Source organism: Enhydra lutris, unplaced genomic scaffold (assembly GCF_002288905.1).
Source record: "Enhydra lutris kenyoni isolate GAN:26980312 unplaced genomic scaffold, ASM228890v2 scaffoldscaffold97, whole genome shotgun sequence".
NCBI classification, from domain to species: Eukaryota; Metazoa; Chordata; class Mammalia; order Carnivora; family Mustelidae; genus Enhydra; species Enhydra lutris.
Genome location: NW_019154181.1, coordinates 2334371 through 2403186, shown reverse-complemented (window position 1 = coordinate 2403186; position 68816 = coordinate 2334371). Strand labels below are relative to the sequence as shown.

The 68816-nt window shown below is 52.0% G+C and overlaps 3 protein-coding genes across 6 annotated transcripts in view; 2 read left to right on the top strand and 1 right to left on the bottom strand.

Moving 5' to 3' along the window:
* Nucleotides 1-2216, top strand: part of LOC111139223 (aldehyde dehydrogenase 3 family member A1) — a 7529-nt gene extending 5313 nt beyond the window's left edge. Inside the window, exons 7-11 of the mRNA XM_022491425.1 lie at nucleotides 278-419; nucleotides 768-934; nucleotides 1283-1382; nucleotides 1780-1910; nucleotides 2013-2216. Coding sequence (XP_022347133.1) covers nucleotides 278-419; nucleotides 768-934; nucleotides 1283-1382; nucleotides 1780-1910; nucleotides 2013-2027 — 555 coding nt within the window. The 3' untranslated portion in view covers nucleotides 2028-2216. The remainder of the gene's footprint in view (nucleotides 1-277; nucleotides 420-767; nucleotides 935-1282; nucleotides 1383-1779; nucleotides 1911-2012) is intronic.
* Nucleotides 2217-21222: 19006 nt separating this feature from the next.
* Nucleotides 21223-39109, top strand: LOC111139260 (solute carrier family 47 member 2). Of its 3 annotated transcripts, none has more exons than XM_022491487.1 (17): nucleotides 21223-21348; nucleotides 22067-22168; nucleotides 22435-22503; nucleotides 23229-23377; nucleotides 23959-24001; nucleotides 26962-27006; nucleotides 27219-27316; nucleotides 27780-27877; nucleotides 29032-29145; nucleotides 29883-29950; nucleotides 30843-30951; nucleotides 31602-31677; nucleotides 32103-32172; nucleotides 36979-37111; nucleotides 37192-37286; nucleotides 37717-37813; nucleotides 38884-39109. In XM_022491487.1, the coding sequence occupies exons 1-17, from the start codon at nucleotides 21226-21228 to the stop codon at nucleotides 39102-39104; spliced, it is 1710 nt and encodes a 569-aa protein (XP_022347195.1). In that variant the 5' UTR covers nucleotides 21223-21225; the 3' UTR covers nucleotides 39105-39109. The 3 variants fall into 3 exon arrangements, with proteins under 3 accessions (XP_022347195.1, XP_022347193.1, XP_022347192.1); XM_022491485.1 differs by having other exon boundaries at nucleotides 21226-21348; nucleotides 29883-29989; XM_022491484.1 differs by having other exon boundaries at nucleotides 21226-21348; nucleotides 26962-27019; nucleotides 27124-27316.
* A 1676-nt stretch (nucleotides 39110-40785) lies between these two features.
* On the bottom strand, nucleotides 40786-61296 carry LOC111139236 (aldehyde dehydrogenase 3 family member A2). Of its 2 annotated transcripts, XM_022491449.1 has the most exons (12): nucleotides 61243-61296; nucleotides 60896-61057; nucleotides 58072-58303; nucleotides 56720-56805; nucleotides 55104-55312; nucleotides 53910-54027; nucleotides 51997-52138; nucleotides 49754-49920; nucleotides 48238-48337; nucleotides 45410-45645; nucleotides 44170-44241; nucleotides 42216-42290 (listed from the first exon to the last, which is right to left on the bottom strand). In XM_022491449.1, exons 2-12 carry the CDS (start codon nucleotides 61046-61048, stop codon nucleotides 42276-42278), a joined length of 1530 nt encoding a protein of 509 aa, XP_022347157.1. In that variant the 5' UTR covers nucleotides 61049-61057; nucleotides 61243-61296; the 3' UTR covers nucleotides 42216-42275. The 2 variants fall into 2 exon arrangements, with proteins under 2 accessions (XP_022347158.1, XP_022347157.1); XM_022491450.1 differs by lacking the exon at nucleotides 44170-44241 and having other exon boundaries at nucleotides 40786-42290; nucleotides 61243-61294.
* Nucleotides 61297-68816: the final 7520 nt, after the last annotated feature.

Genomic DNA, 68816 nt, shown 5'->3' with positions numbered 1-68816 from the left:
TGTTCCCTCCCATTTCCTTCCTGTGAACACACACGTTTGATCCTAATGCCCTGTCCACACGACTGTGCATGTATTTCTTTCAAACAATGCTGTCTCACCGCAAGTCTCATGCCGTGGACGTCTGGAGCGCCCCAGATGTCATGGCAGTCCAGTAGCCCTTGGTGTCGCTGTGCACCTGTCGATGTGGCCTGTGCTCCCAGGCCAAGGTCACCTCTCAGCCGATGGCCATAATGAAGGACCACATCCTCACCTGAAGCCTGCCTCCTGTTTTCTGTAGGAGTTCTATGGGGAGGACGCCAAGAAGTCCCGTGACTATGGAAGGATCATCAACTCCCGGCATTTCCAGAGGGTGATGGGCTTGATGGAGGGCCAGAAAGTCGCGTACGGAGGCACGGGGGACGCGGCCACCCGATACATAGGTACGTGTGCTCGCCTTTGGTAAGGGCACCGCGCCCTCCCCAACTTTGCCCCCAGTTTGGTGGGGAATGAAGAGCTCCGGGAAGGGCTCAGGTGGTGGCAGAGCACAGTGCCTGCCCCCTCTCGATGTGGACCCTGTGCCCCCCCCGCGCCTCCCCCACCCTTCTGGTTATATGCAGTTCTCCCCATGGTCTGCTGGGATGGAGCCCGGGCAGGCCTTGTCAGGTGCCCTGCCTGAGCCTAGGCAGCACCCCCTACAGGAATGGCAAGAGGAAGCTAGATGCCGGGCTCGCCAGGCGGGTGGGTGGGGGTCTCCGCAGCGGCTGACTCTCGCTTGCTTCCGGCCTCAGCCCCCACCATCCTCATAGACGTGGACCCCCAGTCCCCAGTGATGCAGGAGGAGATCTTTGGGCCGGTGATGCCCATCATGTGTGTGCGTAGCCTGGAGGAGGCCATCCAGTTCATCAACCAACGCGAGAAACCGCTGGCACTCTATGTGTTCTCTCTAAACGACAAGGTGGGCCTGGGGTCCCCTCCCTGCCAGGATCCTGGGCTTCCCGACAAGACCCAGTGCGAACAGGACCCAGGGGTCCACAGACCCGGATTCAAATCCCAGATTCAGCGCTCCCTGCTGTGTGATTTTGTGCAAGTCGCTGAACCTCTCTGAGCCCCTTTCTCATCTCTGAAGCCAGTTGTTTCCCACAAAGTACAAAACATGTGGGGAGAGTGGGAGACCCCGACTGGGGTTCAGAACACAGTGTGGCTCTGCCTGGCCCTTGAGGCTCTGGGATGCACCCAGACAGGGTGGGGAGGGACTGGGGTGCCCCAGGAAGAAGACTGAGGCGCGGGCTGCATGCCGTTGCAGGTGATTAAGAAGGTGATTGCAGAGACGTCAAGCGGTGGGGTGACGGCCAATGACGTCATCGTCCACATCTCTGTGCACTCCCTGCCTTACGGGGGTGTGGGTGAGTCTGGGGCTGAGCTCACTGCCCACCTGTCCCTCTACAGATGTCCCCCCGTCCCAGCCGTGGCTTGGGAGTTCAGGAGAGGACCTCAGACCTCCACGAGCTCTCCCCTGTGGGTCTCTGGCTCCTGCCATCGTAGCCACTAGCATGTTTGACCTCAAGATCCTAGAGGTTCCTTTAGGCCCCCTGGTATGCCAGGCCTGCTTCATGGAGGCCCTGAGAGAGGGGACACAGGCCGGAGGTCACACAGCCATCTAGCGGTATCGCCGAAACTGAACTCTTCAGAACACTCTCTATTGTCTCCTGGGAGGCTCAGAGAAGGGATGCCTGAGGGTTGCAGGTGGGAGCTGGGGGGGTCTCAGGCCACTTGGGGTGACCCGAGGGCCTCTCCCTGCAGGGAACAGCGGCATGGGTTCCTACCACGGCAAGAAGAGCTTTGAGACCTTCTCCCACCGCCGCTCCTGCCTGGTGAGGCCTCTGCTGAATGATGAGTCCCTCAAAGCCAGATACCCGCCGAGCATGGCCAAGGTGAGAGGTGGGGGCAGAGGCTGTCCCAGAGACCAAGCTGCTGGGAGCCACCAGGCCTACACAGGACACACGCCTTCCTGTCCCCTTGTGTCCTCTTCACAGATGACCCGTCACTGAAGTGGACCTGGCTTCCCCGTGCTGCACCCCTGCCCCTCTGTCCAGCCCTAGGAGGATTGCTCCTGGAGCCCCCCACTTGCTCCTCTGTGATCAGTGCATGTCCCCATTTCCTTCTGGGCCCCGGGCTTCTCTTCCCCAGGTCCCTGCCCCTTTGCTGGACATAGAGAAACCAATAGAAGTTCACCAGCCAGACAAATGTGTGTGTGTGTTTCCTTTGCAACTCACCCCCCCATCCTCTCCAGTCCCATCCCCGCTCCCAGCCAGTTCTCATCCTGACTCGAGCAAAGGTCTCCCCAAAGTCCCGCGTTGGCCCCCAGGGGCCTGAGGCAGGAGGCGCTGGTGTCAGGGAGACATTAACCTTGCATCTAGACAGTGGGCGTCAGCTCCATATCTGCGAAGGGGATGGCCAGGGAGGCTGTCTGATGGCAAATGGCTCAGAAATGCAGGCTGATGTGCTCCTCTCAAATTAGGTTTGACCCCTAGGTTAGGGGTCCCCTCGGTGAGATCACGCAGTCGTCAACACGAACCCCCTTGGTGATTTCCGAGGGCAGATCCTGGGCAGGAGGCCAGGAAGCAAGGTGGACCCTCAGGACCCACGGTACCTTATGACTCTGGGTCAGGCAACCTCTGGGCCCAGGAGTCTGGCCTTAGAGGCCCGAGGAGCAAAGGACAGGGTCTGGGGAGGGTGGTCTGAAGCGGGAGCCAAGAAGCAGCCCAGCCTGGCCAGCAAGTGCATGGGGGCAGGCTGGGGAGATTGGCCAAGGCCAGCCTGCCTGGTTTACAAGCTGGGAGTGGGTACCAATGACTAGGGCTGGCAGCTCTCCGGGGTCCATGTGGGGGTGCTCACAGGAGTTCTCATGGTGAGAGCAGAGCATCAGCTGTACCAGGCCCTGCGCCAAAGACTCCCTGCTCCCACCCAAGGCCAACCCTGCACTGGGCCCGGGACCCCTGCCTCTCTCAACCTTGCCTGCTCCTGACCTTGACTCACGTCATTACCCCTTTCCTCTCCATCACTGCCCACCCCCATTCTGTGCCTAGTCTCTAGTATCTCACATCTTATTTACCCTCCTCCCCCCAACCCCAAATACAACCCCAAATAAAAACCCTAACGCTGTTACCTGGGCTGTGTGTCCCCTCCAGTGAGGGGAAGGGGAGGGGGACCAGGCAGACAGCGAGTCGTTCTGTATCGCTTGGATGTTCCCCGTGTGCACCATTTACTTGTTTTGCAAATACCCAAATTATTGAATAATAACAAAACTGGAATCCTCCCAAAGCCCACGGCCCCTCTAGTTACTGCCTCATGTCTCTGTGGTCCTTGCCCGGGAGAGACTCCTCTGGACAGTAGGTCGTCTGCTCTCTGACAGCACTTTGCTTCTGCACACCTGACCCGGCCACGTGAGCCTGTGTCACGTCCACTCTGTTGAACCTGCTCTCTCCCAGATGCCCGAGAGTGGACAAACTCACCATCCCATCACCCCAACAGCCTTCCCAGTCCCATTGCCGGGCCACCCCTCCTTCCAACACTCCCTCACCTCTAGCGTCCTGGGATTCCAGGCCTCCGTTCTCCCCCAACCCTCTTCCCAAATTAAAGTCTCTGATCTCAGCCGTGAGCTTTTTTTTTTTTTAAAGATTTTATTTATTTATTTGACAGAGAGAGAGACAGCACGAGGGAACACAAGCAGGGGGAGTGGCAGAGGGAGAAGCAGGCTTCCTACTGAGCAGGCAGCCCGGTGTGGGACTCGATCCCAGGACCCTGGGATCAAGACCTCAGCTGAAGGCAGACACTTAATGACTCAGCCACCCAGCTGCCTGCCAGCCCTGAGCTCTTGATTCATAAATCCACCTGCCTACCTGACCCATGAACTTGGATTCTTTTTTTTTTTTAAGATTTTATTTTGTTTTTTTATTTGACAGAGAGAGATCACAAGTACGCAGAGAGGCAGGCAGAGAGAGAAAGAAGGAAACAGGCTCCCTGGTGAGCAGAGAGCCCAATGCGAGACTCAATCCCACAACCCCAAGATCATGACCTGAGCCGAATGCAGAGGCTTTAACCCACTGAGCCACCCAGGCACCCTGAACTTGGCTTCTTAATAGTAACATAATGGGGGACGCCTGGGTGGCTCAGTTGGTTAAGCAGCTGCCTTCGGCTCAGGTCATGATCCCGGCGTCCTGGGATCGAGTCCCACATCGGGCTCCTTGCTCATCAGGGAGCCTGCTTCTCCCTCTGCCTCTGCCTGCCATTCTATCTGCCTGTGCTTGCTCTCTCTCCCTCTCTCTCTCTGATAAATAAATAAAATCTTTAAAAAAAAAAAAAAATAGTAACATAATGGCTTGCACGCCCAGGACAGAACTCTTGATTTCTCCCTAAACCAACGTGACATCACCCTCCGGAGCAGTTCATTCCTCTCTGAGCCCCCAGATGAGATCCTGGAAGAAAAATCAGATCATGTCACCATGGGAGTAAATAATTATAAGAGGCTTCATCCCCCCTACCCCCCCCGTCAAAAATAAAGGAACAGATTTTTCTCCCCTGGTAAATAAAGACTGACTTCCAAAAATTTGTCCTTGCATGTTCTTTCTCTTTTAAACTTGTGGATTTTTTTTTTTTTTTTTTTTTTTTTTAAAAGTAAAAAAGCCTCTAGCCAGCTTCGTGGGTCAGGAGCTCTTTCTCAAGGACCCGGGAGCCGCCTTTTTGAAAGAACATCCGGGGAAACAGCGCCCCCTAACGCCTCCGGTCGGAGCTGCACTTGGCCATCACTTGGCCACAAGTTGCAGAATGACCTACTACTTCCCGTTATAAAGGTAGATGTTTGTGCCCCAGAGGAAGCCCGTTAGTTAGCACAGATAGTGTCCCCAAGGACCAGGTGAAGTTAGAATGAACCCTATGTGACAGATGGTGCTGTCGACGGACTAGTTATCGTTCATCTTGGGGTCGTGTGTGACAGAATGTTCCGCCGGGCTGTATAAGGCGGTGGGATTCCTTCTGTCACTGCCTGGGGTGTGCATGCCGTTCTGTTTTAATGCCTTCTCCATCACAGATCTGTTTTGTTTCTCCACTACCTTCGTGGAGAGGTTTCCCGGGTGGTGAGATTTAGGTTTTAATTCTACTCGCCCAGCAACACGCTCTGTTTAAAATCCTGCCATGGCTCCCTGCTGCCCCTAGAAAAAGTCCTCAGGTCCATAAATCGCCCTGCAAAGGGCTGTGTGATGTGGGCCCCACCTTACTCTCTGACCCCAGCTGACACCTCAAACTCCCCATCCAACATATACATTAGCCAAAACCTCATCATGGCAGGTGCATCTCATCACACCTGTCTCAGCCCAAACCTTACCAACACCCCCCCCCCCCCCGCCACGTCTTTCTCCATTCTTTATCACTCACCCTGCTTTGTTTCTCCAAAACACTTGTTATCATCTGTCTTTATCTCAATCTGTTAATCTATTTACGGCCTGTGTCAACCCTTTAAAATGAGAGCAGAGACCTTTGTCCATTGTATTCACTGTATCTCCCTGAGGCTAAAACAGCGACCAGTGCATAGTAGGTGCTCGCTAAATATTTAAGTGCATGAATGTAAATGGTGGCATTGGGGTTTCTTGCTCCAAATCCCCCCTTCTTCCTTCCGTCTTCTCATCTGAAGTCACCTGACTTTAGATGACTACGAGCTCACGGGAGCCGATTGGGGTTGAAACAGCCTGGAAGCTGAAACCATATTAACCTTAAAGATAGCATCTGGGTCAAAGACTTTGTGTCCCTCGTCTTCCCCGAGCTGAAGCCCCACAGACATCTTTCCCCACCCCTACCCCAGGCCAGAGGCAGGAGGAAGGAGACAGCCTTAGCTGGTCCCCAGCCCTCTTTCTCCCCTTCAGCGCCATCCCCCTGCAGCCCTATGAGTTAGTCTCATGAGCCCATTCACAGATTAGGAAACTGAGGTGAGGAAGTCCTGTGCCTTGGTCTCATGTCACTGTGCCCGTCACAGTCCAGCATCCCTGGAGCACCTCCTCTTTCCTGATACCACAAAAATGTCACCCGTGGTGACATTTTGAGTGGCTCCTCCAAACGCTTATGCGAAGGGCTATTGAGACATATGGAAGCTTCCAGTTCAGAGAAGACATGCCCCGGGGTTTCCAAGGACTTGACCTATTTCATTCCAGAGGGGAGATTTAGAGCAGGCAGGTAAAACTCCGGATTCTCTTTCTCCTACCTCTTCCTCTCCTTCCCACCCTCCTTTTCCTCTTCCTTTTTTCTATTATCATCATCAAACATAAACCTTGCAGCGTAACCTGTTTTAGTCCAAACGTCCCCAACCCAACCTGTTCTGGTCTAATCCTATTTCCAAACTGGATTTGAACTCAAAACAATTCAGGGCGGAGGGAGGGAAAAAAAAAAAAAAACTTGATCTTGTCCCAACACCATGATTCAAACTACTGTTTTTCTTTCTACTGTTGTTCTTGGATGAAGGAATGGGCTAAAAACAATATTTGCCCAATTATGATTCAACCTTTCCAAACAATTGCCATTGTCTCAAACATAAATGGCCAAGGATCGTCACAACTCATGTGTTACCGGGCAAAAGCAGGTGACATTTCTGGATTGCTCACAGCCATCCACACCGCACTGGACAGAGTGCACCAGGGGGCACCTGTCACCTCCTGATTCACAACACGGTAACCCCGTGAGCAAATCATCCTTCCATTCCAATGTTCAATCGCTTCTAGTGTTTAGATTCTCAGATTTGGGAAAAAAAAAAAATCTGTCTGTTGTAGGTACAACTTCTTCCAAATTGTAAACTTTTGTTGTTACAAAACAGAAAGGAAGAGTTGGTCTTCCACAAATATTTGTTCCAGGCGCTGGAAGAAACACAAGATCTGTGCTTTTGAGTAACCTACAGCTGATTGGAGTGGTTTAGTCAGGATAGGCTAGGTTAGGCTGGGGTAACGAGTCAGCTACAGAATGTCTGTGGTTAATGCGGCAGGGTGTTGTGGGGCCCTGCTCCCCAAAGGCAATCAGAGACCACCGCTAATGGAGGCCCCATCCCCAAGGAGATCCAGGGAGTCACAGAGCGGATCACCACACCTCTCATCCCATTGGCCAGATCCACTCGCATGGCCCCACCGGGCGCAACAGTACTGGGAAATACGGAAGAGCCTTGTTATTTGTGGACCAGAAAATGTGTCTTCCATGTGGATGGTCCAGGACAGACAATAAACCCATGAATCAACAGACAAGGGAAATACCTGGGAAAGGGCAGTGTTGTGCATATAAGGAAGAACCTGCTGGCACTGGGAGATGAGCATTCAAGGGGTTGACTGAGGAAAGGCGCGTCGTGCACCCCTCGTCACGAGCCACAGAGATCTAACCCTGATGGTGGTGGCTCCTGTGTGCCCCCCCGCCCAGGTTGGCACTGCTGCCATCCCAGGCCATCGTCCCTCCGAACACCATCCCCAGGGCTCTGCACACCATGACTGGGACTCTGCTCTCTGTCTCTGGTCATCTCTGAGGGCAGGCAATGGGGAAACCCACCAAGCCACACTCCAGGGGTCTGGAGGGAGGGCAGATGGCAGCTGTGGGCACCCGTCTCCAGCTCTGCTTCTGGGGTCCCCTGGGCCCTGCCTTTTCCATGGGCCCCCATCACCCTCGGGCCAGCCCCTTCTCTGTTCCTGTTGCCCCAGAGTTTCTCTGCAGGCCCCTTGACTGGTGTGGACTAACCGTCAGTACCTTGGTGACCCTAGGAGGCACATTGTTGCCTCCGAGAAGTCTGTCCTCTCCGTTCTGGCTAACAAGACCTCCATATCATTCAGATGTTCACCTCCAAGAAAGGTCCCTTTGTCCCCAGCTCAGAGACAAGTATCATGTAGTTTAAACCAATAGTTCCTTGGGGCGCCTGGGTGGCTCAGTGGGTTAAAGCCTCTGCCTTCGGCTCAGGTCATGATCTCAGGGTCCTGGAATCCAGCCCTGCATCGGGCTCTCTGCTCAGCAGGGAGTGGGCTTCCCCCTCTCTCTCTGCCTACCTCTCTGCCTACTTGTGATCTCTCTCTGTCAAATAAATAAATAAAAATTTTTAAAAATAAATTAATAAAACAAATAGTTCCTCAACTTTGGTGGCATGTTAGGATATTATAATAATTTTAGAAAATTCTAAAAAAAAATTAGTAATGCCTCGAATCTTGAGCTTTAAAAAATTTTTTTAACTCTTTTTTTTTTTTACGAGCAGTTTGAGGTTCACAGCAAAATTGAGTGGAAAGTACAGAGATTGCCCACGTGCCTCTGTCTGCCACCCTGATACAGCCCTGATACACTCTATACCCCAGGTGCATTTGTTATAATTGATGAACCTGTACCGACACATCATTATCATGGATCCTGAGCTTCTTTTTTTTTAAGATTTTATCTATTAATTTGACAGACAGAGATCACAAGTAGGCAGAGAGGCAGGCAGAGAGAGAGGAAGTGAAGCAGGCTCCCCATTGAGCAGAGAGCCCGATGCAGGGCTCAATCCCAGGACCCTGGGATAATGACCTGAGCCGAAGGCAGAGGCGTTAACCCACTGAGCCACCCAGGCACGCCGATCCTAAGCTTTGATTTATGTTCTGGGGGGGGGAGACTAGACATTAAATATATATTTTTTCTTTTTTTAAGTTCTCCAAGTGATTCTCATATACTGCCTGGGTTGAGAGCCCCTGACATGAGCCAATGATGAAGTGTGTTTTCCCAGCCAGAGACTGATTAGGGATGACTGTGGGACCCAGTTGTGGGCAATAGGATCTGAGAGGAAGTCTACTGGGAGATTCTGGGAATGGTTCCTCCCCTGGTAAAAACAGAAGCCCAGAAGGGAGGACTCCTCTTCTTAGAGGTTGGTGTGTCTGGATGTAACATTCGGAATAGTGCAGCCATCTTGTGACCATGAGGACAGTCCCACTGAGGCTTAGCAGACCTACCAAGAAGGGTATGGCAGAAGGATAGGAAACAATTTAGTCCTTCAAAGACAGTATGGGGCTGATATAGATGCCCTGTCTTTAGAGTCTTTGTTCTATGTGATAACAAACTGTTCTTTAAAAAAAAAAGGTTGTGGGGGAGCTTGGGTCGCTCAGTGCATTAAGCCTCTGCCTTCGGCTCAGGTCATGATCTCAGGGTCCTGGGATCGAGCCCCTGCCTCTCTGCTCAGCAGGGAACCTGCTTCCCCCTCTCTTTCCTTCTCTCTCTCTTTCTCTGTCTCTCTGCCTGCCTCTCTGCCTCCTTGTGGTTTCTGTCAAACAAATAAATGAAATATTTAAAAAAAAATTTTTTTAGAAGAGTGTTTTCAGTTATTTGCATGTGCAAGCATGGAGGGAATCAGCCATTTTCCCCACAACAGACACCCATCTTCCCCTCCCCTCTGCTGGCGTCCACCTCTCGTTCACACCTTGTTCCAGCATCTTCCAAGCAGGGCTGGCTTGTTCCCCTACCCGAGACTCCCTCTCGTGATTTCCGGCAATTCCTCCGTCCCGGTCTCCCTTCCTTGACCTTACAAGCAGATGCCAGCTGAACCTCCTGATTCTAAACACCTGTTGCCATCGGCCCCTCACTCAGGCCACTGCTGCCCCCAAGCTCTGGACTCTGAAACTAGTGGGAGAGATGGCTGAGGGCATCTGGAGGCAGGAGACCCTGGTGTTGGCTCCAGCTTTGCCTCTTAGCTTTCTTTGGGACTGCATCAGCCTCGTCAGAACGAGAAATGGAAAGTCCTGGCAGGTATTTTCAACAGAAGGAGATTCAGTAAAGGGAATTAGGTCTCTACAAAAACACAGGAGGACCTGGGGGCTCAGGGTCCAGCCTCGGTCTCCAGGAATGGCTCCCAGGGCACATGAGAACTGTCCAGCTCTCTGCCTTGGGAATCAGAGGTCACCTCTGCAACTCACAGCCATGGGTTGGGAAGGGGAGCCTCCCCCATAACTGCGTCTGGACCCCAATCAAATCAGTGAGTGAGTGCAAGGCGGCAGGTGGAAAATCCCACGGGTCCACGCCCTTGCCTGTCAATCCAAGCTGCCAACGCCTGCGCAGGAGTCCGTGAAGGACAGAATCTAATTCTCATCTGGAGCCCTGGCTGCAAGGGAGTCTGGGAGTCCAGTTCGAGCTCTCTGGCCCCCGAGGCAGAGAGAGCTGCTAGCAGGAAGCAGGCAAGGATGCTGAAAGCCAGCTGAACTTGGGGCAGATTCCTAAGCCCCTCAAGCCTGTTTCTTGATTTCCAAGGGAGTATGATAGCAACACTGAGCTCTTCAGGTCAGCGTGAGGATGAAATGAGATAATGCAGGTCAAGCGCTTGGCACGCTGCCTTGTGAGGGGCTGATTACTTTCAGTTACTATTTTTGTTACCTTCTCCTATGGTTCCCTGAGCCCAGGCAAAGCCCCTCACTCTGAAATAGACACTGGAGGTCACTCGTGGGATGGCATCTGTAGGGAGGTTCAAAGGCACGGCCTCCAGAGGGTGGCCTGGCAATGGCCGTGGACAACCTCATTCAGCCCCAGCCTCCCCCAGACACACTGGCTGGGGGCTCCCGCCTACTGCCAGGCGGGCCACTTTCGCCTCTCCAGCCTGGGGTGTGATATAACCTGCATCTTTTTACTTTGTTTACAGCAAAGCTTGAAAATACCAGTTGGGTGTGGCTCAAAGTGCTTAATTCCTTAGAGGCTAAAAGGATTGTTTGGAGGCTCAGGGCAGCTGCCCAGGCTCACAGCCAGGTCCAGGAGGACAGGCAGATGCGGGCAGTCTCGCCATCAGTCACTCCTTTCTGGGAGATCTGCCTGGGGTAGGGGAGCAGTCCCGGGGCCCTGGGATGCACCGCTTCCAACCCCCATCACTGTCATGCCCTCGAGTCCCCTGCCCAGCCCCGAGGTCCTCCTCCACGATGGCAGCCCCCCTACCAAGTGATCTGGGAGCTCTCTCTAGGCGTCCGTCTGTCGCTTCTTCTGACTGGCATCAGCCTCTTAGCAAAGCCGGAGGACAGGGAAGCAGGGAGGGTGGATAGGGGTGGGCAGCCGGTGGGACGATGGTGTCACCTCTCCAGTGTGACCTGGGCTCTTAAATCGCGAGACGTGGAGAAAGCTCACACCCTTGGTCCCCTCGCATGACAACAGTGCCACGCAGGTGCCAAACTTCCCAAAGGACCGCCGGAGCCATCCCGGGAACGCTGCCCAGGCCCGGTCCCCGGGCATTACATTCACAGAACATCTTCCCTTTTGAGTCAGGACCAGACACGAGCTCACGTGTCCTCATGTGACCTTCTGGTAAATACATGTTCGTGCTGGTAGCTGTTTTTTTGCTGGAGAAAGACAACAGCTCTCTGTGCCCCAAAGCTCGTCGTCTGGTAGGAGTTTATGGGGTCAGGGACTGGACAAAACAGGAGTGATGACTTCTGCTCCAAACCCGGGCTCAGTGCCATGTAGGCTGGAGAGGCAGACGCAGAACCCACCAGCCCTTGCTTCCTCCCCGATCCTGTGCCCAGGGGGGCCGGTACGAGTTAATCACTGCCCCCGCCGCCCCCCTTCTTTTCTGTGGAACCGGCTCCGGGCTCCCGACACAGCAGGGCAAGGCGACCTGCTCAGGGGCGCCAAGCTGGAGGCTACAGCAATCTCGCTGCCCATATGCAGTGGAAAGGGCTTGTCCTTTGGATATAATACAGATCCAGCCTGATGCCAGGGGATGGAGGCAAACGCTTTGCTTCTCTGGGCTTTACTCCTTTCCTTTGTGAACCCCAGATCAGGTATCTGCCTGAGAAGCGTGGGAGAAGATCAAACCAGAGGAGTTGTGCGATGCTGCCCGCCGGCTCAGGCACGATGGAGAGACCCTTGTTTCTACTTACACACTCGCATCAGTCAACACAAACCCTCCTCCACATGGCACAAACACAGTCTGCCTGAAACCGACAGGCATGGAAAGGCTGTGGAGGCCGAGAAAAACAAGGCTGTACCCACCTCGAGTCTAGCCCTGACATAAGTACAGCCATCTTGGCAAAGCAAAAGCTGGCACCTTGCACCCCCTCTCCACCTGCTCCCCTCCCCTCGGTAGTATGTGTGACATTCCTCAGCCACCCCTGGCTGCCCTAAGAGAAAAACAAATAGTTAACTTGCAGAGATCACAATCCTGCAAGACAGGAGTCTCCCTTGGTTTACCAATGTCCTAGTGATTTACAACCAAGAAGCTATCTTTTCAATAGCCCAGTTTCCAGAGACAAATAACTCAGTTCCTTAAGCCCTAATGTCACCCTCCCCACCATAAAACTGAAGGAGGCTGAGGCAGAAGGAAATGTAAATAAAGTTAAATTTCTTCTAAACCTAAATCTCACTAACAAGGACACTTGATAGGAGAAATGTGAAACTTTATCTCTAATCCTCCAAGATAGTGTCAGCGATCATTCTCAAGCATATGACCCATGGATATACATCTAAAGGGTCTCACAAGAAGATTTTTATTATTGGTAATGAATAACCTTTTCGCCAGACAACAGCTAGCCCCTCAAGGTCCTGGAGCCCTCGCTTCCAAAATCCCTTAGAGACTTATACCATCCATAACCCCCTTTGTCCTCACCCCACCGTCAAGTCCTCGCCTACTCTGCCTTTAAAAACTCTGACTGTAATCTGGTTCAGGGTCCAAGTCCCTACTCCGCTGTGTCGGCCCAAGTTTAAGCTTGTCAAATAAACCCTCGTGTGATTGCATCGGTGCTTGGCTCCTTGGTGGTCCCTCGGATGCGAAAACTCGGGCATAACAAGGCCACCAGCCAAGCTCGAGCTTTCTCTCGAATCTTCCTCTCCGAGTCATCCTTCTCTTTCTCAAAAGATTTGTAAGGCAGCGAACCTCCTTGTGCGGATGAGCGAGGCTGCTCAAGGAAAGAAACCCAGGGACTTCGGCAGTGTAAATCACAGAAAGATTATTTAAAGTCTGGGCTTTTTATAAATTAGTCTCCTCAAGTCTCTATGATCTTACCCATATCAGGAGTCAAGGACTAGAATTTTTTCTTTTTTTATTAAAGATATTATTTATTTATTTGACACACAGAGAGAGAGATCACAAGTAGGCAGAGAGACAGGCAGAGAGAGAGAGGAAGTGAAGCAGGCTCCCCACAGAGCAGAGAGCCCGAAGCAGGGCTCGATCCCAGGACCCTGAGATCATGACCTGAGCCAAAGGTAGAGGCTTTAACCTACTGAGCCACCCAGGTGCCCCAAGGACCAGAATTTGAGGAAGAAAGAAAGAAAAGAGACCCTAATATCTATTAAATGTCTACCATGTTCCAGGCATTTCTGTATCAACACGTTCTCTGAGGTTTCAATTTTTCATGTGTGTTTTGTTTTTAATCGTGGCAAAATATACATAATATAAAACTGAACATCTTAAACATTTTCAAGGGTTCCAGTGAGTCGTGTGAAGTACTGTTGTGCAACCAATCTCCAGAACTTTTTTCATCTTGCCAAACTGAACTTCTACCCCCAGTAAGTAACAGCCGCTCACTTCCTCCGCCCCCTTCCCCTCCCCGCCAAACCCTTGGCAAACACCCTTCTCCTCTTCTGTCTCTATGGACCTCACTACTGTAGCTGTTCATATAAGCACCTCATAGAATCCCTCATTTATCTTTTTGAGACAGACTGACTGCACTCAACACAATGTTTGCTTAATGTTCCCAGGGTTCACACGGTGTATGGCATGTGTCAGAATTTCCTTCCTCTTCAAGGATGAATGACTGCCCATTGTGTGGATTTACTGCATTTTATTTACGCCTTCATCCTTCAGTGGGTATCTGGGTTGTTTCCACCTTCTGGCTATTACGAGTAATCCTGTTACAAACACGGGTGTGCAAATTTGTTTGGGTCCCTGCTTCCCATTCTTTGCGGGGAGATGGGGGAGACGCCCAGAGGTGGAATGGCTCGATTATGGGGTAATTCCATCAATGTCGTGTTTTGTTACAAAGGAAGAACCAGCCAAAGAGAAGAAATGACTCGCCTGCTGAGAAAGGAGCAGAATCAGAATTGAACCTAATTTAACTGAGCTTTGTTTCCGCTTTTCCTTTCTCACCCATTAAGATACACTGAGGCGGATGGAAAATGGTAAGAGTTTATTTGAGTAGAAACTTATTCGACCCAGGCAGTGCCAAACCAGAGCGATTACGATCATTCCACTGATAGGAGCCGGGTGGGAAAGGCTTTTTTTTTTTTTTCTTTTTTTTTTTTTAAGAGAGAAAGAGGCAGACACAAATCAAGGACATTATTTGGCTATAGCTTAAGCCTTTGCTTTATGTGGAAAAAAGCCTCACTGAGTGGGATTCGTTGTCCTTGGGTTTTGAGTTCTTAACCTTGAAGCATTGACAGGCTGAGTTCTGGGTTTGCTTCAGCAGGCGACTAATTTGTTTCATTGATTTAACACTCCCTTGAGCGAACAGTTGGGTTCAGCGAACTACCTCACGAAAGGGGTACAGAGTGATGGAAGGTGGGGGTGAATCCTTTCCTCCCCGGTTGCCATGTGGTCTGATGGGTCAGGAAGGGTCTTGCTGGATGGTTTGGGAGCACCCTTGGCCCTTCACGCCACGCGGCGGGCCTCCCCAGCAAGACCCTCATGAAGGACAGCCATGCCATCGTCTGCTCAGCAGGGACAATATGGTACAGAGGCTGGGGTAGGGTGGGGAGCTGGCAGGCCCCCATAAGTCAGGTTGTAGGGAACAACCCTCCACTCAGATCACCTCAAGTGAAAAAAATGAGGATGGCAAGATGGGGTGTTAACTCATAGGGAAAAGGAACAGCCAGGCCACACAGACACTGGAAGTGGGAAAATGTTTTAAAACAAAAGAGTGAATGGCCGACATCGTGGCCCTTTCCCTCCAGTGGCGATGGGGTCTCCCATCTCTGCCTCTCATGGGGTCTGCTCTTCTCTTTTCTCCTACCAGATCGGCTGCCTTTGCTGTCTTTGCCCCCGCCAGTGCCCACTTTAGCGTGGGGGTTTCATACAGCCCTGCCCAGGCTGTCAGGGTCCAGCTTCCCCCAAGCTGCCACATCTCCATTGGCCTCCTGGACCGGCTTTCAGGCCCAAGTGCAAAGTCCTGGGAGAGAGCATCTGACTGGCCCACCCTGATGGGGAGGCGATCACGGGGCACACAGGACCCTCCCCACTTCCGGGCACTGTGTCTGGCCAGTGAGGACCCCTGAGCAGCCCCTCAGGGCGTGGTCCACGGTGGGAGGAGGTGTCCACATGCTGCCCCTGCCCTCCTGCGTGACCGTGACCGGGGTGAGTGGCTCTAGCAGGCGTGTCATCCCCAGCTGGGTGCCCCCGGGCTCTGTAATCCGGTAATCCGGGCCATCTGCGCACAGGCTGGGCTGAATTACCACTTGTTTTTAAATAAAGGAGGGGTTTATTCCCACCATTTGGCCGCCTGGAGCCAGGGCCCAGCTTCCTGTTTGCGCTCGGGACAGGTCACGCTCCAGCGCCCAAGGCAGGTGCCCTGGCCTGGCCTCACTTTGACCTTGGAGAACCTCTTGCTTCAGGCCAGTCGCTCCCTGTCCATGGAGGACAGGTGGTCCGTGGGAGGGATCCCTGTGCCCAAGCCTTCAGGTCCTGCTCCCTGAATGAACCCTGCTGGTGGCTAGACAGATCCCATCTGGAGATATCTCCAGGGCTCCCTCGTCCAGCACAAACAGCTACTTCCTGGCCCTGAACTCCCCACTTCTCAAAAAACCCAGAGTCAGACTTCCTGGGAGCTCAGATCTCCCAGCCCACCCTGTTCCTTCCAAATTCTCCAGCGCTCTCCCCCTCCTGGGGAGAAGGACATGGTGGGGAGCAAGGGGGACACCCAGGGGTTCCACACCCACAAAGAGCCACCATCATCTCCACCCCAGCCTCCGGGCTGTCCCTTCTGGTGCCTCAGGATATCAAAGGTCTCATGACACTTCCGGGCTGACATTCTAAGGGCCTGCTCTCAGGGAAGCACCCCTCCCTGCATCCATAATAGGGGCCGCTCGCCACCCCGTCTGCCCCCTACCCACTCTGAGTCCCCACTGCTGTTCCTGCTGGTCCTGGCTCCTGATTGGCTGGCTTGACCTGCCCCTACCTGTTTTCTCACCATCCTTCGGGACCTCCAGCGCACCCACCTGTCCTGGTGGCAGTGACCTAGGGTTTGAATTAGGTTCAGCCTGGCCCCAGTGTGGGACTTTGCTGGGTCCAAGCCATCTCAGAGCCTCAGCCCTGCACTGGGTACGGGCATAACCACCCTGAACTCACAGATGAGCGAGGCTGTGCCCCTTACACCTGTTGCATCTGGAACCTTCCCTGACATGGACCTCTGTGGGTGGTTGTCTCCTCCCAAAGCAGTCCTGTACCCCTTCACTGTCACCTCCACTTTCCCCTGCTCCCCCCACACCCGCCCTGGGAAATCACGAATCTACTTTTTATCTGTGTGGCTTTGCCTCTAATGGCTATTTCCTGCAAGCGGGATCACATGCTGCGTGGTCTTTCATGACGGGCTTCTTCCACTCCTCATGTTTTCAAGCTCGTCCACGTGGTACGTGAGGTCCACGTTTCCTTCCTTTTTACAGCAAATAAAAGCCCATTGTCGCACAGACCCCGCTTTGTTCATCCCTCCATCAGGTCGATGCACACTCGGGTGGTCCCCACTTTTGGTGACTGTGCCGCACCCTACCATGGCATTCTTAAACTAAGCAATGAGGGGTAGGGTATTTTCCTTAGACCTCAGTAAACGCTACCCCTTTATTATGACTTGGTTTCTCAGCTTTTAATAGACTATTATTATTATTATTATTATTATTATGGGAGCATGGAGCCCAACACCAGGCTTGAACTCACAACGCTGAGATCAAGACCCGAGCTGAGATCAAGAGATCAAGACATTCAACCCACTGAACCCCCCCCAGGTGCCCCTGATAGACTTTATGTTTTAGAGCACTTCAAGATTCATATAAAAATTGTACGAAAAGTATAGCTTTATTTTGACTCCCCTCTCTCCCCCTCCCCCCCACCCCTGCTTTTCTCAATTATTAATTCTTTCCAAGAGGATGGTGGTACATGGATTATAACTGAGTATGGATACAGATTACTAATTGAAGTCCAACATGTACACCAGCATTCAGTCTTGATGGTGTACATTATAGAGGTTTCGATCGATATGTAATAGCATGGACTCACCATTCTAGTATCGTACAGGATAGTCTCTCCACCCGAAAAATTCTCCTTCCCGACCGTTCAGCCCTCCCTCTCCACCCGGCTCAGGCCATCACCAATCCTTTTACTGTCCCCAGTCAATGTCGCATAATCGGAATCATTCAGCATGCAGCCTTTCCAAATTGGTTTCTTTCACTCAGCGACACACATTTCAGGAGCCTCCCTGTCTTTTTATGGCTGGAGAGCCCATTTCTCTCTAGGGCTGAATCTTCGTCTTTATTCCTGTGGACTTTTTCCCAGTTGGAAATGCCCCCCGCCATCTTTGGGGTTTGGGGAGCCTTGCCCTTGGGAGGTCTCACTAGGGACCTTATTGTTCCTGCTGAGGCTCTCACAGCTTTGCCCCCCACCTCACCTCCAGGCCTGGAAGTGCCTTAAGTTCCTGTCAGGACGGGGCTCTGGGCGTTTCTGTGGAGAAGGCGCCCAGTGAAGCCTTGTGGGAGGAGGGCATGAAGGGGTGAGGCTGGGAGAGGAGAGGTGCTGGGTGGACACAGAAAGAGAAGGAAGCAGCTACCTTGGGGGTGTCTGAGCAGCCTTGGGCATTTTGGTCAGGGAGATGTCCGTCACCACTCAGCTGACAGCCTGGGGACAGGCAGGAGGTAGACACCTTGTCCTTTCCAACTGTCCTTTGTCCTGAAGCTGGATGTGGAGCTGAGGGACCAGAAGGCCAGAGTCGCCACTCTCCCCAGAGGACAACTAGGAGTTTTTTCAGTAAAGGGGCAGTGAGAGGGGCGATCAGAGAGAGAAACTTTGGCTCCCCAGCCTGGGGATGTGGGGCTTAGGGTAGCCAAAGGGCAAACAATAGGGTCAGTCCTAGTGAAGTGTAACCAAGCGAAGAAAGAAGTTAACAGAGGCCCTGGCACCTGCTGTAGCACCCGGGGCAATCAGTTACCTGAGGGCAGACCCAGGCCCAGGCCCCCACCTCAGCCTCCCGCCCTGCACCGTGGGCCTTGTCCTCAAAGTGCTGCTGGAGTCCCTCTATGCTGGCCTGTGGCAGCCGGGGAGCCTGAGACCTCCTGAGTTTTCTGGGCCGTGGGATTTCCCTAGGTCAGGGGCTTCTGGTTGGTTCCAAATGTGTCTCCTTACCCCACGGCTGTAAGCTCTTCCCAGGACACTCCGAATGCCTTGTGGTACAGTGAGGCTCCGTGTAGGGGACCCATTACCCCGGGGGGAGTAGGGAGGAGGCTCCCGTTCTTGGCTGAAGCCTCTTTAACCCCAGGATGTGTTGGGGGGGGTCTTGCAATGACTCTCCCTCCCCCTTCCTCCTCACCCCACCTCCTACTAACCCCAGGATTTGTGGCTTGAGGTCCTTCTTCCGTGGGAGGGTCCTGACAGGCCCGGGGCCCCCTCACCGGGAGGGGGACTTCATCTGTCCACCCCTGCTGGGCAGGGGCTGTGGGGAAGAGGTGGACGGGGGAGGCAGAATGGGGCAGAAGGAGGGGAGTGAGTGTGCCTGAATATAGTGGGTCACAGACGATGAGGGTCACCTGCCACTCTTCCCAGTAGGGAAACGGAAGCTGTTTAGTCTGTGCAGGCCCTGTGGTTAGCTCGGGCTCACAGACAGAAGTGACCGTGTCAGCTCCACCCCCACCCCGTGTCTTGACACGAAAGCGGCTGCCTTTTGCACTTCTCGAATGTTCTCTCTTCAAGCCAACCCTGCACGGTGAGCAGTCCAAGTGGCCCAGAGAGACTCTGTGGAGGAAGACCCCGGTGGGCAGGGTAGCCCTCAGCACGCACCCCTGCCAGCCCCCGTGAACTGTCTGGCCCAGGCCTGCCCGCTGGTCTCACACCAGCTGATCCCAGCAGCCCAGACTCAGCACACAGAAGGTGGCTGATTTAAGACACTAAGTTTTTTTTTTGCGGTTGGGGGGCGGGGGTCGTGGATCCACTATGAAGGATTTCTTTCCAGCTGCAGGGCATCCCATCTTTTGGGGTAGCCCACTGCCCCACTCCAGGTGGCCACAGCACCCCACTCCCCACCTGCTCCTCTTCCCTTCCCAGTACCGGCACCGGCTGGCTCCTGCTCTGTCTTCCAAGCATTGGCTTCTGGGATGGAAATTGTTTGCTGCTGAGTCATCTCGGGAGCTTGGAGTCCAAAGTTGCCGGGATTCTCTTGTTTTCCAGGCTGAGTGCTCAGCTTTCTTCTGCCAATGATTACCTGCTGACGATTATCCCCATCTGGCTCCCCTCCAGCCCCCTCACCCCCGATCCTGCCCCCTTCCTTGCTCTTCTGGCATGAATCTCAAGGGAGTTTCTACTGTTTCCACCAAAGAACTGTGATTGGCACCGAAGTTGGCATGAGGCAGGACATTGTGGGTCATGGGGCCCCAAGGGGAAGGTCACCCCCAAGAAATGAGAGGCTCCCCAAGTCATGGGGCTTCATGGTCCTGTTCCCCCAGGGCTGAACTGTGTGGTGTGTGTTGTCAGAGGCCAAAGGGGATGTGGGGACAGGAACCCCCCACCTCCGCCACCGCTGCTCTCTGCTCATAATATCACTGAGCAGCTTGGAGAGGGGGGCCGACACCCCCACCCCCGAGCGTTTACCTCCCTGCAGGAGGGTGCCAGGGCCTCTGAGATGCTGCTCAACTCCACCTTGGTTGCCTTGACTGGAGTCCCAGAACACCAGGCGCAGAGGCTGGGTCTGCAGCCTGCCAGACCATTCTCTGGAAATCTTGGCAACCTCTGTCATCTGGGAGCATTTTGAAGATTCTAGATCCTGAAATGCCCCACCTGGAGGAGGCAGTTCCCACTGCGTCCCTGTGCCTGAGGCAGCACCCACATGGCCCCTGGGTCCTAGTCCCTGTTCCTAACACCCCAGGCCTGGACCCCAGACACACTGGGGCCTGAAAGCAGTGTGGGAAAGAAGGGCTTTATCCAGAGGGAAATGTAGGCATTATTGGCTTATGTAAGAATCCTGGGAAACATTTGTGGGAATGGTTTTGAGGACCAAGTCACTTCACAGCCGCAGGAGTGGGGGAGAGGGCCTAGACTGGCAGGACACCCCGGTCTGGGGACAGCAGGTGTCACCTAACAAAGACCTCCCCACCCCCACCCCTGAGGCCCAGGTGCCTGGGAATGAAGGAAAAGGTTTTGGTCACCCTTTCGAGAGTCAAAACCAAACCAGCCCAGAAAGGTGAGAAGATCTGGAAAAGGCATCACAGGAGCCACATTGTATCGTAGCCCCAAGCCACACAGCCCATGGCCCTGCCTTGTTTCGGTCACACGCTAATCACTGCAACTTTAATAAAATGTCTCCTTGCTCCTCTTTGTCAGTGGCAGCTAGTTTTGCTGTGTCATGTGGGGGTTGTAGAAATTCGCACTAGGCGCTCGACAGAATGGGGGCAGGAAGAGCGGTCGCCCAGGTTGCCGGGGTGTACAGAGTGGCGGAGCATTTGGGAGTCTGAGTGAAGCAAGGGTCTGGGAGAGAGGGGAGCAGCATGCACTCCAAAATCTTGTTCGTTTGCATCCTGACCCTTCTCTCTTCCCTCTCCTCCTCTCTCCGTCTGGCTCCCACAGGGGCTGTGTCCTGGGGTCCTGCTGGCGGCTCCCTCCCTGCAGGGGTGGGTATGGGTGGGCGGTCTTCATTGCTCCATCTATGGAGCAGGAGTCATTGTGGGCACAGTCATGCCAGAGTATAAGATGCCCAGCGCCTTAGCCAGGCCGTCCCATGCTCACCCCCAGAACCCGCACACCCCCATAATGCCCCAAATCTCCTCCTGGGGCTTTGCAGCTGACCGCCCCGGGACAGCAGACCCAAGCCTCCCACAGACATCAGCCTGGGTGATCCCGGGTGCCCGGGGCTCCGTGCCATCCTCCCCTGGTGACAGAGCCAGTGGGCTGGGCAACCGGACCACGATGCCGGGAGACAGGACCTGTTCCATAGGCTGCTGCAGGGGCCCCTCCTCCTGTCCCTTACTCATTAGCCAGGCCACGAGGTGACATGGGCTTGGCTGGGCAAGGCTGGCTGAGGAGAGTGCCCAGGCATGCAGGGTGGACAGCAGCCTGGTCTCGGAATGGACAGTGTTCGAGACACAGCCCCCCAAGACCGAGGGGGCTGTTGCCCTGCCCTCAGCAGGCTGGTCCCCGTTGGCTTTAGGGCCGAGGTGTGGACGCTCTTCGTCCTTTCCGGACCCCTGGTAAGAGGGTGAAGTTGGGGGCGGGTAGGCGGTAAGGATAGGGGCCGGCCGCTGTCCAGATGTGATGGGGACTGTGCCAGGAGCTGCTCACATCCCTCCCCAGAAAATGCCCACGCTGACCATGTGCAGGCTGTACCAGGGACCACCGCCCAGAGCAGGTGACAGACAGCAGGACAGCTGTCCTCAGACAGTGCCTGGGGTGGTCGTCGGGCCTGACCTCGCTCAGCAGCCAGCAGCCCCGACTCCGAAGGGGCAGGCATGTCCTCCTCCAGAAACAAATGGGAAGGCCATGTCAAATCCCTGGGATGACCAGTGAGACCCATTCATGCAAGGGTCTGCAGGACCCCCCCTTGCCGTTTGCAGGGGGAAGAAGGGGTCATCTGCCCATTCTATTTCCAATGGGAAAATTGCTTTAGATACTTTTTTTCTTCTCGCCATAAAGACTAATCAGTACACTCTCCCTACGAAAGTTCCAGACGAAATGGAAAGTTATAAGGACACTTCTCTCTAATCCCACCACCTGGACACAGCCGTTACTCAGCCCAGTATGAGGACTGACCAATGATTATGAACAACACCATGGGATTATGAGATGTTTGGGTTCAGCTCTCTGCGCTCCAGGCCGGCGGCTGTGTTTTTCGGTGGGTCTCTGGTGCGAGACCCCCTCAGTGTGGGGCTGGGCGGTGCAGGGCCCTTGACCCCGGCCACTGTCCCCCAGTTTTTGTTCCAGGTGCTGACCTTCATGATCCATGTCGTGAGTTCGGTGTTTTGCGGACACCTGGGCAAGCTGGAGCTGGCGTCAGTGACCCTCTCGGTGGCCGTGAGTATAGCCGGACCATGTGGGGACGCCCCATCCCCCCATCCCCCCCCTCCGAGACACAGCAGGAGGGCTGATGGCTGTATCCACAGCTGGGACTGGGGAGGAGGGGGGCTTGGCCAGTGTCACACAGCAGGTGCAGGCAGGGCCTGGGCAGGAAGGGGGTCTCTGGCTCAGCCCCCAGACACCAGGTGCCCCCCTGGGTTCCCCTCCTTCGGCACCCCCCCGTCCCTGACCAGCCCTGTGTTCTCTCCCATGCACGGTTCCAGTTTGTTAATGTCTGTGGCGTTTCCATAGGATTGGGCTTGTCCTCAGCATGTGACACGTTAATGTCCCAGGTAGGTGGGCCTCCGGGAGGCAGTCAGGAGGGTGCCCACTGAAGGCCCTTCAGTAACCCCTGGCTCTGGGAGCCCGTCAAAGAGGCCCCGGGGACAGCTGCTCCCGGCCCGCCTGCAAGGACCCCAATGCTATCAGGAACTTGACCCATCAGAAAGAGTCTGAGAGCCGTAGAGGGAACGGGGTAGAGGCCATTCCCTGACCTCAGGTGTCAAACGCACAGGGTTCACCTGTGGGAACCCTCCCGCCTCCCAGGGGGGCTCAGCTTTCCTAGGGAGAGGGGTCTGGACTCACAGTGGACCTGGGGACCTAGGCTTGGTCCTAGCTGCCACTTAGCAGCATGGAGCCTTGACAGATGTTCTAGGAGCTTCCCTTGCTCTAGCTGTGGTTGGGAGAATGAGGCCCTCCTTGGTAGGGGCTTTTGAAGACCTGGGGACAAGGGGTAGACAGAGGCTGGCCACAGGGCCTGGTGTGGAGCTAGTGCTCGGTAAATACCGCTGTTGTAATTCTGCGAGCAGGCTGAGCCCAGAGGGGCCCCTCCAGGCTGTAATCAGGGGGTGCCAGACGCCCGCTCCCCAGGCCTGGCCGGCTGCCGACGGTGTCCCGGGTCCATCCCCACAGCACTAGCGCCGCTAGGAGGTTGACACCCTGGCTGGCCTCCCCCAGGGGCCAGAGGGCAGGTACAGAAGGTATGGGCAGCCTGACCCAGGACTGAGCTGTTTTGCAGAGCTTCGGCAGCCCCAACAAGAAGCACGTGGGGGTCATCCTGCAAAGGGGGACCCTGGTTCTCCTTCTCTGCTGTTTCCCCTGCTGGGCCCTCTTCCTCAACACCCAGCAGATCCTGCTGCTCTTCCGGCAGGACCCAGCCGTGTCCAGGTACGGCTTGGCTTCTGCCGGGACTCCCTAAAGAGGACCACTCCCTAGCACACCCCCATCCCCACCCGTGCTTCTCTGGGTCGCCAGCAGTCACAGGAGCAGCTTGTAGGGGAAGGTTCCAGGATCCTCGTATTCCCATCTCTCCCTTCCTGGCATGCTGCTCCAGCTGAGGCCAGCAGGGGGCAGACACGAGGCCAGTTTTAATTTGGGAGAAAAGGAGAAAAGAGAAGGTATTTGCATTTGTGCCCCCACTTGGGAATACGTTGTTCGTTTTGTAGGATGTGCACTTCATTTGCTTCTAGATTGATGAGCTCTCTGCTTCTCCCCGCCCCCTCTTACACACCGCATGTGACTTCCAATTGAAGTTACCCAGCCACAACGGCCCCATGGTTAGGACCTTGGACCCTCCCACCCCCTCCTGGAACCTTCCTAGCTCATAGTAGTGGCACCCTGTGAGGTAGAGGCAAAGGTTCTCCTCAAACCTGGGGTGCCCAGAGTGCTCCTCGGGCATCCTCCCAGTCCCCACCCCTGTTGCGGAGGGCACAGCCGGGACAGCTCTGGACCTTCTGGCTCTCTTGCAGGCTAACCCAGGAGTACGTGCTGATCTTCATTCCGGCACTTCCGGTAAGTGCCTCTGGCTGGCGAGCCTGGAGGAGGGTGGACTTCCACTCCCTTAGATTCTGGCCATTTGCTCGATCATGCTTTTCCCTGTTCATCCATGCTTTTCCATGCTGTATGCTGGGAAGGCCCATGAGCCCGCAGCCACTGAGGCTAGCGGAAGGCGAGAGGGGAATCTGGGTCTCCTTCCAGTCCATTTAAGATTGCCCATTTAAGAAGTAGCATGTTTTCTGATTAGAAAACCTTTCATTGGAGAAATCGTGGGAGGCGTGGAAACGAAACATTTTAAATCACCTCTGGTCCTGCCTCCCAGAGAGAATAAAGGGTAATCACTCTTTCCAGGGTTATTTCTGTTCCCTGGGCACACCAGTGGTTGGAAAGAGGGTTCGTGTGTAACTTGTATTGTAACCTGCTTTTCCCCTTTCCGATACACTGTTAGTCTCTGGATATGATTATAAATAGCCTTCCGCATCCATTTTGAAGGCTATGAAGCCCCCTCTAGTGCCACAATGTGTTGACCAGTCCCTTTCTGGCAGGCATTTTGGTTGTTTCCAGTACTCACTATCGGAAAGAAGAGTGTGATAAACACTCTTACAGAAAAATCTTCCTGGGGGTGCCTGGGTGGCTCAGTGGGTTAAGCCTTTGCCTTCGGCTCAGGTCATGATCCCAGGGTCCTGGGATCGAGCCCCCCATCGGGCTCTCTGCTCAGTGGGGAGCCTGCTTCTCCCTCTCTCTCTGTCTGCCTCTCTGCCTACTTGTGATCTCCGTCTGTCAAATAAATAAATAAAATCTTAAAAAAAAAAAAAAGAAAAAGAAAAAGAAAAATCTTCCTGAACATCTGTAACGATTTCCTTCAGGTGCTTTATGGGAACTGGAGTTGCTCTGGCAATGGCTTTTGATACTAATCAGTACCCATTCTCCCCCACTAGCAACATTCTCGTGAGTGCATAGTATTGTTACTAACATTTTTTTTTTCCCATCCAAAATAGTTGTCACAGGCATTTAATTGCTAATGAACCTTTTTTTTATGTCTTTATTGATCATTTTGTTCTTCTGTGAACTGTCCATTCCCTTTGCTTATTTTAGTGGATTCATCTTTTTTTAAAGATTTATTTATTTATTTTAGAGAGAGAGAGGGAGGGAGGAAGGGGCAGAAGGAGAGAGGGAATCTCAAGCAGACACACCCGCCCCCCTCCGCTGAGCACAGAGCCCGATGCAGGCTTTGATCTCACGACCCTGAGATCATGACCTGAGTGAGTGGAAACAGGAGTGCAATGCTTAATGGACCGAGCTACCCAGGAGCCCCTGGGTCAAACCTTTTCTATTTATTATAACTCTTGTTAACTAATAACCCGTTGTCCTATATGGCACACACTTTTTTCATTTTTTAAGCTTGTCACTCGCCTTTTAATTTTTTAGTATTTTTGGACTAAAGAATTTCTAATGTATACATAACAGATCCATAACCCTCTTCTTTATGGGGTCTTTGATGAGTTTAAAAACACTTAACTCCCCTGTCATTGCAAGATTATATAAACATTTGCCTCTGTGTGGTCTTTGAGCCTTCCTATGGTTTTTATTCTTATCCTTAAGGTTCTAATCTAGCTAACAAACTTTAACTAGGACTCATGATTGCGTATTCTCTCCTTTCTCCATTAATTTATTAAATACCAACTAAGCAGGGCATCTAGTCAAGTCCGTTTCTGAGATTTCCAGCCGACCCCAGTGGTCGGTATGTCTGCTCAGGAATCCACTGCTACCCTCTTTGATTTGTTGAGGCTTAGCGAGACATGTGACTGGCGGGAGGTGGTGGGTCGGGGATGGCGTCCTTGGAACGACAGCACTCCTTTAGCATCTTGCCAGACAGGGCCAGTGGGGCTGGGTCAGGGGAAAACATCCTATAATGTTATCACTATAGTAACTCCTTTATCAAATAAAGCAAGTCCCTCCCATAAAATGTTGCCGTAAAATTGACCAGTAAAGCAATAATAAAAGTGCCAAGTATCATTTACATAATGCTTACCTAACACTTGGCGTGCTTAAACGTGCCATTTACTGTTTTGTGAGCATCTGACGTTATTATAACTTCACATATATATATGTAGAGATGAATATGCAGTATTCACAGAGATGATTATGCCCATTGTAGATGAAGAAACTGAGGCCCAGAGAGGTTAAGCAACTTGCCTAAGATCACACAGCTCATGAGAAAGCGGAGCCAGCACTTGAACGCAGGCAATCTAGCTCCGGCTCCTTGCTCTTAAGCATTGGGCTATACTGAAGTGAACCAGAGGCCTAAGGGAAGGGATAGGGCAGGAGGGCACAGGCCCAGGGCCAGGCTTTGACAGAGGACAGAAGAGGGCGGGAATGGAGCCCCCAGCACGCATGCCCTCTCTGTCCTCCTGCCACCCTGTGGGGACTTGAGCCTACTCAATCAGGACTACTGATGGCCACCCTGCTCAGCCTCCATCTCACCCCCTACCAGCCCGAGGCCACTCCCCCCAGATTATTGTTTTCAGCAGCTGGAGCCAGGCTCAAGGGTGGTCACAGCCTGTGGATCAGGGCTCTGCTGGGTGCTTCTGTGCGCCGGCCCCTGGATGGCCTCCCTGAGCTGATGGATGGTCAGGGTCAACAGCCCGGAGCTCTCTGCCAGATGCTCGGCCTCTTACACAAGCCTGCGGAGCTGTGTTCTCTGTTGGAGCCAACCCTCCCTACCTATCTGTCCCTCCCTGCGGCCAAGCAGGAGCCCCGAGGGGCCTTTATCCTCCTAGGCAGGGTGAGAGCACCAGAGATGGCTCAGCGGGCTTCAGCCCACCTCAGGGGGCCCCGGGCACACTTTGGTGAAGTAAGAGCGCCATGCTCAGGTATCAAAGAAATTCCTGTTGATGGTCATCTCGTGCTTTGAGATAGTCATTGTTTATCTATGTGTCTGGTTTTTTGTTTTGTTTTGTTTTTGTTTTACACAGGCATTTTTCCTTTATGTCCTGCTGGCAAAATATTTGCAAAATCAGGTACAGCTCTCTGGCTAGAGGGGCGACCCCTGGTCCCAGCACACTGCCCCATTCCAATGGGAAGGGGTGCCTGGGGCTTTTCTGCATGATCTCTGAGCCTGATCAAGGCCCAGCAAGGAGCTGCATGGCCCCGGCCTCTTTCCAACCCCTGGATATGCCTGGGCTGGGCCACACCCCTCGCCCCTGCCCCCCACCCCCTTCATTTATTTCAGGGAATCGTCTGGCCCCAAGTCTTCAGTGGCATTGTGGGCAATTGCATCAATGGCTTGGCCAACTACATCCTGGTTTCCATGCTGAGACTGGGGGTCAGGTGAGCTCTGGGACTGGGGGGCTTCGGGGGCCCCATCAGGGACCACTGTCCCCCAGGCACCCCACCCCTGAGTGGGGCGGATCAGTCACCATCCTCACCTCACGAGAACCATAGGGGCTGCCTCAGTCATCCAGAAGTGGGGTGTCATGAGGAATTGGGGGTCCTACTGGTCCCTCAGATTCTGGGGGACTCCTCACCAAGGAGAAGAGGAGAGGAGCCCTCTTCATCCGTGCCCCAGCCCACCAGGAAAGGCTGAGAGTGGGGACTGGGCACGGTGACTCCAGGGACTCTGTCGTCATGGTGCCTACGGCACTAGAGAGTCCTGTGGCCGATCCCGGGATGGGGATGCTAGCTGAGCCATGCCTGGGCCCCCTTCCCCTCCATGCTGGCTTCAGCAGGGGAGCCCCACCCCCCAGGGCCAGAGTTGGACATTGGCCCAGCCCTGCTCTCTCTCCTTTCCCAGGGGCTCCGCTTTCGCCAGCACTCTCTCCTTCTTCGTGCAGACCATCTTCCTCTTTCTCTACATTGTGCTGAAGAAGCTGCACCTGGAGACATGGGCAGGTGCAGGGGGCTGCTCTGCCTTTGGGGGGCTGAGCAGACAAGCAGCAGGCAGGACCCTGGCATTTGGCAGGGGGACAGAATGCCTGGTCACAGCCCCGTTGGAGGGACCCTATCTTCGGGCTTGCCTCCACTTCCCCTCAGGGCCTCCTTCCCTTTTGCTCTACCCCTCAGGACCCCGCCCCATCAAATGTAACATGGTACAGAGCCCTGCTGGGGACAGCCCCAGGGTGCTTTCTGGCCTGCTCCCTGATCTCAGGGTGAGGACACAGGGGAAATCCTAGGTGTCAGCAGCGGGCCCAGCGCCCGACATTTCTGACCCCAGTTAGACTTCATGACACCTTATTATCCCCATTTTATTTACACAGAGGAAACAGAGTGAGTTTAAACGATTTGCCCAAAATGCTAGAGACGGCACATGGTGGGGCTGGACTCGAACCTGTGGCTATCTGAGCTTTCCTGCCTCCTGAAACCTAACTCTGCAAGACCGTAGGGTCCTCTTTCAGGCATTTCAAGACCAGCTCTGTGGCTGGGGCCTCAGTCACCCCGCAGGGAGTGTGGGGTGAGCCCCCCTCCCCACCTCACTGTCCATGTCTGCACAGCCCTATCTGCCCTGAGAATCCTTTCGGCAACCTTGACCTCATGCCATCCTCCCAAGAACCCTTCCAGAGAGGCAGGGCAAAGACAACTCAGATTTTCAGATGAGGAAATGGAGCCCAGAAAGTGCAGGGTAGTTGCCCAAGATCCCGCCGTGGTGTTGCAGGCAGAGTGGGGACTGTCACCCACGCCCGAGGCTCCCATCCCAAGCCTCCCCGTGGTGCCCCTTGTGTGAGCAGGTGCCCTGCCCGGCATCGTTCTCCCGCACCACACGGTCCCTGGACCAGCTGGCACACCCCATGCAGAATGCGAAGTGCCTACACCTGCTGAGTGGAGCCCGGGAGTGGGCGGAGCCCGGGAGTGGGCGGAGCCCGGGGCCTGCTGGGGCTCCTGCAGTGGGCAGGCATGCGCCTGGCACACCCCATGCAGAATGCAAAGTGTCTACACCTGCTGAGCTGAGCCGGGAGTGGGCGGAGCCAGAGGCCTAAGGAGGCGCCTGCAGTTAGCAGGCATGCGCCTTGGCTCCTGGCTGGGCTCCTGATCGGGGCTTCTGTTCCTAGGCTGGTCCAGCCAGTGTCTGCAGGACTGGGGCCCCTTCTTCTCTCTGGCGATTCCCAGCATGTTCATGGTGTGCGTCGAGTGGTGGGCCTACGAGATCGGGAGCTTCCTCATGGGTACGTGGACGAGCATGGCTCAGAGAACCGTGTGCGCATCTCCGAAACCTCCTCCACAAGCGGGCGGTTCAGCAGCCTGGCCCAGGCTGGGCCTGTGGCTCTCTCATATTCCCTATGAGGTCGTGAGCTCCCTGAAGGCAGGCCTGAGCCTTTCATGTCAGGACCCCAGCACTGCCCAGCAAAAGGCGTAGAACCCAGCAGGTGCCTGGGGCTAGGTGGTTGAGTCTGTGAGGGAGCAAGGGACTGAACCAGCAGGGGTGTGACACGCGTGTTCTCATCAGAACACCCAGGGCGGCGTTCACACACCCTGAGAATCAGGCCTGTGCAAGAATGGCGTGGGGAGACCTTCTGGGTCAGTCCTTGCCCCCCATTTAGACAGGTAAATTGAGTCCCAAGAACAAGAAACTGTCCAGAGTCGCACAGAGCTGCACAGTGGCAGGGCTGGGACCCAAACTCAGCTCTCCTGACCTTGGCCCAGGTCTCTTTCTCTCACTCGCCATGCTGAGGTACACCAAGGACTGGAAAGTCAAACCGTACAGGCAACAGCCTCCAGAAAATTCCACTGGGATTTTCCTGGAAGGCTGAAGGCCAGGAAGGAACATCTTCCATTGCAAATCTACCCTTGGAAATCATTTGCCCATCAGCGTCCAAAGCCTGATCTCTTAGCCGTCCGTCCCCAGGGCTGGGTGCTGACTGTGTGCCCCCCACCTCCGGTCCCCCCCATTCCCCCCCCGCAGGCCTGATCAGCATGCTGGACCTCTCTGGCCAGGCCATCCTCTACGAGTTGGCCACCATAGTCTACATGGTGAGTCTCTTCTGGGGGTACCTTCGCCACACCCTCCATGCTGTCCTGGCCCCCTTGATGGCCTGGAGTGTCACAGAAGAGGGGCGGGCGGGCGGTCACCCTAAGGGCCATCTCTATGTCCTGAGGGACTCTCCTGGACCCTCTGTGCCCATTCAGGTCTGGAACCTGCTGGGCCAGCTGCTCCACAGGTGGTAATACTGAACTAAAAGTCGTGTTAGAATTTTTTAAATGATCACCATTTAACAATGGGGGAAATTTCACATGGTAAAATTTTTGCATTCTCTTGAAAAACGGGACATTCCATTTAGCGGTGGGCCCACACTCCCGGCATTCCCCCGTCAGCGAGAGCTGGGTGATGGCATTCCCTTGTTGTGCTGGTGGCAGGGGCAGGGGACCTCCCTGTCCCCCAGAGACGTGAGTTGTCCCTTGTCACTCAGGTGTGTATCTGCCAGCCTCCTGCGGACAGGCAGTCTGCGACCCCAGGCTTAAGGAAATGACTCACAAAAGTCTACACTTACAGCACTCATGTATAAGGGGCTTTATTTTACAAATGGTTTCCACAAAACTTGTTTTTTCTGGCATACCTAAGACCACAGCTGCCTCTGAAAAATGTGTTTACTCACGAGTGGCCTTGTGACATCTTCGGGAGAGGGTGGGGACGACTGGCTGGCTCAGGGCATCCCCAGCCCCTCCCCCAACCGCAGCCGGACAGCCCTCTCTTCTCATGCCGCCACCCAGGGACCCGTCCTGTCTTCTTTCTCTTCTCCCTCTTGGCCTGGGTTGGAGGGTGGGAGGGGTGCTCCACCCCAGCCCCGGCCTCTCCCTGGCTCAGGACCCACCCACCCCGTTCAGGTTGGCTCCACTGACCGCCCCTTGTTACCTGTGATCCCAGATTCCCCTGGGGCTCAGCAACGCGGTCTGTGTCCGGGTGGGGATAGCCCTGGGAGCCGCGGACACTGCCCAAGCTAAGCGGTCAGCCATCTCCGGCATGCTTTGCACAGGTGGGTAGAGTCCTCTGGGGGTAGTGGGGAAGGGTCTTGGAAAGTTGGAGCCCCGGGGCAGGGGAGAAACCAGCCCCACTGGGCCCCCGGAGCGGCCCCTCTGGGGCTGAGTTGACACAACTTTCCAGCCCTTACCTTAGTGTGTGACCATGTGAAGTCCCTTCCTCCCCAGGCTTCTCCCTCCAGCTGTCCAGGGCCCTTTTGCAAATTTGCCCTCCCAGCACCCCCAGGAGCTTGGGGGCCTGCCCACCCCCCACCCCCGCCCCTGGATGAGCCGATCTTCTGTCCTCCTCCTGACTTTCTGTGGAGAGTGGCGGTTCTCAGATTTTCGGCTGCATTAGAATCGGCCTGAGGGCTGTGTCAGCCCACACACCACCGGGCTTTCCTCCACAGTTTCTGATTCGGGAGGTCTGGGAGGAGGGGGGCCCAAGAACCCACACTGTGAACAAGTTACCAGGGGATGCAGAAGCCCCTGGTCCAGAAAGCCCACTTGGAGAACCAGAAGAGGAAGGACAGTCCCTCCCTTGTCCTGCCTTGAGGGGTCCTCAGCTGGGCTCCTCTGCCAATTGGGGTGGGGGTGGGGTGGGGTGCTTGGGGTGGGGGTAGGGTGGGGTGCTTGGGGACAAATTACTTCCTTTTGTCTCTTCCAGTTGGGACCTCGCTGGTTGTGGCCATACTGCTGAGCCTCCTGAAAAACAAACTGGGGCCTATTTTTACAAATGATGAGTAGGTAATCAGTTCTCTTCACTCACTTCTGGGAAATGCCAGAGTGGCTGGCGGCTGGCCCTCAGGGTCACACGGCTGACTGGCTTGGCACTGGGTCCAGAGGAAGTGGGACTAGCCCGGAGTTTGCTCTCACTGGGAGGAAGCTAGTTAGCAGCCGGCTCTGCTTCTGTCCCTGGACCGCAGCCTCCGTCACCTACTTGGACACGACGCCGAGCGGAGGGCGGTAGGAGAGTGGGAGGGATCGTTCTTCTGGAGTTTAAGAACACAGATGATCATGCAGGAACTCAGCACCAGGAATGTCAGGTTCATCTGGGGCCATTTTTTCTCTCCTGATCCTTTTTAGGAGGTGGTGGAACAGAGGGGCGATAAGAACATGGTCATGCCCTAGATGTCCTCACGAATGTTCTCCCCTGTGTCTCCTGCAGAGAAGTCATCGCACTGGTGAACAAGGTCCTGCCAGTTTATATCGTCTTTCAGCTGTTTGAGGCCGTCTGTGTAAGTACTGCCCTGGTGGGAAGCCTGACCCCCCCAGTCCAAGTCCAAGTTCATGGGCACTCCCTGAGGCCTCCATGGGATGTCAGGATTAACTCATTGAAACAGGTAAAGGGCTAACTGTATACAGGAAATGCCCAAAACCTTGGCTCGGATTAATTCTATTGTTATTCAAAACAATGACTCCCCTTCGCTTCAGCCTTCCAACTAGTCAAAAGACGCGAGAAAGATTGCACCAGCGTTAACTCCCCCACCCTGTTCTGGAGCAAAGGGACCTGAGAGGGAGGGAGTCACCCCAGAGTACTGAGGGACCCGAGTATTCTGCATCTCTGAGTGCTACGAGACGGGTCCCATTTAGTGCAGATCGGAATGACATGAATTTTTAAGAGCGTCACATTTGAAAAAAAGAAAAAGAAAACACTAATGTCTCCTTTTAGAAGCAGAGTTTGGAACCCTGTATCTTCTACCTCACATCTTGAGTTCTTTTAGCCTGTGACTTTGTTACTCATTTGAGTAGTCTGTGTGTGTGGATTCCTTTAAGATACTCGTATAGAATCAGGTCTTCTAGGAATCAAGAGTTTTATTCCCCCTTTCCACGTGGCTGGAACTTGACTCCAGTATGAGGGATACACACAGAGCCTCTCTATGCCTTGCTCCCAACATTAGGACAAAAGGGTTCAGTCTTTCAGCATGAAATGTTATCTGTAGGATATAAATGCCCTTCATCAGGCTGAGGAAGATCCCTTCTGCTCCTAGTCTGTTAAAACATTTTCTCATGAACGGTGTTGGGATTTTCTAGAATGCCTTTCCTATGTCTATGGAGATAATCAAGTGACTTTTGTCCCTTATTTTGTCAATATGATAGAATCACATTAATTGGTTTTTAAAAAATGTTACACCTTGCAGTCCTGTAATAAGGCCCTCCCCACCATGGCCTAGATCTTGTTATCTATTGCTGAATTTGGCTTGGCAAATTGGCTTAAGATTTTGCACCTACATTCATGAAGGATGTTCATCTGCTAACTTTTATCTTTTTTTTTTAAGATTTTATTTATTTGAGAGCGAGAATGAGAGAGAGAGAGAGCATGAGAAGGGGGAAGGTCAGAGAGAGAAGCAGGCTCCCCACTGAGCTGGGAGCCCAATGTGGGACTCGATCCTGGGACTCCAGGATCATGACCTGAGCGGAAGGCAGTCGCTTAACCAACCGAGCCACCCGGGCGCCCTAATTTTTATCTCTGCGATCTCTTCGTCTACCTTTGGTGTCAGGGTAGCACCAGCCTCACGGAATGATTCTGAAAGTGTCCTCTCCTGCTAGGCTTTCTGAGTTTGGGAAGGATTAGCGTTATACCTTCTTTAAATATATTTAAGCCCTTCTGGGCCTGAGCTTTGGTCAGAAGATCTTTTAATTAATTCCATTTATTTATTTGTTACAGGTCTCTTCACTTTCTACTTCTTGCTGAGTTATTTTCAGTAATCGGTGGCCTCCTAGTCGTTTATTCATTTCAACTAAATCTGTCTAATTCTTTGGGACAAAGTTACTCACCATATTTCCTTATCATCTTTTTCTCTAGGGTCAGTGGTTATGTCCCTTCTCTCATGCCTGATTTTGGTGATTCATGTCTTCCCTTTCTTACTTTCTTAGTCTTATTTTACCAAGGTCAACTCCTTGGCAAGTGTTTGTCAGTTGTTGTGGATCTTTTTTTTTTTTTTAAGACTTTATTTATTTATTTATTTGATAGAGATCAGAGATCAGAGAGGCAGACAGAGAAAGAGGAGGAAGCAGGCTCTCCGCTGAGCAGGGAGCCTGATGCAGGCTCAATCCCAGGACCCTGAGATCATGACCTGAGCTGAAGGCAGAGGCTTTAACCCAATGAGCCACCCAGGCGCCCCAGCTGTTGTGGATCTTATCAAAGAACTAGAGTTTGGGGTTTCGTTGATTTTCGGTTGTTTTTCTGTTGTCTGTTTCAGCGATTTCCATTCTCATCATCATTATTTCCACCCTCCTGCATTATTTCCATATGGTTTTGCCCTTACTAGCTCCTTAGGGTGGAATATTAGGCTCTCAATTTTTTTTTAATTTTTAAATTTTTTTATTAACATATAATGTATTATTAGCCCCAGAGGTGCAGGTCTGTGAATTGCCAGGTTTACACACTTCACAGCACTCACCATAGCACATACCCTCCCCAATGTCCATAACCCCACCACCCTCTCCTGACCCCCCTCCCCCCAGCCACCCACAGTTTGTTTTGTGAGATTAAGAGTCTTTTATGGTTTGTCTCCCTCCGATTCCATCTTGTTTCATTTATTCTTTTCCGACCCCCCAAACCCCCCACGTTGCAGCTCAACTTCCTCATATCAGGGAGATCATATGATAATTGTCTTTCTGATTGACTTGTTTTGCTAAGCATAATACCCTCTAGTTCCATCCACGTCATCTCAAATGGCAAGATTTCATTTCTTTTGATGGCTGCATAGTATTCCATTGTGTGTGTATATATATCTATGTATATATGTGTATATATATATATGTATGTATATATATATATGTGTGTGTATATATATATATATATATATATATATATATATATACGTATATATATATATACCACATCTTCTTTATCCATTCATCTGTTGATGGACATCTAGGTTCTTTCCATAGTTTGGCTATTGTGGACATTGCTGCTGTAAACATTCGGGTACACGTGCCCCTTCGGATCACTACATTTGTATCTTTAGGGTAAATACCCAGTAGTGCCCTTGCTGGGTTGTAAGGTAGCTCTATTTTCAACTTTTTGAGGAACCTCCATGCTGTTTTCCAGAGTGGCTGTACCAGCTTGCATTCCCACCAACAGTGTAGGAGGGTTCCCCTTTCTCTGCAACCTCACCAGCATCTATCATTTCCTGACTTGTTAATTTTATAGGCTCTCAGTATGAGGCCTTCCTTCTTTTTGGATCTAGGCATTTAAAGTTACACATCTCTAAGCACTGTGTTAGTGGCATCTAATTCATTGGCTATGTTGTTTTACTTTGCATCCAGCTATCTTACAATTTCTCCTGTTCTTTACTCTTTGACCCACAGGTTTAGAAGCGTATTAACTCCCCCCCCCAAAAAAAAGAACCACAGAAGTGTGTTACCTTCCAATATTGGGGGTCTTTCTTTTGTCGGTGTCTCTAATTTAATTGTCGTGTGCTCTGGCACAGACCCATCCAGGAGAATGTTGCATGTGTGACCTTTCCCCATGGCCTGTTGTTTTATTTGGGAATTTGCCTGCGGGGCTTCTGTGACTCCCATCTCCTCTACAACCTGCAGCTGTCTCTCGACTCAGTTTGGTTTTCTGGGTTTTTCTCCCTTCAATTTTAGGCTTGGCTTCCTTGGCGCTAGAGAGGAGGAGACAGGAGGTAGTGGCAGTGGGCCCTGGCCCGTCTTATGTGCTGGGCACTGGAGACTATCCATGTCATTCAAAATGCTCTAAAGGGCTTCGCAGCCTTGGCACTATAACATTTCAGATGGATAATTCCTTGTCGTAAACCTCCTTTAGCAGCATTCCTGGTCTCAACCCACTAGGTTCCAGTCACACACCCCTCCCCACCATCCCACACCATCTCCAGACATTGCCAAATGTCCCCTAGAGCCCGACACTGAGAAATACTTGTGCAGACCACATCATTCATCATTTGGGAGGAGTCTTTTTCTAACCCCAAAATACCCTCTATGTCACGATAGATAAAACATGAGTAACCCACAGGCCTCATTTCCAAGTTCAAGAGGCACCATCTCCCCTCCTGCACGCATTGCCTCTTTGCTCAAAATGTAGCAAACAAACCACAGAAACCGGCATATGCTTTACCTTAAGGGAGAGAAAAAGAACCAAGTGTCTGTGCATCAGACACATCGGACAAAACATGAACCGTGGCTGTAGTCCTTCATGCACTAGGTCGGGGATCAGGCTGGGAGGACGAGCCTAGAAAGATAAAGCTGAGCTAGTATTTTCCCCAGAGGAGTTTCTATAACAGGGGACACCTTTGCTTGCCCCGTGCAGTTTCCAGAATCAGGCCCCCCACCCCAAAGATACCTCTCCACGTCCGAATCCCCAGGCCCGTGAAGGTCAGGTGGTAGGAGGGGACTTTGCAGATGGGATCACGTGAAGAAGGATCTAGAGCTGGGGCAGATGGTCTCAGATTATCCAGAAGACCCGACATGTAATCACGAGGGTTCTCATAAGCGAGAGAGGGAGGCCCAGAGGCAGAAGGAAGACGCAAACCAGACACACGTGGTGGTGTCACGCTGTCTGTGGGCCGAGAGCCAAGGAATGCAGGGAAGCCTCTCGAAGCTGCAAAGGGCAGGGAAACGGATTCTCCCCTCGGGCCTCCAGGAGGAACCTGCCCTGCCTTTTGCACAACAAGACCCATTTCGGACTCATAATCTCCAGAGCCGGGAAACCGTGCCTGTGCCTTGTTCCATATTGCTAATTTACTGGAATTTGCCGCAGCAGCAGTGGGGAGGCCACCCGGCACAACTCCATGAGCGCAACTCTATGTGACATTGGTCCTGTTTCCTGGACCGGCTGGTGGTTGGTCACCGGCCCTACCTTGATTTTCTAGAGAGGTGGTCACGGTGTGGAGATGAAGATGGGGGGGGGGTGACTTGCCCCGACTCGGTCGGGGGGGAGTGGGGAGACAGGAGGGAACGAGAGCACTGTCCCGGTGCTGGCTGAAGGCAGGCCTTGCGACGGGAGTGGCTTAGAAGGGAGCCCCTGGCAGGAGGCCCGCCATCAGTGTCCCACCCCTCTCTGCCTCCCCTCCCAGTGCGTGTATGGCGGAGTCCTGAGAGGGACCGGCAAGCAGGCCTTCGGAGCCATTGTGAACGCCATCATGTACTATGTCATCGGTCTGCCTCTGGGCATCGTGCTGACCTTTGTGGTCAGAATGAGAATCATGGGTATGTGCTGCCAGGGAAAGTCAGAAGAGACCTGGGGGGCCCTCAGACGCTCTGTCCCCATGGCTGCTTGTCTCCCGCAGGCCTCTGGCTGGGCATGCTGGCTTGTGGCCTCCTGGGCACTGTTGCCTTTGTTGTCTACACCACCCGGATGGACTGGAAGCTCGCAGCAGAGGAGGTGAGCGAGTGGTGGGCCCTGGCCTGGCCAAGCGTGCAGACTGACTGCTCCCCCAAAGCGCTCAGGGCACGCGGGGGAGCAGCGATCTGGGGGGGTGAGGGGCACGGAGAGGCCGCCTCGGCCTCCACATCTGCTCCCGTCGCTGCGGGGGGACCCCAGGCGGTGCCAGGGTGCTCTCCAGCCACAAGGAGAAGTGCACACACCGAAACCCTTAGCCAGCCCGAGCTGCTGGAAACCCGAACAAAAGCAAAGAGCTCAGTCAAACGAGGCTGAACCCAGACAGGTCCCTGATTGTGTGGCCCCAGCCAAAAGCGGATGTGTAACTGACGGAGCCACCCAGGCGCCCCGAGATTACGGTGTGTTAAGGAAGGGTGCTGGCGAGGCCAGTGGTGATCGGGAGGCCGACCCAGGCAAGCTCTTGCTTTTGTAGGCTCAGAAACATGCGGGGCTGCAGATCCCTGACGGCACGGTGACCGTGGCGACCACGGCCCCCCGACCCGGGCCTGCGAAAGCCGTCACGTCTTCAGGTAATGCTGCGCCTAACGGGTCGGCGGGGCACACACCTGCCGGGGGCACACCGTTCTGGGTGGCCTTGCGTCTGGAGCCCGGGCCAGGCGGGGACTGTGCAAGCCCACCCGCTGTTCTCCCTCTTGGCGCGGATGTCCCCTCCTAAATACTGGGGAGACGCTACTATCGATGAATTAAGGGGCCCTGTGCGAGCTACTTCACCCCCTCAGCCCCGTGTGGTCATGACTATGGCCGCGTTCTCAGATGAGGAAGGAGGGCTGAAAGCTTAGGCCTCTTCCCCGTGGTCCCGCTGCTGGAACAGGTGAGGTCATCATTGCAGGGGCCAGTCAGACCCTAGAGCACGTTCTCCTCCCTGAAGATCACACCCTAGCCCATGACAGTTGGTCTCGGCAGGTTAGCCTGGCTGGACCGGCTTGGGAGCGGGGGGCGGAGGGCACCTTCCCCTGCCCATCTCTCTGTGCCCCATCGGACAGGCGGGCACCCCTGGTTTATATCCAGGGTCTCTGTGATGAAGAGGCGGCCTGCGTTCGAGGCCCGGGTGCCCTCCTAGCTCAGGCAGGCGTGGAATGTGGGGCATGCGTGTACGCAGCCCAGAGGCCTCACTTATCTCCATGACCTCTTGGCATCCTGGGCTCTGCGTTCAGCAGCGTGGTAGGGGCCAGCAGACCGAACTCGGGCAGCTTAGAGTGTGGCAAGAGACCACCGTCAGGTCCGACCAGGCATTCAACGTGCGCTCTGAAGACATGTGAACGTCACGCTCAGCACTTGATCATGAGGCCGGGCTCGGATAGGAACCCCTTTAAGGTGATCTTAGCGGTAGCTTTCTCTATGCGGCAAACTCATATGGCAAGAGGTTTTCCCACTTAACCACATCGTTTCCTCCTCTGATCCTGCTGTGGAGTAGATGAGGCCCATTCCTCTATGTTAAGGCACCGAGGCTGATTTATTAACTGTCACCCAGTGTAACGCACACAGCCAGGCCTCCTGGTTCTAAGGCCACCGCTCTCCCGCAGGCCCCCAGCCCCCCAGCCTCCCAGTCCCGCTGAGTTGGCTCCTGTTGCCTCTGCAGTGGCTATGGGGAACTCCCCGGGCATCACTCTGATGATGTATTCGAGGCCCGAGGGCCATGTGGACCTCTCCGGGACGCCGGAAGTAGCCCGAGCCCCGTCAGCCCCAGCCAGCCCCCTGTCAGTGAAACAGCTGCTCGTCCGCCGCGGGGCTGCCCTGGGGGCGGTGTCAGCCATGCTGATGGTGGGCCTGATCATCAGGTTCCTGACCACCAGACACTAGCCGTGCAGCTTGGAGCTAGAAAGGGAGCCAAGAGCGGCTGCCCCCCATCCCCCAACCCTGCCGCCCACACCTGCCTGCAAAAGCACCCACGGGATCCGGTGTGGGGGGGTGGGGGCAGCTTGGACCACAGCTCCGAAAACCAGCCGCGGCCAGCGCCTCGTGTGACAGCTTTCTCCAGTCTGCTCCTGACAAAGCCATCCACCGACCCAAGAGAGAGCTGGGGCTGCTGCTAAGATTCAGTCATGTACAAGGCTTCCAACTGGGAGATTTCCAATCAAAACACGATCACGAAACACAGTCACCCAATTAAAAAGTACGTTATTTTCTAGGAGACTCTGGTGCCCGGGTCTGTTCACAAAGCCTTTGTGGCACGCCGAGACTGGGGCCAGTGGACCCTGTGCGTCTCTGCCCCACACGCCCCTACAGATCTGGGCGCCAGGAAACCCAGACAAGGCAGGTGGCTGTCCACAGACCCTCCTTTGCCTTTCCGCTGACCCTCTGTTCTATCAGCATCGCACTGATCACAGACCTTGAGAAGCGCTTGCTCTTACAGCAGGGACAGGGTACAGATGAGAGCAGCTGGACCCAGATCGCCAGGCCACGTGGCCTCGGGTGGAACACAGTGCTGACCCCAATTCTAGGACACTTCTCCTGGAGGCCTGGGACTGCCGAATGTTTTCAGGCTCCGTGTGCCTCCAAAGTGGAGGGTGGTCTGGCCTCCCCTGCCACACACAGACCCTTCAGATCAGGAGCTGTAAATGCACTCACAAATAAAATGAATTTATTGATCAGAGCCAATAGAAAAACCAAAAAGGAAGCAGAGAATGTAATCCCAGTTTGCAAGAGTCACCGTGAATTCGTGTTGTTGGACCCGGTGACACTCCAGGCCTCCCACTTCCCAGAAGGCGGAGATCCTCCTTGTCTGGGGGACACACATAACTTAGTGAGCTTCTGGCAAGCCAAGGAAGTGGCTGAGAACCGAACACAGAAAAGTAATGTCACCGTTTCCTTAAATGTGTTCTAAGATTACAAAGTGTTCAGAGCAAAGGGTTCCCTGCCCAAGTAAGTTTGGGAAACAACCCAGACCAGCACCGCAGACGTTCTACAGGCTGGAGACCCTCTAATATGGCTGCTTCCCGAATTCTTGTCGACAGGATGGGAGGCGGGATCAACTTTTGTGTAAAACCTTCTGGGATTAGTGTTCTGGGCGGAGGCTTAGGAAACGCTTGTTTTAGATTAGCAAATGGGAATACGAGGGTAGAGCTGGAAAAAACATATTTACTACACAGGTATTTTAAAAAATAAAAAGCCACAGGGGTGCCTGGGTGGTGCAGTCATTTGAGCGCTTGGCTCTCGATTTCTGCCCGGGTCACGATCTCAGGGTGGTGAGATCCAGCCCCATGTTGGCTCTGTGCTCCACAAGGTGTCTGCTGGAGAATCTCTTTCTTAAGCTCCCTCTGCCCCTCCCCCACAGCCTTCCCTCCCTTAAAAAGTAAAGCCTGAGAAAATCTTGTCTCAGAATTTGAGGAAGCAGGACTTAAAGTTGGTAATTACCACCTATGATAGATAAAGGCAAAAAAAGGTTTTGTAGTTGGGTGGGGGGAACTTAGGGCCAAAGAATTGTCTCCAAGGCCCTAAGAGGTTCTATGCTAAGAATGTCATTAAACCTCATGCCAGTTTTAGTAAATATAATGTATTTATTTTGAAGCAGAATATACCAACAGACAAGCCAATGATTTAGTTGGACTAGAAATCAGAAAGTACAATTTAGTAGGCTAAATGAAAAATTCCACATGGATATTCTAAGATATTTTATGACAGATTATCCTGATGGACTAGCCTAGTGATGAGTTCCTAACACCTCATGCTGACATGAAGGTCACATGCTGTCTGAGCGTGTGCAACCAAGCCGGCGACACATGCTCTGGGAGGGTGGGGCCCCCGCAGCCAGGAGTCCTCAAGGCCTGGCAGGGAGGCTGAGGTCTTTCCCACTGGGCTAAACCTCCTCAGGTCTCCAGTCCCAGCCATCTCGAGAGCGCTCCCCTTCCTGTGCCCTCCGTCCTCTTCAGCGTGGCCGACTGCCATGGCTCACAGAGTCCTTCTCCAAACAATCCACCATCAGCCCCCTCCAAAGCTCTCCAACTCCGAAGTCCTGATTATCCAAGGCCTCTTGGTCATGGCAGGCAGTGGCTTTCCATGTTAGGTCCTGAAGGCTGCACTTAACTCAGGGATCTCTCTGAAGTTTAGCAAAGTGGAATTTATGTGCATTGTGCTATGGACCTAAGAAACTTAAAGATTTGTTCTTGAAGATCCACTGACTTGAAACTTTAAGATCCTGAGAGAGACTAAGTATTGTTAGAAGTCTCCTTATTACAGCATTAAACATGCCAGTTAGGGTTTTAGAAGATGCAGAATCCTACAACTCCTTCACGGGAAGAATGACAGATGATACGTGCATGAAATTGGCAACTTGTCTTCCCAGAAGCCCTGGGGCCTACAAGGTGATGTTCTACGTGGTATTAGTCACAGAAGGCATTTGTGGACGGCCCCAAGAAACTGTCCCAATATAAACAGGAGAGAGGATGGAGAATGGATGAGAAAGGAGGAAGACCACTGGTCAGGTGGCCCATCTGACAGGAGGGCTGACTCCTGAAGGTCAAGTCCTCATGTCCCAGTGGATGAGAGATGGGGACCACCCGCCCCGCCGCCCCCATATACAATTCTAGTGCCTCAAACCTCAAGCAGAGCTGGAAGGTCTAGCCTCACCTCTTTGGATGCAGAGGACTGTGTATAACCCTGGGCAGGGTGTCTTGTGTCCCAAGAACTAGAGTGAAGAAGTCACTCAGACTCAGGTTCTGAGATTCCTTTACATGTCCCAAGGGTTTAGGATAACACGTTCGCCTCCCCTAGACTCAAGCTCTAAGGTCTGGGTGACCCATGTAAAATGCGTTCTCGGAGTGCGTCCCCTCCTCCACGGAGGGAAAGGCTGGAGTTTGGCTGAGATGGCAGGTTTTATCCACGGGGCGCAACAATGACTTTGACGGTTAATTCTGGTGCATTTGCGTTACTTCCTTACTATTTTGGGTAGGATTTTAAAATGATTGGTTCATTAATTGTTTAACAGAGGAATAATCCGGTAGAGGCAACCAGGAGTTTGAACAGGATCTTTCTTCAGTAGTATCCAGCCTAGAGAGAGGAGAGAGGGATCCTGGTTACTCTGCTGGTCTAAGACCCCACCTGACCAGCCCTGGAACAGGAGATCCGTATCGGGAGTCTACCAAGTGCCTCTTATTTTCAGAGACACAAAATGCACTGTATTTTAAAAAAAAGGTCCCTATCTCCCTAAGATGTTAAGCATGGTCTGGGCTGAGGATAAAAGACTATACCCTCCTGTGCAAAGTAACAATAAGAAGTCAGGCAGTGGTGAGGAGGTGGTGTTCTGTCTCCTGGTGGTGAGACAACCCCAGGGTTGGGCCAGGAATGGAAAATGTTCACTTACTATCCTCCAGTCGTGAGTGGGAGGCTGAAGCCTCCACACGAAATCTGGAAGCTTGGACAGCATACTTGATTCTCAAAGGCCTCATGACATCTCTCAATGGTAGCCCTTTCGATTTCTCAACTTTTTAAAACTGGCACCCCCTACCATGCTTTCTGTGGTTTCTGTGACACTTTACTGGAACTTGACTTGGTGTAGATGTGTGTACACACACACACACACACACACACACACACACATAATTTTTTTAAATGCATAGAGAAAACTCCTCTCCATTCGGCGAGTCTGACATGCTCCCTTTAAACCGATCAGAGCTGCTTTCAATCTCCCATTTAACAATGTCCCAAGCCTGTTCTCGTTCTAGTGAAAGGAATTAATGAAGTCGCAACCAAGCACGTGACAAAATAACTACGTGCAGAAAAGCCATTTCAGGAAAATGAGTGCAGGCCCAATAAAGACTCCTCAAATAAAGGCACAACGTGGGCTCAGAATTGCTTATTTAAAATAAAAGGTGATTTACTAGAAAGAGGACAGAAGCTCAGAGTCAGAAGAGAAGTCAGCGGAGAAGCGAAGAGGGAAAGAAAACCCAATCCTCACTGGTCCCACACGGAACCCAGAAAGGTCCAAACCACTAAACACATCCACTCACAGTAGTGACAAGCGGGTCTCCCTGGTGAGAGAGACCATGGCTGGCGGCCCTTGTTCCACAGATGAGCAGGCCGAGGCCGAAGGGTGGGCTCAGAACAGGCCCTGCTCAGAGGTGGAATTTGGCTGATCTCAGAGCCAGGGATCGAAGCCATATTTTCCTGTTTCCAAGTGACATGTCTTTATACACTGGTGCTTCTGTAGGCGTTCACAGAGAAGGCTTGTCTGGCAAACCCTCTGGGGAGCTTTGGGCGGGCTACCTGGCCTACCCCAGCCTGTCGGACCCGGAATGCTGCCCCTGTGGGGAACACCAGCAGCCTGGAGCCCTGAATGTCCCATGATGTGAAGCGGTCCCCCCAGCAAGATGGTGCCTCTTGGCTGGGGACGGACAGGTGTCTGGGGACAAGAGAAGAGGGCAGAGGATGACTCGAGACCCATGCACGCCTCAGAGCTTGGAGAGATGTGGAGGGAGGAGCCTCTCGAAGGCACACAGGGTTTCGATTCACGCCATCTGCCAGCACGAGTTCTGAAGTCACACTTCTTTTGAAACACCCAAACAACTCCAAAGGAAACAGTGACTTAAGAGTATTTTTTAGAAGATTGGTCTCCACTTAGAAAGCAAAGGGTTCACCATGTAACGTGTGGTCTATAGATCGGAGGGGGTCAGCTCCAGGGGAGCCGAGTGGATGGGGAGGAGGGAGGGACACCTACGACGCTCCTTTTTCTAGAAGTGATGTGGGCTTCATCTAGACCCAGCTGAGCCATTACCTCCACATTTTTTTTTTAAAGACCCCAGCGAGCCACCCTGGCCCTTTTAAAAACTATGGCTAAGTCAAGTTTGGTTGAACATTGATACCCGGGGCCAAGCAAGAGACTGCCGACTCGACCCACTTTACACAGAGATAGAAAAAGAGCAGTTCATACCTCACTCTTAAAGACAGAGCTGGGCCGTGGGATCTGCGGTCCGTCACTGCTTATGGGACAATGCAGTCTGAGCTGTGAGAAAAATCAACAGGGCCTTTCTCCTCAGCACAGCCTTGTGTTTCTGAGAAAACCCAAATGATTTCCAATGCAACTGGTCTCTCCAGTTCCACCAGAGCTGTGACCCTGGAAGATGAGCCACTCCCAGCTTGCAAACTGGAACCAAAATGCAGATAAGAACACAGGTATTTCCAGTGCTAGAATCTGGCCTCCCTTCCAAGGCTATGGTGTCACGGGTGTTGTCACTATCTTTGGTGTGTCGCCCTGACTGGCTGGCCGAGCGCTCGGAGAACACGGTGGCTTTGCCCCCATGTCCGTCTTCAATTCCGTCCCCTTGGACCTTCTCGGTCACCCCTAGGGACTCATGGACTGCCTTGGGGAGGCAGGTATCATGGGCCGCTCGGGGAGCCCACGTCTACAGTAACACCCCCAGAGACAGAATTTACAGGGCAGTCAACGGGGGCTGCAAAGCATTCACCTTCCCCTGCCACAGTCACGCCAGCACACAAGTCATCCCCTCGTGACCTGTGGGCACCCCATGCGGATGCCCGGCACACTTGAGAACTGCACTGCCACCGAGACACCCAGGACCACAAGGATCAGAGCGCTGGACGGCTCAGAATCCCTCCAGCAAGTTCTACAGGGTTTTGCCCTTTGGGTTTTTGTTTTTGGGGTTTTTTTTTTTTAAGATTTATTGGTTTATTTGAGAAAGAGAAAGATAGTGCAAGCAGCGGGGTGGGGGAAGGAAGAGAGAGAGAATCCTCACGTGGACCTCCCACTGAGCACAAAGCCCACATGGGACTCGAACCCACAGATCCCAGGACCCTGAGATCATGACCCAAGCTGAAATCAAGAGCAGGACCCTGAACCAACTGAGCCATCCAGGAGCCCCGGGGTCTTAAACTCTTACACCAGAGGCCGGCACAATTCCTCCGTGATCATTTAGGCCCTGCCGGCTGCATGGCCACTGCGGCACACACTGAGCTCTTGGGACATGAAGTCAGCACCGGGTTGTGGCTGTTCCCCAGGAAGACGGCCGGGGGCTGCAGTTCACCGACCCTGTCCCAGACTCGGAAAGTGAATAGGAGAGACAGAGTTTATCTCTAAAAGCCGACGAGCTCCCATGACAGAAGACGGGTGTGTCTGGCAGCCGACCGGGCGGGCCGGAAAGGCAGTGACTCACCTTGAGCAGCACGGCTGCCACAACGCCCAGGAGAGCCAGCAACAGCAGACCGAGTTTTCCTCTGTTGAAGCGCTTCAGGATGAAGAATTTTGCCCAATCCACCTTTGACTGGCTGTTGGGAGGATACCTGAGCTTGTTAGCACCTTCCCTCTTTAAACTCTTGAGCAGACAGGGCCGCTGATGAGAGAAGGTATCGAAACTGTACTTCCCGTGGTAAGCTCCCATTCCGCTAGAACCTGAAACAGAGGGACCAGACAAGACAGGCTCCATTGTAGGGGACACAAGCTACCTGTCTGCATGAACCCCAATGGAGGAAACCCATGGCACTCCTTGCCGGCCTGGACACCCCCACCTAACTTCTCAGCACAAGAGATTCTTTGAGGAAGTTCTCCCCCCGCCCCGCCCCTCTCCCTTCACCAGCAAGTTGATCTCCCTGCCAAAAAGGGGCACTCTCCAAGGGTCCAGTGAGGCTTGTGGCTCTCGGGGCCAGTGGCTCTCACTGAGACCAAGGACCCTGCTCTGTGTTCTCTAAATCTATTCTTGCCACAACCCCTTGGTATGAAGGCATCAGTGCCCCTCATTCCAGAGACTACGAGGGAGCCTGCCAGGGTCAGGCAACTTGCCCAAGGTGGAGAATGCAAAGCCAGAATGTGAATCCAGGTCGGCTGGACTCTTAACTACCATGTGCTCTTTTCCTGCTGTTCCATGTGGCTTTGTTTAGCCACAGCCCTCTTCCCCCACTTGCTTCCTCTAAGCTCCTAGAGAGCAACAAAGACAGGATGACAGGGTTACCCCACTGGGTGATAATAAGCAAGTATAAATCCTTGCCCTCTTTCAAGCCATGCTCTGGGACAGTCTTCTTTATTATTGGTGCTGGGCAGATACACTGTATGGCACGGTGGCATGAGGCACAGGAGAATGGGGCCAGGAAGGCACTTACTTGGTGCTCTGGGGGCTGCTGACACATCATTTTGGGGACAACTGAAGCTATAGGGAAATTCGGTAATATGCATCAAAAGACACACATTGTTACGGAGAAATCGAAATTATATGTTAACACATTGACAGCATTTATGCCTGGAAGACTACTACGTTTCAACCTTACAGCTGTCCGTAATGTTTTGTGGTTGCCCTTTTCCCTAAAAAAACCTCTTATCACTTTAAGAAACAGGAGGAAAAAACATTTCACTTTGAAAAAAAAAAAAAAAACAGCTCTAAGCCTTTTTAACACAGTATAATACTTTGAGACATTTTCCCCAAGAATCAGAAATTGCACAAAACTGTATTAGAATCCTATCCTGGAAAAATGTGGACTCACAAAAACCTAATGCCAGGAATTAAACGCAAATACAGCCCATCTGTAGGACGGAGCACTGGTCGGTTACTGAAATCACAACACACGACCGTGCTGACGTGGGAAGATACCCCACTCTACTCTCACACACGGGTGAAAAACAGAGTACAAGTTTAAACAAAATATTCTTGCTTTTACGTTTACGTATGTGTGCAAACATGCGCAAGGAAAGGAATTTTAAGGACGTACCCCAGAGCTTAAAGAGTGGGGTAAGGGTAATCTAAGCTTTAATTCTTCTCTTTTCCTAGGAAGCCTGATTCCTTCTGCGTGTAGCAGGCAAAAGGTTTTGTTATAAAGAGGAGGGTACGGTCAATGATGCTAAACGCAAAACAGGGACTAAACACAAGTCACTCGACGTGCACTCAGGAGGCACCAGGGATGCCCGAGTCTTTGCTGGGAGCCAGGATCCTGGGGGGCGGGGAACCACTGAGGCACAGGAGACTGGAGTCTCACAGAATCCTTTAAGAAGCTGGGCAGTGAGGAACAGCAGCCTCCATCCTGTAAGCTATCTTCCCTTTTGTTCACCACCCCTCCCTCCACGACGCTCAATCCATCAGCAAATCCTGTTGCTTGACACCCCCTCCCCCCCGCCCAAAATATCCAGCCCCTTTCCACTTTGTCCCCTGCAACCAAGCCAGTCCAAGCCACCACTAGCTCCAGTCTGGGCCCCAGCCCAGGCCTCTCCCCACCTGTCCCTCATGTGCACCAGGCATGGTGCTGGGCGCTGGCGATCCCCCCACACCCTAGAACCAGACATGGGGCATGCATGGGTGGAAGGCTGTGGTGTCTTGGGCTTCTAACACAGTGGCTTTACTGTTTGCTTCTTACTGTGAGAATTCCTACACACTCGTTATTGGTGACACTTCAACAAGATATTAGAGAGGCCGACCACCTAGCTCCTGAAGGAAAAGTACAAGCAGGGCCGGTCGTCTGGAGTGTGGAAGAGGCAGGCGGGTCACGGCCCAAAGGGAACAGCAGGGCCCAGGCTGTGTCCATGGAACCTCCCCGAGAACGAGCACGTCCTCAGAACACCAGGAGTCTCTTGCTCTGCGCCCCACACAGAGGCCTGGGGGGCCGTGGGGGTGGACCCCGAGGACGACTTCGCCCCACCCTGAGCAGACAGCAAGGGGGGGTACTCAGAAACTCCGACTGCCGCCTGCTCTGGGTGTTCCACACTCGGCATCCGCTACCTCACCGTCAAAAAGACAGAGGAGCCTTATCCGTGAATCCGAGACCTGGCTTTGGCCAAAAAATAAAAATTAAAAAAATCCCCTCAATCTAAGAAAAGAACCGTAACCAAGTAATAACCAATACATAGGCAAACCAGTGAAAGGAACAAAACCAGTTACAGACCACGCTGGGGGCTACTAAGGACGGAAGGGGCGACAGGACAGAGTCATCTGACGGCCAGACGACCCACGCCGCCATGGGACTCTGGCAGCCAGTGCCACGCGAGGCCGAGGGGGCTACTCACCTACCCCCCCGAAGGGCAGCGAGCTGAGGGTGAAGTGCATGATGACGTCGTTGGCCGTGACACCGCCGCTGGACGTGCCATCGATCATCCGTCTGACGAGCTGAGGGAGGGAACACGGGCTCCAGGTCAGCAGTGCCCGTGGCGCCGGCCGCGGCCAGGAGGGGAACTCGCGGGCTGCACACCCAGGCCCGCCTGCCTGCCTCTGGTACACGGTGCTGCCTGCATCAGCCTCGGCGCGGCTTGATTTGGCAAATGTGCGACTGAGGTATGTGCTCGGATGCGCGTCTGGCCCTTGGAGGCCGCTGTAGCCTCCCGTGTGCTCCACCCCCGCCTCGGGCCAGGGTGCCCCTGATGGCCACAGAAGCCTCTGTCCACGAGAAGCAGTCCAGACTGCATTCGGAGTCTCAGCCATCGCCCGTTTCTCCCCCTCTGCTCTGAATGACGGCACAGGACTGACAGTACCCTGGAGTGTTTGGGAACTGCCAAGAACGTTTATGTGTTCAGACTTGGAATTCGATCTGTTTTGAAGAAATGGCTGGCCCAAGACCAAAATAGGCACGAGGACACCTGATGAAATGTCACTTCTCCTTGCTGCCCATAAGGCCTCGGGAGTTCGAGTCACAAGGGTCACAGTGGGCTGTAGTAGGGCGATCCTGTCGCTGGGCAGCGCACCCCATGGACGTGTGCCCTGCCCGGTAGACTTTGGGCTTCAGGGCTCTTGTGTGCATCACCTGTGGTCATTCAACACGTCAGACCACGATTAATAACCCATTATTCACGGAAGCCCACGCGTCCAGGGTCCCTTCACAAGGCCATGTCCCCACAGCACAGCAGGCTCTGGAAGCCGTGTGTCACCACGCACAGAACCTCCGCGCGCAAACTCCTCGGACCTTGACCGGCACCCCCTCCCTCAGGTTCTCCCACTTCTCCAGACGGCTCCTGAGCCCACCTGCACACCTCGAGGCCAATGTCCCTCAGCAACAGCCGGTGCCCTCGGGAGCCGCGCGACATGGTCGGGGGGCTGCTCACCCTGGTGTAATAGGGCGTCACAGACTCACCTGACTAGTATGGCCCCTCGCTCTAACAGAGAAACTGAGGAAAGTGAAGTCGGCGATTTCACAACTGTGCCCGTGACTGTGCCAGACACCGCAGCCCCACACAGCCCACTGAGGGCCACAAATGCCACTGGGGTAAGAGCGAAGGCTCTTACACAGGAACACCCTGGGAGTGCAGGCCACAGAAGCTTCCAGTGCTGGTGAGGAAGCCTTACAATTACAGGGGAGATGTTTGTCAGCGCAAGAGATTATGACACAGCCCTGAAGACTCAGGTCTGACCCCAGAGAGCATGGGAAAGGTGGCAGCCATAACCCCAGGGCCTCATTATTCCAGATAGCTGTCTGTGAGCAGCGCCTTGCTCGGTGAACTCTGTTACTGGAGGAAACAGACCATGTGGCCGGGAAGGAACCGGGTCTGTGACAGCGGCTCGTGCCAGGGAGCCGTTCTCTGCAGAGCCTACCTTATCGTTGTGAGAAAAGATGTAGAAGGCCAGCGGCTTTTCACGGCTGTTGATGAACTTTATGGCCTCGTCGGCATCCTTCACGGGCACGATGGGAAGAATGGGCCCGAAAATTTCTTCTTGCATCACCCTGGCTTCAGGATCGACGTCAGTAAGGATCGTTGGGGCTGGAAGAGGAAAGCAGCAAGAGGAAATGGTGAAGTCGAAGACAGGAACGCCAAGCTCTCCACTTTTTTTTTTTTTTTTTTTAAGATTTTATTTATTTATTTGACAGAGAGAGATCACAAGTAGGCAGAGAGGCAGGCAGAGAGAGAGGAGGAAGCAGGCTCCCCGCAGAGCAAAGAGCCTGATGCGGGGCTGGATCCCAGGACCCTGGGATCATGACCTGAGCTGAAGGCGGAGGCTTTAACCCACGGAGCCACCCAGGCGCCCCGCCAAGCTCTCATCTTAATGTTTGTTTCTGGCTCACTGATCCATCCCTTCGTGCTCCCGCCCAAGTATTAGCTACTGAAGAATATAAAAAAAAGTCCTGAAAAAATCAGTCCTGATGTGGAGGAACCGTGTGTGTCTGTCTCCAAGCTGGTGCATCCGGGGATCCCCCAGGCAAGCAAGGAGAAGATACAGACGCCTGAGTCTAGTCACGTCTGACCCTGTCGGCAGCCACATCCGCATGGACCAGGGGGTTGGAGGTTGTTTCCATCTCGCTCTGCGCAGGTCCCTCTGGCACTGCACACAGCCCCTCCGTGGATCAAATGGACACCATTTCTTGGTTCATATGCTTCCACACATAGGATGCCACCGACCTTTAACTCTGTCAGGTTAAGAATGGACTTCAGGGGTCAAGAGACCCTGAGTTCAGTGTTCCAGCCACTAAGGGGAAGGCGCGCAAGACAGGCAGGCAACATGGGTGCTGACAAGGCCTTGCAGAGTCCCGGCATCCATGCCATGCCAGACCACACTGCAGGGGTCTGAAAGACCCCACAAACAAGCCAGGTCTTCAATGAAAAGAGAAGGCACCTGCCAGTAACAAGTTCGCTCTCTTCCTTTCCCCCTCATTTCCCACTAGGTCATCCCGGCAACGTGGCAGAAGATGGCTCTTGCCAGCACCCTGCATGGGGAGTCTGCTGTCTCCCCAAAACCACCGCCCGCTGCTTCCCGGGCTCAGAGAACCGTTCTGGGGTGGGGGCAGGGGGAGTCTACTCCCTACGCAGCTGTTCATGCTGGTAAGCTGACCTTGACTGCAGGTCAGGGGTACGTTCGTAACTGGTTGATCTAATTGCAATAGACCCTTTTCTCTTGCTGTTGATGCGCCGAGGAGCAGCCAAGGTCAACAGCTGATGGGAAAACAGAAAGATGAAAAACTGGGGGTTTGAAGGCTGTTACTGATGCGAGAATACTTTCTTCCTCATTGTTTTAATCCTCTAGGGTTTTAGTTTCTTTCAAGTTGGGTTTTTTGGGGATGTGCAGAATCCTGTCTGTTAAGAGGGGATAAGTAAAGCTATATAGGGCAGCTCTTCAGCCGAGTAAATGTGTCTCTCATTCTTCAGTCACCTTATGTTATTTTACAACAATGTGTTTGGGGGCGCCTGGGTGGCTCAGTTGGTTGGGCACCTGCCTTCCGCCCGGGTCATGATCCCAGGCTCCTGGGATCAAGCCTCACGTCAGGCTCCCTGTTCGGCGTGAAGCCTGCTTCCCCCTCTCCCACTCCCCCTGCTTGTGTTCCCTCTCTCACTGCGTCTCTCTTTGTATCAAGTGGATAAATGGATAAAATCTTGAAAAAAAAAATTATCTTTCCCTCTCCCCCTTCTGCCCCCCTCCTGCTCTATAAATAAATAAATCCTTAAAAAAAAAAAAGGAAACAAGGAAACATTATTTCTGGACCAGTACTGCCACTAACTACTTGTGGTGGAATGATTTCCTCCTTGGGCTGTCCCTCCTGCCAGAAACCAGAAGGAATTACACAAGAGTTCTGTTTTGCTTCTCAGGGTTAAGTTACAGGGTGTAGGGAGGGAAAAAAAAGAAAAGCTGTATGTAAGGCAAAAAGTCAGTGCAAAATAGGTGGTATTATTTGTAAAGACCCAGAACCAGCTCTAAGTGGTTATATAAGAATGAGCACCAGAAAGCAGCGTGTCACTGCTCCTTAAACATTACATCTCCAAGAACTTATTCAGCGTCAGTAAATAGCGTCAACGGAAACTGTCACACTGCCCGTGTCCCCAGAGTAAAAGGTCAATTTCCATTACCTATGTAGCGTGTGGCCTCATCGGTCTCCCCACCGAAAGCGATCTTCTGTCCTTCCAGCAAATTTAGTATCCTCTTAAAATGACGAAGGTTGATGATCCTCTCATAATCGGGAGATTCTTTTATATTTTCACCATAAAATTCCTATTTAAAATCATTGTATTTAACTGCCACAGAAGACTATTTCAGTTTAATAAGCGCAAAATCCACCCGTGCCCGAAAAGCCATCTGGTTGTAGTTCGCCGCCCTCCTCCCTCAAGTGGTCTAACAGTGTTTGCACTTCCTGGCAGGCTGGACATGAGAACTAAGGCAGACGCACTCACCGAGGACCCTCCATGATGTCCGGGGTCTGTAGGGACATCCTGCAGACCAGCCGGGGGTCGTGCCGGGAGTGAATGCTCTCAATTTACTCTCAAGTCAGGGGGCACCGGGGTGGCTCAGTGGGTTAAGCGTCTGCCTTAGATCATGATCTCAGGGTCCTGGGATCGAGCCCTGCATCGGGCTCTCTGCTTAGCGGGGAGCCTGTTTCCTCCTCCCTCTCTGCCTGCCTCTCTGCCTACTTGTGATCTCCGTCAAATAAATAAATAAAATCTTCCAAAAAAAAATTTACTCTCAAGTCAGGAGGAGTGTTGTTCACCCCGCTCCAAGCAACCCCCCAGGTCTAGGTGCTAAGAATCTCCCCGGCAGCATGCTGACGGGCCCCAGCTCCGGAGCCACATGCAGTGGTTTTCAAGGCTGCCTGCCCCTTAGAATCACTGGAGACCCCAGACCAGCTGAACTGCAGTCTTCAGAAGGTGAGGACTGGAAACTTCTCATACATGGGAGAACCTCAGGTGAGAACTGCTGTCTTAAGGATGTGAATGCCTCAGAGGAAGGCAGAGGGGATCCTACTCCTTTGAAACCAAGTTCATCCCCACACTCAGCTAAGCACGTCTTCTCCCATCTCCAAGGGCTTTCAGTCTCACAGGACGTCATGAAACCCTGACATCCCATATTCCCCGAGTCTGGCCAAGACCCCTTTCATGTTCTCCTTTTCTGGCCCCATCTTCAGTCCCATCCCACAGAGCCAAGTGCCCCATCCAGACCTTCAGCCCTTTGTGCCCAGAGTGAACCCACTTGGATCCATGGTCTTCTCTCAACTTCCTGGGGCACGCTTTTCATTCTCTGATCATAATGTTACTCTTCGGTGTCCCCAATCCTTCCTTTCAGTGCTCAGTTAGCATCTGCTGAGTGAACTATGACTGTTGCAGAAATTTCTTCCACCCAGGGGGCTTTAAACGGCCCCCTCCCACCAGTGAGCTCAGTCACATTGGTTCACCCCCTTCCTTTCTTCCAACCCAAATCCTACATTTCTGCGAGGCTGAGCTCAGACCACTTCCACAGCATTTCTCGATTCCTTCTAGAGAGATCTTTACTTTGGACACCCTGAAAGACTGAGAGAACCAGGCCGAGTACAGTATCAATACATATTTGATTAATTCATTCCTCCAAACTACCAGCCTTTCTAAGCCCTCTGTACATGCAAGAACGGAGAACCTTAATCAGCAACGGCCAACAGGCCAAGGGCCTCTCCCTGCATTTCAGAGGACTGCCAATATCCTCTAAAAAAACCACAAAACATAACTACTGATTTTTTTTTTCAAAGCCTGTGCCACAACTAACCAGTTGTTCCAACACATCAACTAGACAGCTGAAGAGTGTTAAACACCAACCTAACCTTGCTCCTAGCAGACACCTTTCTCAGAAAGGTGCCCAGAGCATTTTGAATAAAACCATAAATTAACTCTGCCACATATGCTACTGGAATTCTCCAGGGGGTGGCAGGGGGGGGGGGCGACCAGGGATGCTGCCTGCACAGAGCTGATTAGACACGTTTATTAATGAAATCATGCACTCAGATGTGTTAAGCACAAACCTTCACGGTTTCCTTAATCTTCTGCACAATTTGATGCTGGAGGGATGGTTCACAGAGGACATAGTCAGGAGCAATGCAGGTTTGGCCACAATTCATGTATTTCCCCCAAGTTATGCGCCTGAGATGGGGGAGAAAACGGAAAAACCACAGAATTCAATCTACTATTCATCTACTACATGCTTTTCTGTAATTTGAGTATTCTACAACTAGCATGTACTCATAAATCTACTTAGTCGGCTTTGTAGAAAAAGAACAAAAATGCTTTCTTTATAAACTTAATCTCTACGTCAGTCGGTTGGAACTTAGAATGCATTTTCCCATCGACACAGTACACTCTGAGGAGCCAGGACGTTCTCATGCCAGCTTTCGGGAAATGGTACTTTAAGCAGGGAAGCCCTTGCCTTTTTGAGATAAGCAGCAGCCTCCCCACACCCTCGTCTCCTCTGACTCTAGCCAAGGGGGCATCGGGACGCCGGGAGCTCCTTACAGACATCAGTTCTTCTGGCTGTGGCTGTAGGTCCTGCTGGCAGGAGGTTCGGGTATAAAGACAGCAGCCAGCCCCCAAGACCACCCCCTTCTCTGTGGAGCCCCTTTTCTCTGGAAAGCCATGCCCGCGTGCGGATCAAAGCCTGCCACCGGCATCTTTCCCCAAGGCTTCAGGTTCTGGCAGCTAGACAACCTGGACACGGCCAGCCTGCCTCTAAGCCTTCTTTGCCCGTCTCAGAAGAGGAGAGAAAAGCCAGACTGATTTAGCGGAGCACCTGCAACCTGGCGTTTTCTGGTGCCCAGGTGCACGATGTTACTGAGTGGAAACATGAGTAGTCGCTGATTCTGTCAACAAAGGAACTCATTAAGAGGCGAGTGTAACACCTTCCTGCTGGGAATCTAAAGATTTTACTATGTACATGCAATCCTTTACTCCCTCCCTGGATCACCTGGCAGGTCTGTAACCTCAAGAAAAGAAAGCACTTCTCTGTAACTCCTAAGGACAGCCACAAAGTGCCGAGACCCGCTGCTCATTTCCTCAGGCAGCGGAGGCAGGAGGTGGTTTGGGAAAGAGTTCCGCCGCCCCTGGGGACATCAGCCACCCGAATGCCACGATGTCTCTCGGACCCAGGAGGCCCAGGACCCCGGGGCACAGAGGACACACCAAGCTATCAGTGTCGGGAAGCCCTCGGGTACAAGGAGGCTCACCGGCAGGCGATGTCCAGGTCACAATCTGTGTCGACGTAACACGGGCTCTTGCCTCCCAGCTCAAGTGTCACGGGGGTCAAGTGCTTGGCAGCGGCTTCCATGACAATCTTCCCAACGGCCGTGTTCCCCGTATAGAAGATGTGGTCGAACCGCTGTTTCAGGAGCTCCGTGGTTTCTGGGATGCCACCGTTAATCACAGCATACAAGTCCTTTGGGAAGGAGAAACAGGCACTGACGTCACCAGTAAATCCCCCCATCTAACGAGCGACTTCTTCGACATAAACCTGCAGCATTCTGGTACACCGGGAAAAGAGGGGGACCAGCGCCGGGGAGGAGGCAGGAGGGAGCTGACAGAGGACACATGGAGCACAAAGTTTGATGGCGTCTGAGACCCACCGCCTGCGGTGGAAGGGACCGGCACTGGTCCGCAGGTTTCCACAAGGAGCTCAGCTGTGAAGGCAGCCAAGAGGGGAGAGCAAGCGGCTGGATTCCACCGGGGAGGTGCATGAGACAGGGCCATGCGAGCTGGAGATTTTGGTGAGGAGTCTGCGGTCGGGGACCACGGGACAGGTCCCAGTTGAGTGTCTCGAGCTGAACATTCCAGCGCTACACAACCCTGCAGAGCTCAACCCAGGCCAGGAGGCAGGGGAATGGAGTGAGCACAACTTGATGTAATGCAGGGGAGAGGCAACGCGGGGGAGAATCTCCGCTCTAGAAGTCAGATCCAGACCAAGTCTGGGGTCTGTCACTCGCTAGCTAGGGGCCCTCAGCAACCCTACTGCACACACCTGTGAGCCTGTTTCCTTAACCGGGACTGGGGAGAGGTCCAACAGCTTTGGGCTGAGCCCTCGGTGCCCTATGCTCTTCTCACTATTGGAATGGAAGAATGTGTCATGCAGCAGCATGACTCGAAGAAGCAATGACAGGGAACATATGGCAAGGAAGGGACACAGAGCCAGGTGTTCAAAAGACTCGGAGCGCATGAGATAGAAGCAGGCTTGGGGGCCTCACGCTTCCACCTGATCTCCTACTAATTAGGAGGGCTCATTAGTTCTCACTCACTCCACAGTTCAAGTGCTCAGCAAATGCTTCAAGTTGTAACTTGCATGGGTTCATCTACAGAACGTCTGTGATTAGTCCCCCAACAAACTCAGAGAGAGCGAGGCGGGGGTGGGCCTCGCTATCCCCACTGAGTGGGAAAGTCAAGAATTAACCCCCGGTGAGTGGTGAAGTAGACCTTCAACCTTGATCTTCTGGTTCCAAGTCCTACTCAACCCCTGATATCATCCTGTCTTCATCGCCCTCTTGAGCCGGATAACCACAGCTACTGGGACATCATAGTTCCGCCGGCTGCTGCGGCAGTGACAAGACAGCAAGGAGAACCCACGGTGAGCCTCCAGATTGCTCGAGGAATGTGTCCAACTCCAGCTACGACACTGTACAGAGGCCTTGAAATGAAGGCTAAATTAGGACTCCTCCCTACAGCAACTCCATGCAGACAGCCGTCCACGGTACACACTAGGAGGAAGAGCAGCTGTATGCCCCACCCCGCGACCCCCCCCCCCCCGCCGCCACCAAGAAACAGATACGCTGAGGATGGGGCAAGACATTCTTACCTGGTCCAAATACTGCGGGAGGAGTTTGGCCAAGAGTTGAGCTGTTTTTTCACTTAGTTCAGAAGGCTTGATAATAACAGCATTTCCTAATCAAAGCAAAAAAAGCAGGAGAGCATCTTTTAACACTTGAGTAACCTTAAAACCTACCACAACAGCGCTCATGGTGGGAATACAGGCTAGGTACTCCCATTACTTCAGCAGCTTTGAATTCTACACTTTCTCAACGAGCATAAGAGATTCTTCGTTTTTTGGTTTTTTAAATTTTATTTGAGAGCAAGAGAGCACGTGCATGTGCACACGCATGAGTGGGGGAAGGGCAAAGGGAGAGGGAGAAGCAGGCTCCCTGCTGAGCAGGGAGCCCAACTTGGGGCTCGATCCCAGGACCTTGAGATCATGACCTCAGCCAAAGGCAAATGCTTAACCAACTAAGCCACCAGGCGCCAAGATCTTGTCTTACTTCCTCAAACTCCTTGGTTCTCATTAACTTCACATCACGGACAGTAGGCTCCATTATCCTCACCTCCTCCTCTAGCTTTACTCCCACTCGCCCAGCTAGACTTTCCCGTTTGCCTTGGAATTACTGGGCAAACAAGCCTTGTTGTCAACAAACATTGTTGACTGGGATCTAGCAGAAGAAAGAAATCAATCTCCTGGCATTTGCCATATACCCAAGCTAGCATGACTCCCACAGCCCCCAGCCAGATGAAGAAACGGGTCAAATACAATCTAATGGTTCGCCCAAACACCAGAGCTGATAACTACAACCACCCGAGAGCACTGACGGCTGACTCCGAACTCTGGAACCTATCACTGCACGACTTCAAACCTTCATGGGTTCACGGTCCGGGTATTTCAAAAAACAGGCACCATGCAAACTTGAGCCCGCTTTAAAAAAGAAAAAAAAAAAAAAAGATAATAAAGGAGCGCTTGGCTGGCTCAGTCCAGAGCGCATCACTCTTGATCTCAGGATTGTGAGTTGGAACCCCACGCTGGGTACAGAGATTACTTTAAAAGAAAAAAAAAAAAAAAGTTAAAAAAAAAAAATTCCTTTGTGTGTCACGGCTCCTCCCAGCCCAGACGAATTAATATCCCATCCCAAAACCACCTTTGGCCGGTTCCACCCCGCAGGACCTGCCCACCTTGAGAGTGTACTTTCACCTTAATAAACTGCTTTGCATTTGCTAAATATACATTTATGATAATAATATTTTTGCATCCTCAGTAGTTGCTGGTGTAAGGCAAGGCAAACCACCATAGCAAATGTGTTTCATCAGCCACTCTCCTTAATTTACGACCCATGGAAGAGAAGCAGCCCCTCCGAAGAGTCAGGGAGACAGAAGCTGACCCCGGACCTGCGGCAATGGCTCCGATCAGAGGCTGAATGGTGAGAACAAAGGGGTAGTTCCAAGCTCCGATGAGGAGTACGACTCCCAGGGGCTCCGGCTGGACATAGGCCTCGTCCAGCATGGTCAGCAAGTTCTTCTTGGCTGGTGTGGCAGTAACCCATTCAGGAAGATTCTCCAGCACGAGATCCAGTTCGCCAAGAATGGTAATGACTTCCTGACTGTATGCGTTGAATTCACTCTGTTACAAAGAGAGTCCCAGTTAACCTTGTGCAAGTCTGACACACTCAGCCCTGAGTGCCAAAAACCAGATTACGTATACCTGCAGTGATGTTTATGAGACTAAGCTGGTTTACTGCGCACACTCACACCCTTCACGCCCTCAGTGAGGGCTTGCTAATACAGTCAGCCCCTCTAAATCCTTCTTTACTGATTCAAGCCTTTTAATTTTTTTTGGTAAAGATTTTTATTTATTGGTGAGAGAGCGAGCGACCGTGTGCACAAGCTGGAGGAGAGGCAGGCAGAGAGGGAAGCAGGCTCCCCACCCAGCAAGGAGCCTGACACAGGACTCGATCCCAGGACCCTGGGCTTGAGCTGAAGGCGGATGCTTAACCGACTGAGCCTCCCAGGCGTCCCTGATGCAGGCCTTTTCAAGTCAGGATTCAATATTACCTCCTTCAGGAAGATTTCCCTGATGAATATTATTAGCCTGTCTTGATCACACTTTATAATATAATCACAGGAATTCTGCCTCTAGCGTGTATCCTAACATTTCATCATCACACACTGATTTATAACTAAGTTTGTTTCCCAAATTTAAATCCCTCAAGAGCAAGGTCTTTACTGTTCTTTAATAATCGTATATACCTACATACTCAAATATTTGTTGTTTACAGAATGACTAATTCATCCTTTCTGAAATCTTAATTATGCCACCTTATTTGATATCGCATTGTTACTACTACTACTGGTGTTACTACCCTCAAGATAATCTTTGCAGGAAATGAGGGGGTCTCACAGAGCCAGAGCAGGGCCTTGTTACCCCTGGAATAAAGATAAAACATAAAAACAAAGTGATAACAATATTACTAGAAAACAGTAATATACTAACGCCCTAAAACCACCCAACACCTTGCTACTCAAAAAGTGGTTCCAGGTTTTTTGGGGAGGACGGTAGAGTAGGAGAATTCTGAGCTCACCTCCTCTCATGGCCTCTCCAAGGCTCCAAATGCCTAGAGAATAACTCCCTGAGGATGACCTAGAGACCCACAGAACACCTCTTCCACAGCTAAAGACATAAAGAAAAAGCTACATGGAACGGGGTGGGAGGAGTAGAGACACAATCTAGTTCAAACGCACACCATGGGCACGGGGACCCACAACCAGCAGTGGCATCACAGGTGCGGCAATACCCCCTGAAGATGGAGGGGTTCAAGCCCCACATCAGGTGTCCCCGCCCTGGGGACCCGCACTGAGGAGCCTCTGTAACTCTGCCTTTGAAAATCAGCAGGGCTTAACTGGAATGGGGATGGGTTAGTGAAGAACTAGAGGGCTACAAGAAACCAAGACTCTGGTCTCCAGGTGTTGCCACACAAACTCACTCACTCTGAGACGGCATGAAAAGCGCCCGGACCATACATGAAAGAGATTTATTGACTAATTTTAGGGGGCGTGCAACATTAAAAACAGAAATACCCATTCCACAATTCCACTTCCCGGTATTTACCCAAAGAAAATGAAAATACTAATTAAGGGGTTCCTGGCAGGCTCAGTCGGTGGAGCAGGCGATTCTTGATCTTGGGGGTGTGAGCTCAAGCCCCACAATGGGTGTAGAGAGGATTCTAAAAAATAAAATCTAAAGAAAAAGGCAAAAACCAAAAAACCCCTACTAATTCAAAAAGGCTGATGCATCCATACGTTCGCGGAAGCATTATTGAGTATAACCAGGATATGGAAGCAATCTGAGTGTCTGATAGATGAACAGATGAAGAAAACATGGTACACACGCACGCACATCGGTATGTCTTGAATGGAATACTACTCAGCCCTAAAAAAGCAAGTAATCTTGCCATTTATGACAATATGGATGGACCCAGAGAAGGTGAAATAGTGAAAAAACCCATATTGCACAGCTAAGTTGTACACCTGAAACTAATATCATAGTGTATGTCAACTACACCTCGATTTAAGAAAATGAAATAATTTTTAAAAAGTATGATTTCAAAGTAGGCAACATGGTATCCACCTGGGAGCTTGTTACACACTTCGAATCTCAGATGCCCTCCAAGACCTACTTAACTCTAACTTGCATTTTAACAAGATCCCCAGGTGACTCACCAAGGTACTCGAGTTTGAGGAGTCGTGGCCTAAAACAGAGTCAGGGAGGAAAACTTATGCGCAACAACTGACAACCCAAAAACCTCTGTCTATAAAAGAAACCATAAACCAAAAGGCAAGAAATAGACGCGGAGAAAAACATTTTGCGAGATATTAAGCTGACAAATGACCAAAATCCACAATATACGAAGAATTCTTACAGATCATAAGGAAAAGGACCTCAAATGCAACAGACAACAGGCAAGGATCTAAAGAGCAATCACAGCAGAGGAAGAGGCCAGAAGACACTAGTCTATTTGTTCTCTCCAATCAGAAGCGCTAAGCAAGGTAAGAGTTTCGGGAAACTTGCTTTATCAGTACAGCTGGAGATAATACTCCCACGGTGCTTGCGTAATCAAAAATAAATTTAAAAAAAATGCAAAAGCTCTGGCGGAATGCCGTCCCCAAGTGGGACGGCGAGAGGCGGGTGTCCCGGCGCCGCCCGCCGCGCGCGTACCTTGCACAGATCGGCGCCGATGGCCTGTAGGATGTCCTTCTCGCGCTCCTGCATCATCCTGCGCAGGGCCTCGAGCTGCTGCAGCCGGAATCTTAGCGGGCGCGACCGGCCGGACGCGAACGCGTCGCGAACTCGCTGGATTCGGCTCTCCATGGCCTGGTCCTACCGAGAGACAGGAGGTCGCGGCGCGCCTCGGCGGCGGGGGCGTGGCGGGCCGGAGGGATGGCCCCGCGGGCGGGCGCCGCCTCCCTCCCCGCCACTCCCCTCCGGCCCGGCGCCCCCCACCCCATCCCCCGGCGCCCCCCACCCCATCCCCCGGCGCGGACCCGGAGACGCAGACAGCTCACCCTACCGCTCGCTGGCTCGGCGGCGATCTGCGCAACCGCCCGGGTCCAACAGTCCGACCGCGGCCGGGCGGGGCTGGGCTCGACCCGCAGCCGCGCGCCGATTGGCCGGCGCGGGCCACGTGACCTCCGCGGCCGGACGCCGCAGGGGGATCTGGTCTGGGGGTGGGAGCTGCGGCCGCGCGCGCGTTCGGGGGGCGGGGGTGCGGCAGGTGGTCTTCGGAGCGGACGCTGAGGCTTTATCGGGGGGAAGCCGGGCACCCGAGAAGCGGCCGGAGCTCCGGGGAGCCCCGGCCCGGGGCAGGAAGCGCGGCCAACGCCCAGAGACGCCCTCGAGAGAGGGGGTTCCCGTCCCTCCTCCATTTTGTGGCTCCGATGGGGCCCAGAGGCCCGGCGCCGCCCAGTGTCGTGGGCCCGGCCTCGCCGCGTCCGTGGGCAGTGAGTGCCCCGCCGCCCGCCCTCGTCGCTGCGTTGACTGCTTGCAGCGTGCAGGGTTTTCCCAGAAAGTTCTCTGAGGTTCGCCTCCTTTGGGCAGGGACCCAGGACCTCATGGACAGCTGTGCTGGCCGAGTGCGAAGGGCGTTAAAAACGCCCTCCCTGAGGGCACCTGCGTGGCTCAGCTGGTTAAGTAACTGCTTTCGCCTAAAGGCGTGATCCTGGAGTCCTGGGATCGAGTCCCACATCAGGCTCCCTGCTCGGCAGGGAGTCTGCTGCTGCCTCCGACCTCTCTCCTCTCATTATCTCTCTCTCCCCTAAATAAATAAAATATTAAAACAAACAAAACAAAAACCACTCTCCCTGGGCTGCCTATCACCTGCTAGCTGCCTTCCCGTTTTTCTGTTCCCCTTTGCAGCACGACTCCTCCAGAGAGGGAACCCACCCTGCTCAGATTTGCCTCCCGCTTGCTGCCTGCCAAATCAGACCAGGTCCTCGTCAGACCCCCCGGAGGCTGACCCCACTGACCAGAGGCCGACCTCTAGAAACCCTGTCTTGGCTTGTTATCCATCCACCCCCATGCCCGCTTCTAGTTTTATTTTTACCTCCCTGGGTGAGCCCTTGGGTTTTTCCTTTGCTGAGCCAGCCCTAGGACCTCTTCTCTTTTCCCAGCTCACAAGCTCCTCACCTAACCCTGTGGGTGGTGGTCTGACGTGGCTTTACACTCCATCTCTAGTCCCGTTTTCTCCTGACTCCCATGGCCATGTTTAACTGCGTCCTGTTCATCTCTGTTTGAATGTATTAATGGGCATCTTAAGTTCACTTGAGGTCATCCACCAAATACAAGACACACCTCCTCCAGCGTTCCCCAATTCAATAAATCCTACATCCTTTATCCCGTTTACTCAGGCCAAAGTTCTTGAAATCATCCTTGACTCTTCTCTTTGACCTTATCTTCAAAAATATGTTGAATTCCAACCACTTGTACCCTAGTCCCAGCCAAATCATTTCACTTGCACAGTCTGTTGTGCTGGGATCCTACTGGTTTCCTAGCTTCTACTCTTGATTCTGGAGGTTATATGTGTGTGTGTGTGTGTGTGTGTGTGTATTATATATATGCCGTTTCTGATTTCTACACTTGCCCTGTATACTACTGAGTGGCGGGGACTCAGAGTGTATAAACTGCTTTCCCCAGGTTCTCATGCTGGAGCTTCCAAGAAACTTCTACCATGGGGAGGCGTAAGCAGGAAATAAGGTAGGAGGAGGAGAGTAACCTGCTTGCTTCTGGATTCAATAGTGTAATCGTTGCTTGTACAGTAAAAGGGGACCATTCCTGACTCTTAGCAGTTACTTCCTCAGTCCAAGCGACACTTTCGTAGTAAACAGAGGATGACAGTGATAGGCACCAGAGCTGGTGTAGATCCCATGGGTTTCACCGAGAGAATTTTTAGCAGCCTCTAATCTTTGCTATGGCTCCATTCTTCCATTTGATATGTGTGACTCCTAAAATTCCCTCTGCCTGAAATGACTAGAATGGTTTCTCTTTCCATGGCTGGACCCTGATTAACACACCTTTCTACATCCTTTTTCCAGCTGGCTGTCAGGGGTCTTTGTTTATGTCTGTCTTCTCCACTGGAATGTCTTATAAAGTCAGAGACTTTATCTTTCATGTTCTCTGTAATATTAGCATCTAGTGTAGAATGTGGCCATTGGTTGGTATTCAGTAAAGATTTATTGAATGAATGAATGAATGAATGAATGAATGATAGATACACTGATGATTAGTCTCACCGTCTTGGCACTGTCCACATTTGTAGCTTTCTCAATAGGATGTAAAAATTGAGGGTTATTCCAACGGACACATGAAAAAGTGCTCCACATCACTCGGCATCAGGGAAATACAAATCAAAACCACAATGAGATACCACCACACACGAGTGAGGATGGCTAAAATTAACAAGTCAGGAAATGACAGATGCTGGCGAGGATGCAGAGAAAGGGGAACCCTCCTACACTGTTGGTGGGAATGCAAGCTGGTACAACCACTCTGGAAAACAGCATGGAGTTTCCTCAAAAAGTTGAAAATAGAGCTACCCTACGTCCCAGCAATTGTATTTCTGGGTATTTACCCTAAAGATACAAATGTAGTGATCTGAAGGGCCATGTGCACCCGAATGTTTATAGCAGCAATGTCCACGATAGCCAAACTATGGAAAGAACCTAGATGTCCATCAACAGATGAATGGATAAAGAAGATGTGAGATTATACACACATACACACACACACACACACACACACACACACACACACACACACACACAGGAATACTATGCAGCCATCAAAAGAAATGAAATCTTGCCATTTGCAATGATGTGGATGGAACTGGAGGGTATTATGCTTAGCAAAATAAGTCAATCAGAGAAAGACAACTATCATATGATCTCCCTGATATGAGGAAGTGGAGATGCAATGTGGGGGGCTTGGGGGATAGGAAAAGAATAAATGAAACAAGATGGGATTGGGAGGGAGACAAACCAAAAGAGACTATTAATCTCACAAAACAAACTGAGGGGGTAGGGGGGTAGGGAGAGGGTGGTTGGGTTATGGACATTGGGGAAGTTATATGCTATGTTATGTGCTATGGTGAGTGCTGTGAAGTGTGTAAACCTGGCGATTCACAGACCTGTACCCCTGGGGCTAATAATACATTATATGTTAATTTAAAAAATTGAGGGTTATTTAAAGAGAATCTTAGGAAAGGAAGAAGTTGTCATGACCATCAAACTCTTCTCCTCTACTTCTCCCTTGCCTTCTTTTGGCCAAAAGAAATGGGGGTGGGGGAGCCAGTCCACATGGACATACCATAGTTAAAGGGAGAGTGTGGGCTTCTTACATTCAGGAAGAGCTCTAGTCTCTAACACATACCAAGTCTTTAAACCAACTCTGACTAGCATAGCGGCCTGTGACTAGCAGCCCAGCCACCGAATGTCAATATTGAGGATTGTAGAACAATGTTTGAATTAGCTCAGAGTTCACCACAGAGTATACCCAATTATCTTTTTAACCTGATCTGAGTGGCCACTTTTTTAAACTCTTAGCTAACAGTCATTGTGTAACGGACCAGGTAAGTCAAAATGCAAATTCTGCCACGATTTTTAAAAAAATGTAAATGATGAACATAATTCCAAAGTGAAAACAGAAAGGGAATCAGTATCCTCTAACTAAGGCAATCTCTAAGGGGCAAAGAGCAGTTTTTGCTAAGGATGACTTGTGAGGATTTCTTTAAAAAAAAAATCTATTATGACTCTAATGGCACAGTCACCTAGAGTTTGGATTCTTAAACATTTTTTTTTAAGATTTTATTTATTTATTTGATAGAGATTACAAGTAGTCAGAGAGGCAGGCAGAGAGAGAGAAAGAGAGGAGGAAGCAGCCTCCCCGCTGAGCAGAGAGCCTGATGTGGGGCTCGATCCCAAGACCCTGAGATCATGACCTGAGCTGAAGGCAGAGGCCTCAACCCACTGAGCCACCCAGGCGCCCCAACATTTTCTTTATTAGTTGGAGAAGTCGATGGCATTTTGTTGGGCGCCATTTTAAAAAATCGCATCGAAATACGTTCAACAGAACAAGGTGATATGTGTACGGACCCAATGAGAGATTCATTCTTTGACCACACTCCCGAGTTGAAATATTCTCCCTTTCAGCCTTTGAATATGATAAACTCATTGATTCAAGTAGCTGTGAGCCAATGAAATCACCCCTCCAAGATACAGGACTAGGGAGTGAGGGCGTACAAGCTATTTCTTCCAGGAAATGTGGTAGACTGGTGATTTGAGTCTGCCTTCCCACCATACTTTTCCTCCCTCCCTCCCTTTTTGTTGTAAAAGACAATTTCTTTATCGTGGGTAACCCACTCTGTGTCCCCTCTTCATCACCTCAGGGTTTCCATGTGACCCATGCCTATCTGGTCAGAGTATCAAATCTTCCTAGCCCACAGTGATTGATTTAGGAATTTCCAGGTGACCCAGGGACTTTTGTTAGAACTATCACGAAAGATGCTTTTCTTTTTAAATTTTATTTATTTAAGTACTTTCTGCACCCAATGTGAGGTTTGAACTCACAACCTTGAGATCAAGAGTCACATGCATTGGGGCGCCTGGGTGGCTCAGTGGGTTAGGCCGCTGCCTTCAGCTCAGGTCATGATTTCAGGGTCCTGGGATCGAGTCCCGCATCGGGCTCTCTGCTCGACAGGGAGCCTGCTTCCCTCTCTCTCTCTGCCTGCCTCTCTGTCTACTTGTGATCTCTCTCTGTCAAATAAATAATAAATAAAATCTTTAAAAAAAAAAAAAGAGTCACATGCATTACTGACTGAGACAGCCAGGCACACACCCCCAGTCCCATCACCACCAACCAACCCAGGGACATGTTTTCCCTATGGGATCACCAGCTAATTTGTTGGCACTCTAAGAGAAATGACTTGCTGAGAAGAAAGCTAATACAGAGAAAGGCAGAGCTCGGAGACAGTGTCTTCATAAGACTAGCTGTATCTAGTAAGGCCTGAAACTAAAGGCACATCTGTGAAGTACATCTCCAGTTTCTTAAGCCAATAAATTTCCAAATATTAGGGACCTGAAATTTGAACTGAATCTTTGCCACTTGCTACCAAAAGAAACTTCATTATAGAGAGACTTGCTACACTTCAATTAATTCTGTTGTCCATATCCTTTGATTAATTCCACTATGGGGTAAAAGGAGTTAAAAGATCTTAAATGTTTGAAAATATACATAAGCAGTCAATATATTCTTTGCAGGGAGCATAAGGTATGAGCAAATCACCCAGCTTCGTAGGAATCCAAATTAGGGCCAGAAGGAAGAGAGGAGTCCTGGACATGCACTCACAACCTTAGTCTCTCTGAGGCCCAGAGAATGGAGGGTGACTATTTCAGCTTTGCCTTTGAGAAAACTCTCCCTGCTGACAACTGAGAAGATAAAATATCTAAACTTTGCATATAAACTACAATTGTTTCAAATAATAAACATTGCATTTTTATTTGCTATGACATAAATATAAAATAGCGTGTGAATTAGAAATGTATACAATGGAGGGGCACCTGGGTGGCTCAGTCAGCTAAGCATCTGCCTTCTGCTCAGGTCATGATCCCAGGGTCCTGGGATTGAGCCCCACATCAGGCTCCCTGCTCATCGGGGAGTCTGCTTCTCTCTCTGCCCAGTCTCATGCTCTCTCACTCTCAAACAAATAAAATCTTTTTTTTTTTTAAGAAATGTATACAATTAATTATTACAGAGTCAACCCACCTATGTGTCTACCACTAGAACATTACCAACATCCCTGTTATGCCCCTACCCAATCTGCTACAGAATTTCTGGGTGATAGCAAATGGTGTCAACATGTTTAACTTTCAAATAATTCTCCAACATGCTTAGACCCATTTGTATTCCCCACTGATAACATATGAGAGTCTGGTAGCTCTACAGCCTCTCCAGTGACTCGTCAGTTTTGAGAAACAAATTCTTCTGGTGGGTCTGTATTGCTACCTCATGGTGATATTACCTTGCATTTTCCTGCCGGCTAATGATGGTGGACACCTTCTCCTATGTTTATTGAATATTTGCCTGTCTTTCCATGGCAGGGATAACAGATTTTATGAGAGGTGTTTAAGACAACAAATTTGAACTGAAGCCTCACTGTCCTACCTGTCCTAACACTACATGCTTCTTTAGTGAATGTTTGCCTGATAATGATCTAAAAAAATCTGAAAAAAAATTTTTTCAATGATATTTTTAAGTAAATTTAGTCTATAGTTCTGTGTGTGTGTGTAATCTTTCTTAGGTTTTGTTATTGATGTATTAATATTATCAGTCACAGGAAAGAATGAACATAGAACCCATGCACAGACATTACACACATGCACGCACAACACACATACCTCTAGGGAAGGGGAGACAAAAACCTTATACAAAAGTTTGTCCAAATGTATAGTTCTCATGTTCTCTTGAGAAATAGAAACAATATTTGAAAAAAAAAAGCTGGAAGAAATAGTTTAAGAAATAGATTAGAAATAGATTAAATAGAATAAAGAAATATACAAGAAAATAGAAGAGGACAGACAAGTAATTAAAACTCAGGAATGACATGGAAGAGAAAAAGAATCCCTTAACAGAGGTGGAAGCCAGCTCCAAACATCAGAAGGTAGAATAAGCAAGAGATAAAAAGGAAAGTTTGGCCAAATGCCAGAAAATGAAACAGAGATAAATAGTGCATGGTTCCACATACACCAGTTGTGGAGGGTAATCAGAATCACAGAGGCAGAAACAGCATGGTGGCACCGAGGGCTGGAGGCTGCTGGTGGTGATGGGGAGTTACTGTTTGATACACAGTTTCCACTTGGAATGATGAAAAAAGTTCTAGAGATGGATGCCGGTGAACACACTTGATGCCACTGAATTACACACTTCAAAATGGTTAAAATGGCAAATCTATGTTATATACAATTTATTTATTTTTAAAGATTTTATTTATTTATGGAAGACAGAGCATGTGCACGTGCACACACAAGACAGGGGAAGGGGCAGAAGCATGGGGAGAAGCAGGCCTCCTGCTGAGCAGGGAGCCTGATTTGGGACTGGATCTCAGGACCTCTGGGATCATGACCTGAGCCGAAGGCAGACACTTAACTGACTGAGCCACCCAGGCACCCTATGTTATATACAATTTAAAAAATGAAATGAGAAAAAGTTGTAAAGCTTATTAAAACAAGATGAAAGGTTCTTCAACATGACGGAGGTCATTCATGAAAAGCCGATCAGGGGTGCCTGGGGGGCTCACTTGGCTGAGCGTCTGACTCTTGCTTTTGGCTCAGGTTGTGATCTCCGGGTTCTGGGATCCAGCCCTGCGTAGGGCTCCACGCTTGGCAGGGAGTCTGCCTGGGATTCTCTCCCCATCTCCCGACCCCTCTCCCCCTCCCCCTGCTTGCTCTCCCCATCTCTTTAAAATAAAGAAATAAGAAAGGAAGGAAGGAAGGAAGGAAGGAAGGAAAAGGTGACAGCTAACATCATACTCAATGGTAAAAGACAAAGCTTTTCCCCCAAGATCAGGAACAAGACAGAATATCTAGTTTTG

What these genes read in the sequence shown, in the direction of transcription:
- LOC111139260 (XM_022491484.1), top strand. Translation starts at nt 21,226, where the DNA reads ATGGACAGTGTTCGAGACACAGCCCCCCAAGACCGAGGGGGCTGTTGC. An exon ending in GCACCTGGAGACATGGGCAG is followed by an intron (nt 27,878 to 29,031) that starts GTGCAGGGGGCT and finishes TTCTGTTCCTAG; the next exon opens with GCTGGTCCAGCCAGTGTCTG. An exon ending in CTCCGGCATGCTTTGCACAG is followed by an intron (nt 30,952 to 31,601) that starts GTGGGTAGAGTC and finishes TGTCTCTTCCAG; the next exon opens with TTGGGACCTCGCTGGTTGTG.
- LOC111139236 (XM_022491449.1), bottom strand. Translation starts at nt 61,048, where the DNA reads ATGGAGAGCCGAATCCAGCGAGTTCGCGACGCGTTCGCGTCCGGCCGG. An exon ending in AGATTAAGGAAACCGTGAAG is followed by an intron (nt 52,139 to 53,909) that starts GTTTGTGCTTAA and finishes GATTTTAAATAG; the next exon opens with GAATTTTATGGTGAAAATAT. An exon ending in GCTGCCCTTCGGGGGGGTAG is followed by an intron (nt 45,646 to 48,237) that starts GTGAGTAGCCCC and finishes CCTCTGTTTCAG; the next exon opens with GTTCTAGCGGAATGGGAGCT.